Source organism: Scyliorhinus canicula, chromosome 5 (genome assembly GCF_902713615.1).
Source record: "Scyliorhinus canicula chromosome 5, sScyCan1.1, whole genome shotgun sequence".
NCBI classification, from domain to species: domain Eukaryota; kingdom Metazoa; phylum Chordata; class Chondrichthyes; order Carcharhiniformes; family Scyliorhinidae; genus Scyliorhinus; species Scyliorhinus canicula.
In genome coordinates, this window is record NC_052150.1 from 92,914,118 (window position 1) to 92,968,466 (window position 54,349).

The 54,349-nt window shown below is 47.0% G+C and overlaps 1 protein-coding gene across 1 annotated transcript; it reads left to right on the forward strand.

Moving 5' to 3' along the window:
- Positions 1–15,610: 15,610 nt before the first annotated feature.
- Positions 15,611–53,468, forward strand: LOC119966124 (progranulin-like). Its single transcript, XM_038797372.1, has 6 exons — positions 15,611–15,819; positions 18,837–18,977; positions 37,802–38,029; positions 42,011–42,265; positions 45,620–45,877; positions 52,986–53,468. Exons 2-6 carry the CDS (start codon positions 18,837–18,839, stop codon positions 53,130–53,132), a joined length of 1,029 nt encoding a protein of 342 aa, XP_038653300.1. The 5' UTR covers positions 15,611–15,819; the 3' UTR covers positions 53,133–53,468.
- Positions 53,469–54,349: the final 881 nt, after the last annotated feature.

Here is a 54,349-nt window from a genome sequence, read left to right on the forward strand (position 1 = left end):
ATGATTCGGAGTGGAGCCCCTTCCTGTTAATATAGGGCACTCCCTGATGCCCCGGTGCGCGCAGGGTGATATGCGTGTCATTAAACGCCCCCTAGTCCTGGGACATCCTGGTGATGGCAGTACATCCTGCAGCCCAGGCACCTTGGTGAGCTTGATCCGCTGGAATGTGATATAGTTGGACGTCTGGGCATACAGAGCATCCGTCGCCTCCAGGATCCAACTGTGGGCCGAAGATTGTGATATGCCACACAGGTCCCCACTCGAGCCCAAGTATGACCTAATGACATAAACGTTTAGGGCTGCAGTGAGCTTCACGGCCACTGGGTGTAGGTGTCCTCCTCCTCCACAGGATGCCAAGTCCGCGAAGACGTGGCACAGGTGCAGTACTGTTTCCCTGCTTAGACGCAGTCTTTTGCGGCATGTGGAGTCTGGCAGCTCATTGAATGCTCAACGATGCCTATACACCTTAGGCCCTCACTGGCCTCCCCTTCTGGGTCGCTCCTCAGCCTCATTGGCAGATGGGTCTTCAGGGTGTGCAGAGGCCCACTGCACATGAAGCGCCACCTCCAACCTGTATTGATATTGCTGCCATCTCCGTTATCTGCCCGCCTCAGCTGCCACAAACAACTTGAGGGCAGCCTCTGTGGGATCAAGTCCAGTAAACATCCAATGGCCTCCGTGTGGTCATCATGTCTGGTCTCCATGGAGACCAGTACTGATTTGTGCCAGCCTCATGCTGCGCCACTGGGGCCGTTAAATCCTGTGACATGGCCGACTTCAGCCTCAAGTGGATTGCGCATATTTGAATGAGCTGTAAGACGCATTTACTGCAGAGAAGGACGGGCAGCAGTGCAGGAAGAAGATACATTACCTTCTTCTCATGGCCAGGGCAGGTCTGCCATCACTAGTCTCACACTGCACTCTCTCACCCACCCTTCACACATCCAAGGTGATCTCTCACCCAGCCAACTCACGAGTTGCCCACTGTCATGAGGCCTCTTCTCTCCCCCACCAATCCTTGCATTAGGTGACAGGGCAGTTAGGTGAATGCACGGAACCTACATCAGCATCCTCGAGCGGCATCTCAAAGCGTTCCCACTTCAGGAGTGAGTGATGGGAGACTTCACCATGAAGTCCTGTGTTAAGTTTCACATCAGTGTATCCTATGTGGTGTTAATTCTTGTTGAGCATTGAAGTTCAATGCTTGGGACCCCATCAGAGAAAGTGACCTTCAGCTCTTCAGCACGACAAGCACATACCAAGAGGTCACCCTCATTGTCCCATTTCACAGCCCTACACTCTAATTCCTGACAGAGAAACTTACAAAACAAGTGGAATTGGAGTTCTATAGAGCTCAACCCAATTGTCCTCACAGTGCTGTCTGAGTGTGGGGTTCTACTCGCACTGCAGTCATGTTTCCCCAAGAGAAATCATACTTATTGGGGCAGCACGGTAGCATGGTGGTTAGCATAAATGCTTCACAGCTCCAGGGTCCCAGGTTCGATTCCCGGCTGGGTCACTGTCTGTGTGGAGTCTGCACGTCCTCCACGTGTGTGCGTGGGTTTCCTCCGGGTGCTCCGGTTTCCTCCCACAGTCCAAAGATGTGCGGGTTAGGTGGATTGGCCATGCTAAATTGCCCGTAGTGTCCTAAAAAAGTAAGGTTAAGGGGGGGTTGTTGGGTTACGGGTATCGGGTGGATACGTGGGTTTGAGTAGGGTGATCATTGCTCGGCACAACATTGAGGGCCGAAGGGCCTGTTCTGTGCTGTACTGTTCTATGTTCTATTCCTCATTAGGCTGGGATGCAACCCATTGTCCACTTTGCCCTTTCAGTCTGGCCTCTTATAGGACCTCACCCTGGAACCTCACACTTGCCCTCTGTGCTGACCCTCTGTAGTCACCTCCTCCCACCCACTTTCCATTTCCCATTGAGACCAGGAACATCCTCAGTGATGATTTGAGCACAAGCCCAGTCAGAAGGACATAGGAAGTGATGCCTGTATGCTAGCCTCCAGGCCCCCTTAAAGCTAAGGACACCCCAAAGTGGATGGAAGGAAAGGCCTGCTAGCAACCCCTCCCATCCGAGATTGAGAGACTGACCCCCAGCCCCAAGTTGAACTTATCTGTGTCCCCTGTGTCCCCCATGTCCCCTTTGAGCAGTGAAGGCCGTGAAGATCGATGGCTGCCTGAGCGCTCAGCTCCGATAACCCCTTCAGAGCTGAAGCCTCCAGGTTCACATTTATGTAGAGCTGTTGTAAATGATGCCAGCTGAATATTAAGTGACGGGTGAAGATCTGGAGTGAGTGCTCGCTAATGACATACTAGTGTATTAAAATGAAGTTCCCTGCTCTGGTGGCGTGATTCACGCTACTCCACTGGCGAGGGGGCTGCAAATTCCCAAACCCAATCATGCCAGAAAGAATCACATTTTTCATTTCTCTCCGGATTTTGAGCCCACCGATTCTGTCACGATCAGAGAATGCGGGTTTGAATCATCCCCGTTAACTCTGTTTCTTTCTCCACAAACGCTGCTAGACCTGTTGAGTTAATCCGGCATTTTGTTTTTATTTCCAATTTCCAGCATCCACGGTATTTTGCTTTTATTTGAAAGCTGGAAGTTTGAAATGAAAATAGAGTTTCATTACAGAATCATTAAGCATTTGCCTCGAGTGCAACTTTTAGAAATTGCCGAGCTTAGAACTAGAATTAATTATTGTTCCCGATATGAGTGGATGAACAATTACTATGTTCACAATGTATTATTTCCATATTCTTTGTTACATGTCAGACTTGTCTTAGTGATGACATCCTCAGCTCTGAATCAGTAAATTATAGATTCAAGCCCGATTCCAGGGGCTTGAACACATAACGAGGCTAATATTTCAGTGAGGGAGTGCTGCACTCATGATCCCGATATTAATTTGGAGGAAGGGAGGCTGTGGGAGATGATGGGGAAAATAAGGCAAGGATCAGGTTATGGAAACTGCCAAGTTTAAAAGTGGGACCTCCTTAAAATAACCAGTAGTCTCCTGGATGGTCAGGCAGTTTCGGAAATGTTTCATAAATGAATTCTTGTCTGTGTTCTGGAATGCGATTCTGTGCCATTATTGCAAGCAGTCTGAACTGGATTATTGCTGACTTGACTGTTAAGACAATGGCTCCTTTAGGTTCTATGCCGTTGCCATGGAGCCAGCCCTGCCCTTAGTCACTTTATCTTGTAAATGTATTTGTTAGCTGAATAAGAATGCTGATTTAATCTATCTGTTTCTGTGTTCTGTTGAAGCTATGTTTTGCATGTTGAATATGTGTTTTGAAATGACCTGAGGTTATGTGAGTTTTAAAATGGGTATTTAATAGACTAGGGGCTTAATGCTAAATAGCTATCTTTTACCTATCACTTTTACCTTATTAAGAAAAATGCGCAAGATGTCATTTGAAACATGAACGTCTGATGATAAAACCCAAGGAACATGAGAAAAAGCACAGCATCAGAAAAGATCTTATAAACATAAATGTAATGAAATGCCAAAAAATGATATAGCAGAAGGCCCGCGAAGGGTTAACTGCAGACAAAAGTTCTTTGGAATGCAGGAAGCCATTATCACACAGGCCTTGAGATAACGAAGCAGCTCAGGATGTAACCTGATATCTTTAGTTCAAGGCGGAGAAACTTTTATAAAAGTTAAGCTTTAAGTTACATAAAGGGAATGGGTTTTTTTTACCATTTAATAGAAGTTAATTAGTTGAGCAAGCAATTGATTGGAATTGCCAGAATCTTGCGTTTGAATTATTTGAAATAAAAATTATTTGTGAATGATAGAAACTTAATGACACCAGTTAAAAGTGTCTGATGCACAATCAATTACGACGAGACGAGAGGAGAATGTAATCGAGGCTTTATTACACAGAGATGTGTGGCCTCCTACAGCTGCTGACAAAATGAATGCTGTACGGAGAGCACACATATTTATACTCCGCCTACTGGGCGGAGCCAGCAGCCAGGGATCTACCCCCGTCCCTGTAGTACTGGGGCATTGCTGTAAAACCCATATATACAGTTTAATACATCAGTGGTCATTACTACAGTGGAAATCTGGAGAGAACAGTTATTTTAATACAGGACAATTCACCACAGCTAACGGCTTCTTTTCAAAAAAGCAGTCAGCACCTTTTTGTAAAATTGTAAAAAAGGGAAGAATATAACTTGAAACATTTAGGAATGCAAGAAAATACAATGCTTAAAAAAGATAAGGGATTGAAAGCCTGTAATTCCACAGAATAATTAGGAAGCCTTCCTGCCAGTGATCTGACAAACTAAAGTCAAGCTTAACATGAAGGCACTCTCATGTTAGACAATAAGGAAACGAGATGTGGAATCATATGGACAGAAAGGGTATTGCGTTAAGGAGCAGAAGAAAATACTTTAAAATAATGTCATGTAATCAGCAAGGCTGTTGGAAGAGTGATAAATATCCTGAATTGCTCTCAGCCAGGCACTCACTCTGACTCTCAGCTAGAGTTCCCGCTCATAGGAAGGATTGAACGTGAAAACCGAGCAGAATCGCAAAACAACCGGCGGGAAAACCAACAGATAAAGAAGAGAGATTGTCAAGGAGCCCCAGGAAGGTCTGATCAGCCAACCAGGCGAATCCAGAAGCAAGATCTTTTTACTTTTCTGTAAAAACAGTGATTTTATGTTTTAAAAGAAAAATTAATAATTAAATAACTTTAAAGTTTTAACCTGAAACAGTGGTTATTACAAAGTCTACTTTACTTACTTAGCAATGCAGGACCCAGGATCGATGCTACTATAGATGCATTTATCTAAGAAGTAGATCAAATTCTTCTATGAAGATTATGGGTTATGCCGGGGGATAACTTGAAAAACTAGTTTGACCTGAATAACATCCAATAGGAGTCAGGGAGTGAGAATCTCTGTTCACCATTTAGAATATCTTGACCCTTTTTGAAAAAATGAAAATGAAAATCGCTTTATTGTCACGAGTAGGCTTCAATGAAGTTACTGTGAAAAGCCCCTAGTCGCCACATTTCAGCGCCTGTCCGGGGAGGCTGGTACGGGAATCGAACCGTGCTGCTGGCCTGCTTGGTCTGCTTTAAAAGCCAGCGATTTAGCCGAGTGAGCTAAACCACCCCCTTTTTTGGAATAGGGGGAATTCTAAGAATAGTGGTGAGTTTTGTACTTCGACCTATAGAAAATAGCTGGCTTCTACACAATGGACTCCACTTGAAGTACATGAGCTAGCATTCCCTGAGGGATCCCTACCAAATGTCCGCATATCTGCTGCTGCTGTTCCAAATATTGCGCTCCAAAGATTGGCTCCTGACCACCTAGCTCAATGCCGAGGAGAGCATCATCGTGGCAGTTCTCCCTCTTCCAAGGTGTGCACAGATATCTCTGATTTGGACATTTCCTCCTGCATACTGGTGCAGTGCCCATGTGCCACTGACTCCATACACATGCCACATTCCCCCTGAAATGCTAGTATCTGTGTTGGTGGATAGTGAGCTGGTTAGAGGTGATGTTGCCTCTTTGGATACCTCTTTCTCCTCATGATGTCTGAGGGATGAGATGGGAGTGGGGTGGGGGGGTGGGGGTTGATGAGTGAGTGCCACTGGAAGCTCTGTGAAATACAAAAGGAAATAATTTAAGTTAGCCGTTGTCATTGTGGAATTACACTCGGATACATACATTGCCTTCAACCATAATTGAAACCCAACTCATGGCCCTTCACCCCCACAGTCTGGGCCATTTCCCAGACAGTGTGAGATCACATGTCCCAAAAATATAACACACAGAGTGATGTTAGCCAATTATGTAATGTGCCAAGGACAAAGATCTTGAAGGTGGCAGTGTATCACAGTGGTCATTCACATTTCAGCCCTTCCAGCTTGCCCTCTTTTTTTTTTGGAAAATATTTTTATTCAAGTGTTAATATTTTAACAATTTAAATACACAACATTACGAAGCAAAGACAACCTCTTCCCCCCCCCCCCCCCCCCTCCCCCCACCACCACCACCACCACCACCACCACACACACACATCCCAGCAACCTTCTCCCAATACAGGAACTCCAACAGACCCCGAGCCACTGAGGCACAGAGAAGCTGACCTCCACCCCAACAAGACTCGCCTATGAGTAATCAGTGAGGTGAAGGCTAAAACATCTGCCTCTGCTCTTGTCTGCAGTTTTGGCAATTCCAACTCCTAAAATATGCCCCCCAGGAGACTGGGCTCCAAAGCCACGTGCAGGATTGCAGAGATGACGCTGAAAAACAACCTCAAAAGTTTCCCCAACTTCCGGCAGGACCAGAACACTAATCACAAATGTCCTCCCCTGCCCCCCCCCCCCCCCCCCCCCACCTCAAACAATCAGCTCATCCTTGACTTTGTCCGGTGCTCTCTATGTACCATTTTTAACTGTATTAACCCCCCAGCCTCACACACAATGTTCAGGCATTCACCCTCTGATGTGTTGGGTAATCTGGGTCTGTGAGGACTGCGTTTACCATAGCAGTGAGAGAGACAGGCTTCCAACACTTGGAGAAATGCAACTCTATATTATTAAACTCTTAACTATTAAACATACTTAGACTGGGGGTTGACACTATGCTGAGTTGATTGGAGACCTGAGGCTAACCTGACCAGACTATCTTACTACCACATGGTGAATGTTCGTGTTGTAGCTCACAGGCTCTGACTGTCTCAGAGGCTGCATCCCCAGAGAACGGGAAAACTAGTGCCCTCTGGCTTTATAGTGGCCGTGTCCTGTCTGGTGATTGGCTGCTGTGTCCTGTGCGTTAATTAGTCATCCTGTGTGTCAATCAATGTCTGTATGTGCACCATCATATACTTGTGTGTATATTATGGCATCTCCCCCCTTTCAAAAAATGTGTATGTGTCAATAAATAGTGAGTATGTGAATATGCCTGACTATGTGCAAAGTATGTGAGCGTATTTACATGACTAGGAACCTTACTATACACAAAAAATATGAACGTATTTACACGGGAAGGTGTCTAGTGCATATAGAGTGCATATAAGATATTATAGAGAACAATATGTAGAGGCGAGTAAACGAAGAACAAGGCAACAAAACATTCAGTCTATAAATTCAGTCTCTGTGGCGGGCGACGAATTCTGGTTGATCGAACGAGCATTTGGCTCTGTTGAGCTGGAGGCCATGCTCGTGGGTCCTCTGGAACACTTGCTTGAGTCTATCGATGTGTTCCTGCGAAGTCGTGGACCAGACAATGATGTCATCAATGTACACCCGCACCTCCTCAATGCCCTCCATCATTTGCTCCATTATTCGGTGGAACACCTCCGAGGCGGAGATGATACCAAAAGGCATCCGGTTGTAACAATACCGGCCAAACGGGGTGTTAAAGGTGCAGAGCTTCCGACTGGATGCGTCAAGTTGTATCTGCCAAAACCCCTTGGAGGCGTCCAACTATGTGAAATATTTGGCGCAAGCCATTTTGCAGGTGAGCTCTTCGCGCTTTGGGATAGGGTAGTGTTCCCTCATGATGTTACGGTTCAAATCTTTGGAGTCGATACAAATGCGCAGTTCCCCTGATGATTTCTTAACGCACACCATGGAGCTAACCCAGTCCGTGGGTTCCGTAACCTTAGAAATGACGCCCTTGTCCTGGAGGCGGTCCTTAAGGGGCGCTGACACTCGCCGGGATGCATGAATCACAGGCATGGCATTCGGTTTCAAAAGAATTTTGTACGTGTATGGGAGTGTGCCCATACCCTCGAAGACGCTGTGGTATCGAGTAATGATGTTCTTCAGTTGTGTCTGAAAGTCGGCGTCCGGCGATGCTGATGCTTCAGCGGGCGACATGGAGTGAACCCTTTGGACAAGATTCAGGATCTTGCACGCCTGAGCACCGAGCAGGGAAGCTTTGTTGGAACCTACAATTTCGAAACGCAGGGTGGCTCTTAAGGAACGGTGCGATACCACAAGCTGGCATGAGCCACTGGCAGCAATGGCATTACCATTGTAGTCGAGAAGCTGGCAGGCGGATGGCAGGATGGTCGGCTTGACGTGGATGTTATCCAGGTCAGACAGCGAAATGAGGTTGGCTGAAGCGCCGGTGCCCAGCCTGAATCGGATGCGAGATTTGTTGACCGTAAGGGTGGCACACATTGATCGTCGTCCGGATCAATGCTCATCACTGGGAAGGGCTTAGCCTTTTTTGCGGAACGCATCGTATGCTTGGTGATGATGCCCACCCGGATTGGGGATGTGAGATCCTCAGTGTTAGGATCTGGAACCATGTCGGAGTCGGAATCTGCAACGGGTTGCTGCACGGACCGGACGTTCCTGCGCTGCGGCTGGGACCGATGTGAGGTGGGCAGTTGAGCAGATCTGCACAGAGCTGCGTAGTGTCCAAGCTTGCCACACTGGAGACAGCGCGAGATTTTGCGGGACATTGCTGCTTTAAGTGGGAGGAGCCACAGTTGTTGCACGTCGTGGCGTCGACGTCAGGATGCTCCGTGCGCCACCGCGCATGCGGGGTGTGGTTGAACAATGTGCGCACCTGCGCAGTTCGGTCTTTGGCTTCGCCATCCCCTCGGTCGTTGCGCGCATGCGCAGGAGCCTGGGAAAAGCGCGCAAAATGGCTGCCCTCATCCAGACTCAGGCCCTGGAGCTGTTTTATGGCCTGCACCTGCTCCACATCGTGGGGGCCTTGCCGTGCCATCTCTGCCACCTTAATATGGGAGTACCGGTTAGTAGCGTGCTCACATAGAATGCAGGTCTCGATGGCTATAACGAGGGTGAGCTGCTTCACTTTAAGGAGTTGCTGGCGAAGGGGTCGGAGTGGACCCCGAAAATGATCTGGTCGCGGATCATGGAGTTGGAGGTGGGGCCGTAGTTGCAGGATTGCGCAAGGAGACAGAGATGGGTTAAGAAGGATTGAAAAGGTTCATCCTTACCCTGCAATCTCTGTTGGAACATGTAGCGTTCAAAGCTCTCGTTGACGTCGATGTCACAGTGGCTGTTGAACTTGAGGGGAACTGTTTTGAACTTGGGCTTGTCCTCACCTTCAGCAAATGTGAGGGAGTTGAAAATGTGGATGGCGTGGTCCCCGGCTGTAGAGAGGAAGAGAGCAATCTTTCTGGCATCCAATGTGGCTTCGAGGTCGTTGGCTTCGAGATACAGCTAAAACTTCTGCTTTAAAATCTTCCAGTTGGCGCCGAGGTTGCCGGCGTCGCGGAGCGGCGAGGGAGGGCGGACGCTGTCCATATTATCGGATGGCTGATCACTGGTCGAAGGCAGACTATCTCAAGGTAGGTCCGTCAAACTCTAACATCACGCACTGGTACCATGATGTGTTGGGTATGCTGGGTCTGCGAGGACTGCGTTTACCATAGCAGTGAGAGAGACAGGCTACCAACACTTGGAGAAATGCAATTCTATTTTATTAAACTAGTAACTGTTAAACATACTTAGACTGTGGGTTGACACTATGTTGAGTTGACTGGAGACCTGAGGCTAACCTGACCAGACGATACTGCTAGCACATGGTGGATGTCCATGTTGCTGATCACTGGCTCTGGCTGTCTCAGTGGCTGCATCCCAAGAGAGCGGGAAAACTAGTGCCCTCTGGCTTTATAGTGGCCGTGTCCTGTCTGGTGATTGGCTGCTGTGTTCTGTGTGTTAAATGGTAGTCCTGTGTGTCAATAAATGTTTGTCTGTGCACCATCATATACTTGTGTGTATATTATGACACCTTCCTCAACACCTCACACCACAAAACCCTCCTCCAGTGCTGCCCCTAACTCTCCTCCCACTTGTTCTTACCCCTCCAGAGATGCCCTATCCTCCTCCAAAATCCGCCTGTACATTGCTGAGATGACCCCTCCCGTCCATCCCCATTACTAACAACACCCCCTCCAACAGTGAGGAGAGTGGTGCCACCGGAAAAGTCGGGAAAAATCTCTTCGTGAAATCCCGCACAACCATATACCTGAAAACCTCCCCCTGCTGGATTCCAAACTTCCCCAACTCCTCCAAACTCGCAAACCGCCCATCTAGACATAAGTCCTTAATTTCCATCACCCCTCACTCCACCCATCACTGGAACCTGGCCTTCTCCCCATATTCATATACCGCCCCTTCGCCCAATTGCTGGACCGCCTTTCCTGTGGACAGAAGGTTACACCTTGCCTGTAGTTCCTTTCTCCTCACCAGATATTCCGGGGTAGGATCCTCTGCATATTTGTCATCCACTTCCAAGATTTCCTCTACCAGCCTCTGCCCCTCCTCTCTTGCCTCCCTGTCCACCTGAGCCTTAAATGAGATGATCTTGCCCCTTTCCACCGCCTTCAGCGCCTCCCACACCACTGACAGCAAAACGTCCCCATTTCTATTGAACCCCAAGATAAACTTCAATCACCTTTCCCACCTTTGCACAAACATTCGGGTCCACCAGCAACCCCAAATCCAACCTCCACACAGGTCTCTCTGCCAGTCCCTTCTCCAGCACCACATCCATCAAACTCCAGGATGATCCAGGATAACAATCGCTGAGAATTCAACTTTCCTCACCCCTGATAACAACGTATTCCCCACAATAAAAAAGTTAATTATTGAATACACATTATGTACTAGTTCAGAAACAAATATTCCCTATCCCGCGGATGCAGAAACCTCCATGGGTCTGCCTCGCACCCCCTCTCCCCACCCCCCCACCTCCTTCATAAACGCAGACAACATAATCTACCCTCTGCATCGTCCCCGTCCCCCCACCATTCACACAGCTGCAGCACCTCGCCCTCCCCCCTTCTTCCATTCACTAGGTAACTTACATCGGCTAGTGAGGTGGCCCCTGCCAGAACCCCCCTCCCCACATGCCCAATATCGAAAAGAAAACCAACATAAAGGCCCCTTCCACCCAGACCTTCCACATGCCCCAAAACAATAGTCCCCGAAACAAAGAAGAAACAAATTACCTCAAAGTCCCAAAACCAACCCCTCCCAAATATCACCTGAATACCAAGCTGTTCGGAGCTGTTTTTTCCTGAGGTAGGTGTGGCAGTGTGTCCCTTTAAGGGAAGAGTTCCGTAAGGGTCATCTGACCCATTTGGCCAATTGGGCCGGAGCGTGAGAATCCTGGGTCTGAGTGCGGATTTTCCTGGCCAGTCTTCAAACTGGAGTCTGTAGTGATCGTAGATCTGACTAGATGCAATACAACTGAGCAAGCACTAGAGGGAGCATGGGGGAGCTATAAATACACCGGGACAGGAAGTGAGGACACACTTCACGGAGGGCAGAACTCGTAGCAGGACACAGACACACAAGCAGGCAACATTTGAGGTAGCCGTAGGTTAAGCTCTGAAAAGAGAACGAATTCACAATAAAGCATCTTTTCCACATTTGAGACTACGATCTTCATTAAGACACGAGGAACAACACATGATATCATGAGTGGCTTCAGACGCTTACTACAGGACAACTCAGCTGCAGATACAGAAAGAACAAAATGGCATGGAAATCTCTCACTGGACATTCGACTTGGGAAGACATCGCTGATTGGAGGATGTGGCATGGATACCCACCTCAGCTGGAAACGACTGGCAATGTAAGAAATGTCTGGAAAATGTTTAAACAAATGTTCAATATTTATATCATAGCTAATGATGTAGCAGCAGCCAGAGATAAAATTAAAATAGCAATGCTCATCGCAGGGCATGAAGCTAGGAAAGTATATAATGGATTTAAATACTCAAAGATGAAGACCGCAACAGCTGACAAGCAATACTAAACAAATTTGAAGAGTACTGTAAGAAATTTGAACAGCAAGGCATGCTCAGAGGCCAAACTGCACAGAGACTGAGTGATGCAAAACTTAAAAATTCACTAAAAGAACAACAAATCGCGAGTGAAAAGTACAGATCAAAAAGTAGGAATAACATGAACTTTTCACAAAGCCAAAACGCTGAAATTCAGTCCAAATCGAAAAGAAAAAGTAACTTACAACTTTCAGAAGGAAAAAACGCTGAAATCCGTGATAAAATGGCGTCCGACCACATTTTGCAGTCTCGGGCAAACAAAGAACTACAAATTGCGCATGAGCAGGAACCGGAAGCCGCGCATGCGCAGTTCCAACCATCCATTTATCATTCTGCGCATGCGCCAGCCGTGCATGCGCAGTTTAAAAATGTTTGCGTTGCCGATCGTTATACGCATGCGCAAGCCGCGCATGCGCAGTGGACACAAAGCCGCACAGTGCAGGAAGACCGATTTGCGCATGCGTAATTGCTTCCTATGCATGACGTCACGAGCATCATGACGTCTGAACATCTGGACCACGCCTACTTAAAAGGGAAATGCCCGAAAATTGAAAACAAAATACTTAAAGCGGTAAGACCAAATTTTCTTGCCTCAGAAGACAAAAAAACGCCTGAACTTAAACCAGCAGTTAAAAACAACTCTCACAACACCCTGAAAAAAGCGGTCTGCACCACCCAAAGTGAAGAGAACAAAAATGATCCCGAAACAACAAAAGATGATTTGTTTTTCGAAGAATACTACTCAGACATGGCTGAGTTATTCGGATATGCTGATCACAGCATCAGCGACACGGTCGCAAAGCTCAACACGAATCTACTCGTGGTAGATGAATCCAACACCATGGTGCCAGGGCAGATCGTCGATACATTGGATGACAGCAATACCCAAGATGAAGACGACGCCACACAGAGAGCACAGAAAGACTCCACAGAGTGAGCGATGACAGGCTCCACAGTGCGAGTGATGAAAGACTCCAAAAGGGAAGCAAGCAAACACTCCCTGGCAAACACCATGCATGAACAAGACCATGAAGGTAAACCCGCCGTATCTGAGCAACCGCAAGCAGACTATGAAAGTCTACCAAGCTCACATAATCAAGAAGAAGACAATGTACATCTAACCACTGCATGCGAAAACAGTGACAAGGTGATCACACTCGACGTACAGGATCACAGCGAGACTGACAGTTCTCAGCTTGTCTGTAGAGAAGCACAGAGTCGGGCCACCCAACAGTCCAGAGAGACAACGCCAAAAGAAACCATGCTGATTTTGACTCCAGAAGAGGAGCACCAAGAGTCCAGAGAGACAACATCAACAGAAACCATGAAGATTTTGACTCCAGAAGAGGAGCGCCAAGAATCCAGAGAGACCGCGTCAAATGAAATCGATAAGAATTTGACTCCAGAAGAGGAGCACCAAGAAAGCAAAGATGGGGAATCAAATCCTCCACAAATGACTGATGTCACCAGCATCGATGCAACATCAGATCATTCTCACCATTCTCGAGACGAAACATTCAATGACTCAAATTATCCACACGGGACACTCATTGAGCATAACAAGAAAAACAAAAGCCAAAAGAAGCACAGCAGAAACGAGAACAACAACAGCAAGAACAAAAGCAACATGAAGCGCGACAAGAACAACAACAATAGCAAGAAGCACTGCAGAAACAAGAACAACAGCAAGAACAAAAGCAACATGAAGCGCGACAAGAACAACAAAAATCGCAAGAAGCACTGCAGAAACAAGAACAACAACAGCACCAACAAAAACTACAACAACAACGACAAAAACTGCAAGAAGAACAACAAAACCAACAAAGACAGGAACAAAGATAGCGACAACAACAAAGTCAGAAACGACAAAAATAGCAACAAGAACGGCAACAAAGACAGGAACAAAGATAGCGACAACAACAAAGACAGAAACGACAAAAACAGCAACAAGAACGGCAACGAAAACAACAAAGACAGGAACGACAGAAACAACAGCAATGAAACGACTTGTACACAATGGTACAACTCTGCACATGAAGGACAATGCCACAGCACACTGCAAAACAATGACAAGACTACAAACATGCCATGGGATGACAATGAATCGCACAAACTCACATCTGCTCCAGAACAAGCAAGCACACCAGCATCCAAGGCGGATGAGATAATAAATCGATACCACAAGCACAGAAAAAAGTCCATGTCAGTCAACATCAAGGGTTCGACCATGCAAAAAAAAAAACCATGGGATGACATATTGGTTACTTGAAATAACAAGGAACACCAACAACATTCACAACTGACTTGCAATATCAATATCACCACGTCAGCAACAACAAAAGAAAAAACTCTGAACAAATTCATCAATCTTGGACTCATAAATGCTTTTATTGACTGGACTCATAAATATAAATTGGCTTTGTAAAATATGCAATAGCACCATCACTTGTACAGATACACATATCATAAGTAACTGTTTTGTACAATTTTCTTTAACGATGTACAGAAAATATGTAAAGAGAAAAGGGGGGATGTGGTGATCGTAGATCTGACTAGATGCAATACAACTGAGCAAGCACTAGAGGGAGCATGGGGGAGCTATAAATACACCGGGACAGGAAGTGAGGACACACTTCACGGAAGGCAGAACTCGTTGCAGGACACAGACACACAAGCAGGCAGCATTTGAGGTAGCCGTAAGTTAAGATCTAAAAAGAGAACAAATTCACAATAAAGCATCTTTTCCACATTTGAGACTACGAGCTTTATTAAGACACGAGGAACAACACAGAGTCGATGTCATTGGTGTTGTGTTCTTTGTTTTAGTTCTTTCAGGATGATGAAGGTTGTAGCGCTAACAAAGAACAGCAAGCTGTGTTTAATAAACAAAGCTAATTTATTACACTACACTGAATTAGATTACAACATATTACCAAGGAATTAGTTCAATAAAGATTACACTCCACATCTACAATATCAAACTATATTATTCATTCAACTATCTCACAACTACTCTGTCTTGCTCTCTTCCACTCTCTCCATGTATCTCCATCTAGCTCTCAGAAGTCAAGGAGGCAGGTGATATTTATATGGTTGCTCGAGAGCACCATCTGACCAGAGTAGTAACATTACATTAACCCTTTATGTGCTTTATAATATCCACATATCGTGACAATCGGGAGCATTATTATCATTCTCTATACATAAGTTATATTGGTAACAAATAGTTCTTTAGTTATTCTGCTGTGTGGGCACCACTCCTTCCTAGATATTACAGCAGATGTGGCAAGCTGAGAGATTTCTCCACCTCAGAACTGAAAATCCAAGGGTCTATTAGTTTATAAATTGTTGTGGGTAGGTAATTGGTCGCTAGTCTAGGCGTGTGAGATGATCAGTGGACTATGGGTGTTTGAAGGTAGACAATTATGTGACAACAGCCCTCCAACTCAGGTCTCAGCCTGAAATTGCAGATGGCTACTTGCTGGTATTATGGGGTTGTATCTGTACATTTAAAACAGAATCCATAAATTCCTTCCTGCAGAATTCTGTTCGCCTACACAAAGGAGCTAGTTGATTTGGGGCACGGCATCTGTCTTTTCTCTTTTGTTTTCAAATCTAGGGATGGGCAATAAATGCTGGCCTAGCGAGCCACGCCCGCATCCCATAATTTAATTTTTAAACAACTTCATGTGTCCTTGAGACCCAGCTCTTTTTTGGCAAACCTTTTATCTTAACACAACAGTAAATATTAACCACACAATTTCCTTTCCTGGTTCCTAACTGGAACAGCATGAAACCGGATTTTGTTTTTACTTTTTTTGAAACAGGCGGTGACCTATTATGCTTCCTCTTGATATGAGTAACTTTAAATCCTATTGGCTAACAATCTCACTTCAGAAATTAATCATCCACATTGTGGTAACACAACTGAGGGAACACTTTATAAAAGCACATATCTCAGTTAGTCTGGCATCTCAAAGAGATCAGCAAACACAGTAAGTATTACTCTTTCTTTGAATTTCAGTTTGACTGCAAAGGCTGTGTGTATTTAAGTGGATAGCATGCTGAGAGTCAGCTCACATGAAAAGCAAGTCATATTAATGCTGACATTATTTTAGTTTATTTAGCAAATTGCATCAATTTTACACTGATATCTACATCAGCTAAAATGTTTAATCAGATAAAAACATAATGGCTTCATATTAAATGGGTGAAACGAAAAACTCTGGATGTTTCAAATGAAAGTAGTGATTGTGGCTTTCACTTCAGAACAATTAAACGCTCATTTTAAATGAAAGTTTTAGCATTGTTTCGTCTGGAAAGTACTGTTGATGATTTTAGCAGCTAAATATTAACTACATTCATATGGCATTTCTCTGCACTGTATTTGTCAGACCCCATTCTTGGTTAGGGGTAGTGCTCTCAACTCTGAGTCAATGTGGTGTATGTAGATTGAAGCCCCCTGCAGAGGTTTAGGCACATCACATAGGTTTGTATTCCAGTGTTGTATTGTGAGAATGTTACAATTTTGGAAAGCATGGCAGGAAGGAAGTGGGATCGGAAGGTTAATTTATTTTGCGCAGATTCCATGGCAGATTTTGAAGAAGATGGTAGGCTCTACCAGGGTCCCAGTATCCTCCAGTGGTTAGCACTGTTGCTTCACAGCTCTAGGGTCCCAGGTTCGATTCCCAATTTGGGTCACTGTTTGTGCGGCATCTGCACGTTCTCCCCGTGTCTGCATGGGTTTCCTCCGGGCGCTCCGGTTTCCTCCCACAAGTACCGAAAGATATGCTGTTAGGTCATTTGGACATTCTGAATTCTCCCTGATGAAGCACTGCGTTAGATGTGCATGAAAATAGTTGATTGCCCAAGGGAGATCCCTTTGTGGCTTGCATTCCAAGAGTCTTGCACCTGAGTCAGCTCTCCAAGTACTGCTACTCCCAGAGATATTTACTCTCAGTTGTTCAGGGATGTTTGATAGCTCTCAAGTAGCTGTCCACTAGCTCACTGACTACAATGGCATGCTTTTGGGTGGTCTGAAGCTTTCAATGGAGTTGCCACAAGAGTTGCCAAGTCCACCAAGACAGTCATCTCTGTATTCCTATAGATCTTGCATGGACACAAGACATTAGTGCCAAGCCAGCAAACGGAAACTTTTTGAGATTTCAATTGTTAAGAGCTGCAACAGAAACGGGAATTTCTGGTCACCATCCAAGCGCTGTACCTAATACTTTGTACCTTTTCAGTGTTGATTTTTACATTTTCTGTGTTGTGTTAAGATATGCCGACAGCTGGAAAAGGTGGTAAGAGCGAGGTAGGTCTCTGTAATGTGCGCATTTGCTTGCAGGTACCAGCAGTGTCTAGACTCTTTATTGAGTTCCGCAGCAAGCAGAAGGAAACAACAAGCTTGAAGTTTTGCTGGGGTTTTTCCAATCATTTGCTGCAACTTTAGCAGAACTACTCCACAAAAACTACATAAACAGCTCTGATGCACCCCTGCTGACATTTACCTTCAACATAGCACCTCTAAGCGTAGATTTGATTTTATGATAAACTCTCTAGTATTGTTTAGATTTAGGCCTGACTGTGCTGAAACTTGAAGGTGCAGATAGCCATGCAACACACCTTTAAGAATGATTAATCTTCACACACAGTGCATATGTGCCTACACAATACATGTCTCGGCATGTATAACAGACCTTGCACAATACTGTTGTGTTCTTTGTGTTGTTCTTCAGGATGGTGAAAGTTGTAGTGTTGACAAAGAACAGGAAACAGTGTTTAACAAACAAAGCTAATTTATTGCACTACACTTAATTAGATTTGAACATTTACAAAGGAATTAGATAAGTAAAGAATACACTACACTTCCACAATACTATGCTATACTATCAGCTTGACTATCTCACATCAACTTTGTCGAGCTTTCTTCCACACTCTCCCAGAAGTCAAGGAGGCATGAGATATTTATATGGTTGCTCTATAGCACCATCTAGTGACTAGAGTACGAACATTACATTAACCCTTTATGTTCCTTATGATATCCACATATTGTGACAAATACGGGGCGCGATTCTCCGCAAATGCGGAGAGTCGTGAAGGCTGTCGTGAAACCGGCCGTGTCTCACGGCAGCCTCCGCGCCCCCTCCCGGGACCCGATTCTGCTCCCCGGTCGGGGCTAGCAGCGGGGCCCCGTGAACTTCGGCATCGCGGGCTTAGCGAATTTTGCTAAGCCCGCGCGCCAAAGTTAGCGACGGCTGACGCATATGATGACGTCAGCCGCGCGTGCGCAGATTGGACGGCTCCAACCCGCGCATGCGCGGATGACGTCACCACGCATATGCGTGAAACCCGCGCATGCGCGGGCCGGTATGCCCCTCAGTCGCCCCGCGGACTGATCCAGCGGGGCGGCGGAGGAACAAAGAGTGCGCGGGGTTCGTACCCCGTGGTGCGGCCGTGCCAATCGGTGCCATGGTTCCCCAGAACGGCACTTTGCGGCCGTTTTCACGAACTGTGAGAGCAGGTGTGTTGCAGTTCGTGAAACCGGCCGTAAAGGCCTGGGAAATCGGCCCATCGGCTAGGGGAGAATCGCTGCTCGCCGTAAAAAAACGGCGAGCAGCGATTCGTGTGGGGGGAGAATAGCGGGAGGTCGGGAAGGCCCTCCCGCTATTCGCCGACCCGTCGTGGGGGGCGGAGAATCGCGCCCACTGTTACTGTGTAAATTCACATATTCATAGATGCTTAACATCTTGCAAAATTAGAGAATTAGCACATTAACAGAGATAACTTTCTTGCATGTCTACTTGTGACAAGTCTTTCTTTCTGTTTTAAAACTCTTCTCGAGGGAAGATTGCTAAAATGAGCTGCATCCCAAAATGATCTGAAATATGCTTGTCGTGTGGTTAATTCATATTTACTTTGTGATGGAAACAGCCAAATGCCAAGAACAATATAACTCTAAGATAAATTCCCTGAGGATGCCTCATTGCCTTATGGTCTTTATTTTATTCAGATGTGGCCACTAATGATAGTTCTGCTGCTGGTAAACTTGGCTTCTGCTAAACTACTGTGCCCAGATGGAAGACTTTGCCCAGAACAATCAACATGTTGTAAACTTGAATCTGGTAATTATGACTGCTGCCTAGTGGAAAAGGTATGGAATAAATATTAAATACAAAAGAGTAACTTAATCATGCATGGATTGGACACGATTCACTCCAACTTACACAAACCATTATGACTGGATTTAACCAGTGCCATAGTCACTATCCCCCATAGTTAAATGGTCGGTTGGAGCCCATTCATGATCCCAACAATTACTCCACAACCACTTAATGCTGGGAGGTATCTCTCTCTGGACGGAAATCCCAATTGTATGGTCGATAGATCTATAGCCACCGGGTTGAGAAGGATGATGGGGGTGAGGGTGTAAGGCTGGGTGTGAGAGGCTGGGGGGAGAGTTAAAGGGCGAGGGGAAATGAGTTTGGTGGGGGTAAGGGTGTGCAGCTGAAGCTCCCTTGGCTTCCCAACTGGATGAGCCTGCCCCATCCACAGGTATTATACATCCAGCAGATACATGAGGCCCTTAAATGGCCAAAACAATGGTCACCCAATGGGCCTAAGGACAGGTCGCCGTCTGACAGTTCCCCTGTTCCCAAAGAAACTGCCGTGGGAGCTGGGATGGACAGGTAGGTGGTGGGCATGATGCCCGCTGGATTTTGCATGTCAGCCTACCTTCAAACCTGCGGGTAGGGGAGAGTATATTTACTTTCATTTGGTTCCTGACTGTCTGCTTCTAAATTATGTGGTCAACCGAAGCTACAAATAAACATTTTGTCAAGAATGTTTTTCTCAACATCAAAAACTTTCCCCATCAAACAGGTAATCAAAAACATGAGTGGATAAAGTTTAAAATGACTCAGATATGGACTGGGGCTGGGGATGTGGTGTCAGAGCCAGGGAAGATAAATAAGGCTTGAGGGAGCTCAACCAGGGATTTTATGAGGCGGACCCGGGAGGAGCGGAGGGGGACATGGGATAGTTTCTGGACAAGCTGAATTTCCCCAGCTGGAGGAAGCAAAGAGGCAGGCATTGGAGGGGCCCCTGGATAGGGTGCCCCTGGGAGGTGCTGGATAGTATCAAGGGTATGAAGTCGGGGAAGGCCTCTGGGCCGGATGGGTACCCAGTGAAAATTTTAAGGAATTTGCGACGGACCTGGCACCACATCTGTTGGCTACATTTAACGAAGCACTGGAGAAGGGGGATTTGCCGGAGACGATGACACAGGCAGTAATCATACTAATTCCAAAAAAGGGAAAGGACCCAGTGAAACGTGGGTCGTATAGGCCAGTGTTTTCAAACTTTTTTTTCGAGCGACCCATTTTATAGAATAGTCGACTATCGCGATCCACGCCACATTCTCAAAAGGTTTTCCATAATTACTGTTAACAAGTCACACTTATTGTTGGCACTTCTGTATCATTGAATGTGAAGTACCATCAATGAACACAAGACAAGTAGTGAACGTAACCGAGGCTTTAATACGTTATACAGAAAGCCTCCTGGCCTCGGATCCCGAACTGGGGCAGAGGCAGAGACCAGCCACCTTTATACTGAGCCCGAGGGGAGGCGGAGCCATCAGGCAGTGGTTTACCACATTACATGTAATACAGTAGCAGTTTATCACAATACACATATAATATACTACAGCAGGGCAGCATTGTGGCCTAGTGGTTAGCACAGATGTCTCACGGCGCTGAGGTCCCAGGTTCAATCCCGGCTCTGGGTCACTGTCCGTGTGGAGTTTGCACACTCCCCCCCGTGTCTGCGTGGGTTTCGCCCCCACAACCCAAAAAATGTGCAGAGTAGGTGGATTGGCCACACTAAATTGCCCCTTAATTGGAAAAAATAATTGGGTAATCTAAATTTATAAAAGAAATAAAATAAAAATAATATACTACAGTGGTTTACCACAGAATGTAAATTTGTAAATTGAGCTGCTGTTTAACCTTAAACGACAGCTCCACCCTGACACATTGCTGAAGAGTGTAACTCAGGATTATTTGAATATTTTATTTCTTCACACCCATTGTTCGCATTTGGAAAACTGCAGTCAAGCGCTGGGAAGATTAACAGGCTCAATATTGCACAGTTTTAACAACATTCTGTTCTGGCGTTCAAAACCTCACATGTCCTCGGATGGGAAATTACACTCAAAACTTTAACTTCAGGAACAGGAGCACTAACTGTTGAACGATAAACACGGACAGACAGACTGTCACTGGACAACTATCAGTACCGATTCCCAGGTAGATATGTAACAGACTGAAAGCATGCTAAAGAAAAACAATGCTGGGCACAGTTCAGCTGACCAATGTATAAAATGTGCAGACATATTCCATTCCATACACCTGCAACATTTTGAAAGAGGAAATGCTGGAAAATCTCAGCAGGTCTGGCAGCATCTGTAGGGAGAGAAAGGAGCTAACGTTTTGAGTCCGATGACTCTTTGTCAAAGCTTTGATCAAAGCTGTGGCGACTAGGGGCTTTTCACAGTAACTTCATTGAAGCCTACTTATGACAATAAGCGATTATTATTATTTTGGTGACCTTTTGGCTATCCATGCCACACCATCCTGCGACCCATCCGCGGGTTACGACCCCCAGTTTGAAAATCACTGGCATAGACCCATATCACTATTGAACAAGGATGTGAAAGTATTGGCTAAGTTGTTGGCGGGGAGGATGGAGGAGTGTGTCCCTGGGGGTGGTGGCAGAAGATCAAACAGGCTTCGTGAAGGCCGGGCAGCTCGCGAGTAATATAAAGCGGCTGTTGAATGTGGTGGTAAATCCGTTGGGGGCTCTGGTACCGGAGGTGATGGTGTCCACTGACGCGGAGAAGGCATTTGATCAGATGGAGTGGCGGTACATGTTTGAGGTTTTGGGAAGGTTTGGATTCGGGCCGAGATTTGTGGCATGGGTACGGTTGCTGTATGTGGCACCAAGGACGAGTGTGAGGATGAATGATATGAGCTCACGAAGCTTTGACTTAGACAGGGGTACGAGGCAGGGGTGCCCGCTGTCGCCGCTGCTGGTTGAGCTGATCATAGAGCCATTGGCAATGGCTCTCAGGGGGTCGACAGAGTGGCAGGGGATAATGAGGGGACAGAGGGAGCATCGGGTTTTGCTCTATGCCGATGACCTCTTGCTGTATGTATTGGATCCATTGGAGATAATGGAAAGGACTATGTGCCTGTTGGGGAGGTTTGGAGGGTTCTAGAGGTACAAGCAGAATGTCGGGAAAAGCGAGGTATTCCCGGTGAATAAGCTGGCACAGCGGACTAATTTAGGGGGATGCCATTTATGGTAGTGAGGGATAGGTTTAGGTACTTGGGGATTCAGGTAGTGAGGGAATGGGCGGGGCTCCATCAGTGGAATTTAATGAAGCTGGTGGAGGAGGCCAGGGAGGATTTAAAGAGGTGCGATACATTGAACTTAACGCTGGCAGGTAGGGTCCAAGTGGTGAAAATGAATATTCTGCCAAGGTTCTTGTTTATCTTTCAGGCTCTCCCGATCTTTATACCAAAGGCCTTTTTCAGAAAGTGGACACAATCATCTCTGACTTTGTATGGGCGGGGAAGGTGCCGAGGGTGGGGAGGACCCTGCTACAGAGGCAGAGGCAGCAGGGGGTTGGCGTTGCCAAACTTGCTTCATTATTATTGGGGCGGCGAATATGGACAAGGTGCGGCGGTGGTGGGAAGGAGAAGGGGTAGAGTGGGCTAGGATGGAGGAGGAATCTTGTAAGGGGTCTAGTCTGAGGGCGATGGTGACAGCAGCGTTGCCAATGGCTCAGAGTAGGTATTCAGGGAGCCCAGTGGTGCAGACCATAGTGAAGATATAGAATCAGTTCAGGAGGCATTTTGGGGTGGAAGGGATGTCGGTGCTAACGCCGCTGTGCGGGAACCATTGAGTTTGAGGGAGGGGGGGGGGGTGAATAGTGCATACAGGAGGTGAATGGAAGTGGAGCTGGCCAAGGTGAGGGATCTGTATTTGGAAGAAGGATTTTCCAGTCTGGAGGAGCTAAGGGTAGAGCTGTCGAGGGGGAGTGAGTTCAGATATTTGCAGGTTAGGGACTTTGTGCAAAAGGTCTGGAGGGGGTTCCCTAGGTTGCCGGGATACACCCTGCTGGAGCGACTGCTGCTTCTGGATGTGGAAGGGGAGGGAAAAATTGAAAAATGAAAATGAAAATCGCTTATTGTCACAAGTAGGCTTCAAATGAAGTTACTGTGAAAAGCCCCTAGTTGCCACATTCCGGCGCCTGTTTAGGGAGGCTGGTACGGGTCATATACAAGTGGTTAGGGGAGCAGGGAGGTGAGCGGATGGTGGAGATCAAGGAGAAATGGAGTTGGGAGGGAAGATCAATTGGGGAGTATGGAGTGAGGCACTGCGTAGGGTAAACTGGACCTCCTCTTGTGTAAGGATGAGCCTGATACAGTTTAAGGTGGTGCACAAGGTGCACAAGGACTTGGACGAGAATGAGTGGGTCCTTTTAGCGGGTAGCAGATGAGTGTGAGAGGTGTGGCAGGTGCCAGCGAATCTCACACACATGTTTTGGGGTTGTGAAAAACTGGGAAGATTCTGGGCGGGAGTGTTCGTGGTCTTAGCCAGGATAGTGGAGGAGGTGGGGGACCTGGACCCTTTGGTGGCGATATTTGGGGTTTCAGAGAAGCCGGAGCTCATGGAGAGGAGGAAGGCCGATGTCTTGGCCTTCGCCTCTCTGATTGCACGGCGCCGAATTTTGCTGGAGTGGCGGTCGGCATCGCCACCAGGGGTAGCGGCTTGGTTGGGTGACCTGTACGACTTCCTGCGATTAGAGAAGTATGTGTTAATGGGTTCTTCAGGGGGGTTTGAGGAAAGGTGGGGGATGTTTGTGACCGTGTTTGAGGGGCTGTTCGTCGCGAGGGAGGGGCGGTGAAAAAGAGGAAAAATCTGTACAGACTGAATAGTTGATTGTTGGGAAGTATGTTTCCTGGGGTGTTTGTTCGCTGTAACCTGTTTTGATAGATGTTTGTAATAAAATATATATTTTTAAAAACGTTTTAAATGACTGAAGCTCAAACCAGGGACCTGAAGAGCGTCGATAGGAGAAATATAGGGCGCGATTCTACCACCGTGTTGCATCTGGCACCGATCCGGGTGTGCCGGGTGCATTGTGGGAGAGGGACAAATTGTGGTTCACGCTGGGCATGAAATGATTGCAGCATCCGGCTCGATCTGGATCACGCCCTCACTGGGCATGATCCAGATAATCATATTTAAATTACCATTAGACTCATTTAAATATGCATGGCCTACTTGAGGCCACATTCAGCCATCATTTGTGAGTCACTGGGTGCACCAAAGGCCTCACCCGGGCACCAATTAGTACTGGTCTCCATAAGCAGAGACCAGGCGTGATGGACACTCTCGGGGTCTCAGAGGCCACTGTAGCCCCCAGGGTAATCAGGGCAGGGCAGTACCCTGCCACATGCCTAGCCACCCTGGCAGTGCCAAGGTCTAGTTCACACCCAAAAAGTCGGCGGGAAACACCCCACCAAACATACCCAAAGTGACACTCGAAATTATTTGGTTGAATCTCGCCCATAAGATACTGTTCCTGAAGCTCACATTGAGCTTCATTGGAACTTTTTAAGAGCTCAAAGAAGGTGCTCAGACTGGGAATTGAAGAGGTTACAATGATAAACCAGGTAGCCTTGGGTCACAATTAAACAGCAAAGGCAAGTCCTTGGCAAAGTGTTCACCAGATAATTCCAGCCACTCCCTCATCCTTCCTGATCTGTGCATAATTGTATGTGGGGCAAGTGAGGCCTCGGATGTCCCACCCACTCTCAACCTAATTGAGGCCCAGTCAAAGGGTCGCTTTTTGCCCCCGCCTCAATTCTGAGGATGGCGGGATGTGTTTGGCGCAGGAGGAAAGTGTGTCAGGCCACTCTGATTAGGCCTCTGGCATTAAGGAGGGGCACCTCCCTCAAGTTACCCCCATCTGCACTTGGCAACCCCCCCCCCCCCCCCCCCCCCACAACACCTCCCTACCACAATGTCTTTCTCCTGGCAGGTTCTCCCTTATTGTAGCCTCTCCATCAAGAACCCCACTCCCTGTGGGCCTCACTTCTTTGTGTTTTTCAACCTCCCACACTGAACAGTACCAGGTCTCTGACGACTGCTTATAGCCCCAGTCCTGGCCACTGCTGCTGCTGGCACTGCTGAGACTACAGAGCTGCCAGCCATTCGGGTTGGCTGCCAGCTCTCTGAGGTAGGGCTCCCCTTGAGTGAGCAAAACCCCGCCGTCCAACAAACCCCGCCACTGGTGTAATACTCAGCTTACATAGAGCAGGAAGGTCATGGTTCAGTTTCAATGATTGTTGGATTAGCTAATTTTAGATGTGATCCTACAAATATCATCAGCGTCCTTGGATTGAGGGAAGGAAAATCATGTCAATTCCTCTGGGATACCCACCAGCTAGACTAAGGTGAGAGACTGATGTCAGGAGCAAAATGACTTACCTGCCTGACCAACATCCTACTATTGAATACTCCTCCTCACCCTTCTAATCTCTCCTCTACCTCCCCCACCCATACTTCCAACCTCCCAATTCTCCCATCACCGTGTTTACCTGCACCCTCCACCAGCACAGAGACACACACCGGTGGGTGTTAGTTCTAGAGTGGGCTCGGCGTCACATTCTGGGGAACACCTTACTGAGACATCTCCACAGCAGTCAAAGGCAGTGACAGCCCAGCTCTCTGGCACTTGGAGGACTGCTGGAGAACAGCCATCTGCTGAGTCGGAGTCAGATGATGAGCCTCTAGAAGCAGCCATTGCTAACGTGCTGGAGACACAGCAAAAGGCAGTCGAAAAACAGGCAGGGTTGAGGGTGGCAATAAACAGACCAGAGCGAAGGATGGAGGTATCCAGTCATGCTCTGTCCGATGTCATGGCTCTGACATGGTCACCAACGCTAAAGGCACTCTTTTTCCAATACCTGATTTGGATGATAGATTATGCCTGCTTTGCATTTTTGGAATGACTGGATGTTTTTTGGCTTTATGTGGTGCTTGGAGATTGGAGATATCCAGCAGCTCTGCTCCCTTAAAGTTTGGAAGGCTCTTCCCGCCTTATATTACTGACATTTTAATGCTCAATAAGACCACCTCTCATTTAAACCCATTGCTATTGCTGTCTCATGTCAAAGCAGACCATTACTTAGTTGTTACAACTCAGTTCTCAATTAAGTGTTTGAGTTCTATATGGTAACCCTTCGTCTTCATGCTGAGAATCCATTAAGTATGAGGGATCCCCCAGAATCCATCCCTATGCTCCTTCCACACTGCCTCAGACCCCCTCTTGTGGAGATTTTTATTCCAGTTTCATTTTTTAACTGTATCATTGCTTCAGGGTTTCCAGACCAGCTTCGCCCCTCTGCCTATCCCTGTTGGCGTCCCTTCGCTCATCCTGGGACCGCGCAATGTGCAGGTAGATCCCCCGCTGGTCATTCTCCAGCCTTCTCCAGTAACCCTAGAGCCCATTGTTATTGTTATGGATATTCTTGCTCTCCCCTCCAAGCCCAACACTGTGGATGTCCTCATGCCCCATGTGAACCTCACCCCTCACCATCTTGAGGCTGTGTACATGGTCACTTACCAAGGTGACCCACCCCCCATCTCAACCATCATGAGAGCTTTGAGTAGCCTCCAGTTTACTACCTTTTCTCCATTTATAGGCTGTAGTTGCCTGCCCTAACCATGACCATCACATCTGCAGCCAGCACAGAGCCAGCCACCCCCAGGACACTGAGTGTGAGACTATGACCACACCCCACACACCAAGCTGTACCTGATCCCCATTAAACACACAGGACTTGCCACTCCCTAGATAAGGAACACAACGTGTGGTCCATGCCTTGTCCTGTAGCATAGACTGCACATCCCCAGGATTGCCTTTAATTTCTTAACATCACGGTGAGCTACACACTGCCCAGGACTGCCATTAAATACGCAGCCCGGCTGTGAGGTACACGGAGCTCAGGACTGCCATGATATATCTTCAATTCACAGTGAGGCCGAGAGTGCAAGTGAACAGTGGGCTTTATTAGTCATGAACTTGCCAAGCCAGAGTCAGTAGTACAGAATGGATGCCACCTACAAGAGGCCGGCTTATATATGCCCCGGTGTGGGCGGAGCCAGAGGCGAAGCCATACCGAGGTTACAGTACAGTACAGGCAGCGCCGGCCCTAGGGTTGCTGGCGCCCCGGGCAAGCTGAACTTCGGCGCCCTTTGGGGGAGGCGGGGCCGGGGGGGTGGGTGGGGGGCGGGGGCGGGGGCGGGGGGCCGGGGGGCGGGGTGGGGCTGGGGCCGGGGGAGGTGGGGGGGGCTGGGGCCGGGGGGGGTGGGGGGGTGGGGGGGCCGGGTGGGGGGGCCGGGGGGAGGCCGGGGTGGGGGGGCCGGGGGGGGGCTGGGGGGCCGGACGGGGGGAGGCGGGGCTGGGGGGCCGGACGGGGGGAGGCGGGGGGGGCCGGACAGGGGGAGGCGGGGGGGCCGGAGGGGAGACGGGCGGAGGGGGCCCGAGGGGGGGGCCGGAGTGACCACCGGTGAGCCTGGATCCATCCGCCATGTTTGTGCGGGGCGGCCTGAGGGAGGGCGGCCACCGCGCATGCGCTGATTGGCACCGGCCCAACTGCGCATGCGCGGGACCCGCACTCCTTGATGGCGCCCCCTAGCACATGGTGCCCCGGGCGACTGCCCAAGTTGCCGGTACCTTGAGCCAGCCCTGAGTACAGGAAGCAGTTCATATCGCCACTTCCAGGTCATAGGTCACAGGTTACAATATTATGCATGCATTATGGTGAATACATTCACCACATGCCATTAAACACACAATCTGACTGTGAGGTACACAGAATCCCGGGACTGCCATTAAACACGCAGCCGGACTGTGAGGTGCACAGAATCCCGGGACTGCCAGTAAACACGCAGCCGGACTGTGAGGTACACAGAGTCCCGGGACTGCCTTTTATCTCTCAACCTGACCTTTTGACCTCTGTCCTGGGACTATGATCGTCTATCGCCAAGCCCACCCTTCCTTCAAGATAGACAACACCATTTCCCTTTCACCTCCATAAGTTACTGTATAAACCCTCCCTCTTGTGCAGGCTTTAAACTTTACCTCTACCCCTGGCCATGAGTGTGCGGACAACCCTCCCCTCTTGTGCTACACTAACCCACTCCCACTACTCTAGAGTCATCCCTTCCACTTGTGCTATATGAAGCCCATCCACCTCCCTTGCTATGTCTGCGTTCACCATGTCAGCTTCCTGCACCCCCACCCCAATCATTCCTCTGCCTGCCATCTTTCCTGCCCCATTCTCCCCTGTTCCATTCACCCTCATATCCTCATGTCTCTGTTATCCATTCCCCACCTCCATCAGTCCCTTTCTGTTGGTAGAATGAAGCCCAATCTGAGACCCACAGCAACAGATTGGTGCAGTCCTCCTGGTGATGTGCTGCACTGATCATGACCAGCCTAGCTAGACACCCGAGGCACCCACCGTGTGCACCCCCAACAGTCCCACCTTTCACAACAGCTCTGGCATCGCTGCCGACATGGAGCAGCGCTATCGCAGATAGGTTTTGAATGTTGCACTCACCTTGAAGTCATGAGCAAAATGAACGTGGCTAGCTGGACACCACTCTAATAAGCAGTCTAATTTCCCACTGGCACGGACTTCTCCCACCGGACAGGGAAATCACAACCGGCAGGACTGGAAAATCCCACCCAACATTTCATGTCAATGACCTTTCGTTAAAACAGGCTGTAGCTAATGCTGTCCTGATGCTTCCCCTATCACTGCAGTTCCCTTCCACAGTTACAGCCAGAATGATGGCAACTTGGTAAAGTTTCCTCAGAAAATGTGCACAGAGGGAAGTGTTTTGCATACCGACAGGGTGGCTGCAGCCTTGCGGCATCCGGGGTGACATGGTTGCACTGTGGTTAGCGCAGTTGTCCCAGGGTCCAAAGGTTCCATTCCTGGCTTGGGTCACTGTCTGTGCGGAGTCTCCGCGTTCTCCTGTGTCTATGTGGGTTTCCTCCGGGCGCTCCGGTTTCCTCCCATAGTCCAAAGATGTGCAGGTTCGGTAGATTGCCCAATGCTAACTTGCCCTCTGTGTCCAAAAGGGGTTAAGTGGGGTTACTGGGTTGCGAGGATGGGGTGGAGGTGTGGGCTTGTGTTGGGTGCTCTTTCCAAGCATCGGTGAAGATTCAATGGGCCGAATGGCCTCCTTCTGCACTGTAAATTCTATGATCCTCTCTAGAGAGATGGTAGCCGTACTTGGGTAGTTGGTGGTTACCTCAAACTGGTTTATCACCTCTCTGGCCAGTAGTAATTGATCCAAGCTCACCCCCCACACCCCCCCCCCCCCCCTCCCCCACTACTGTCAGGAAGAACGGAGAATTTGGCGCTCAACCAAAACCCCATTCACTGCATCGGGACCAGAGAATCCTACCGGCGTGAACAGATGGAGAATTCTGGCCTATATAAGATGGGTTACAAAGTAGGTACGTCTCTCAACATAGAAAACATAGAGTACAGCGTGTTCTATCCTCTGACCTGAGTTGGATTCTCCGGTCCGCCAGATGCGTATTTCTCGGCGCACGCTGTTTGCTGGCGGTGGGATTCTCTCTTTTCGCCGCTTGCCAATTGGATTTCCCATTTAAGCCACCCCACACCGCCAGGAGACCCGTGCATGGGGATGCGCTGTCAGTGGGAAAAGTGCATCGCAGCGGCCGGAGAATTCCTGCCATAGTCTACATCACTCGTTGCTATTACTGTTATTAAATGTTTTTAAGATAAAGATAGATAGTTTTTTGAAGAATAAAGGAATTAAGGGTTATGGTGTTCGGACCGGAAAGTGGAGCTGAGTCCACAAAAGATCAGTCATGATCTCATTGAATGGCGGAGCAGGCTCGAGGGGCCAGATGGCCTGCAACTCAGGGGCTGGTTTAGCACAGGGCTAAATCACTGGCTTTGAAAGCAAACCAAGGCCGGCCAGCAGAACGGTTCAATTCCCGTACCAGCCTCCCCGAACAGGCGCCGGAATGTGGCAACAAGGGGCTTTTCACAGTAACTTCATTTGAAGCCTACTTGTGACAATAAGCGATTTTCATTTCAACTGCTCCTAGTTCTTATGTTCTCATTAACTCAGACACTACTCCTCTCCCCAAGTATTCCAGCAACTGCTTTACAATGGGCGAGATCAACCGGCCGCGTTGCACCTGAAAAGCAGTGCAGCATGCCCGGTCATTGCTGGGAGATCCCTCTTTCGGGATTAACCCGGCTCGCATGGCCCTGCGAGATCTAACACAATCTCACGAGACATTTAGATGTGAATGCGCCCATTGTGGGTGGGATGACTTTTGGGCAGTCTGCATATTGGAGTGGGACAGCTAGTTTCACTGTAATATACGTGTGGTGAATCATAATTGCATAATTCACACTGTTATCACACATGTTGTACCATGCCTCTGTAAGCTTGGCACACGAGCAGTTGCGCGGCTCTGCCCCTAGGGAGAGGTGTACTGGGAATGTACGGAAGTTTGTACTGGGCTCCACCTTTGGCTCCGCCCATGTCTCCTCCCCCCCACTGGTTGTATAAAGCTTGGCAGTCGGAGCCTGCCTGCCAGTTCATCTAGAGTTCATCTTGTCACAGGCAGGCTCTGTTGTAAGACGATTAAAACCACTGTTCACTTCTAACCATGTGTCGCGTGAATTAATGGTCTCATCAATACGTTCCCAAGGTATACTCAAGGCATTGAGATCATACGGGGACCAGATGGGACAGCACTTGTGGAGGTCTCCTGGGGATTGAAGGCCCAAGGTTATTGCCCTCTGGGTTGAGTGGCACCCAGGCAGACACCCCCCAACAAACCATGAAAGTTATGAGAGTTTTTTTACCTTCTTGCTCTCCTTCAATGGCCATGGTGCCCGGACCCCACTCGTAAATACTTGCACCAATTCACGCCCGGATTACTCCCACCTGAGAGGGGTGGTGCATCACAGAGGAGAGGGGCATCAGGGATCCAGTCTGTTAAATCATATTAGAATCCATGCAAATCGCGGTTTTGCATGGGGCCGCGGGTGCGGGATGTGTAGCTCTCTGCTGCAGCCAGCAGGGGACTGGAGCATTGCAAAGTCGCCAATCCTGTTTTTGGCCCGGCGCAAAATTCCAGTTAGCCGTGGCTGCAGATCCCGTCATGGGCGCTAAGTCTCGAGAAAGGCCAGAAAGATGGCTTGCTTCAACAGGATTCTGTTAGGGATCTTCCACGCCTCCACCCCCGCCGGTGACCTAATCAATTTCACACCCAGAAAGGGCACAAACTTGATTCCCATACATTCTAATAGATTTATTCCCAGTGTTGCCTGCGTGTTTAGGGCCACCCCTCCAGCTGGCTTATGTGATCATCGCCAGCAATTTGAAGTTGCAGAGTTCCGTTAAATCAGTTGAGAAAAGGCGTCCGTCACTCAGCTTTTCTCACCTGATCCAACACTTTGCAATTTTGGGAAGATTGCACCCTGTATCGATATTTTAAAGCACATCTTTGTAACAGTAGCTATCTCTCTCATGAGTACAAACTGTTCCATCCTGTCTCTGAGTGTCCAGCACATGACTGCTGATGTTACTGTTACATCGTGGTCTACATTACTCATTGTCATTATTATTCTATTAACCCATTATGCTACATGACGCAAGGGAGAAAGCTGAAGTGGAGAAAGGAAATTTTTATGACAGATTCTGGAGGACACAACCAATAGTTTTTATAACCATCCTGTTCTCATCTTCCTACATTCAACATTCTCACAGGAATAAATATTTTACTTACTAATGGTCTATATCTTCTATCTCAAATGTCATGGGACCCACGTAAAACTTGTATTTTCAAATCGCAAAGTGGTGAAGTAGAAAGCCGAGTAATATAATAAGCCACATTTATTGATCGGAATCAAGAATCTTCTTTCCAGGTTTTTAGGGAGTGAACACGTAAGATTCAATCTATCTTCAGTCGTAAACTAGCATGCCTGCCAACTTACATAGTTATAAACATGATTGGTCAAAATACACAATACCACATTTACCACAAAGCGGGAGCAATGGAACCATGGCTGGGAAGTGGAAAGGAAATTTGAAGAGATAGTGCAGTACCTAGAAACGGGCAGGCCTGAGGTCCATGATGCAGTAGACAAGAGACATTAGCCAAGAAGTGGAAGAAAAGGTAGGCCGGAAGGGGGTGAGGAACAGGTGAGAATTAAGGATAGGACAAGGCAGCAAGGAAGAAAGTGAAATAAAGCCTAAGTAGGGCAACCCAAGGCAGCCCAGAGTCAAGACAAGAGGCAGAGTCAGGAAGTGGGGCAGGAGTATTCCTGGAATGATAGGAATGATAGAGTGGCAAGTGGGACCAGGAACCTATGTAGCCAGTAGAAAGGAGCTGGAAGAATGGGACGGTAAGGTGCAATGCCTTTGTCCAGTGGTGATGGCCGGCAATTCGCTAATGGACAAAGAAAATGTCGTCATAAGAATTTCTCTTTACAGAGTGGTCAGTATTATGGGGGTTTTCTCCTTTCTCCACAATAACATCCAAAGTAACGGAAACCTCAAATGATATGTGTAAAAGCAATTGTTTCATTGTCTGTCCATCAAAGTTATAGTGAATGACCTCAGAAATGGCACTATAAAAATGTGTAACTCAAAATATCATGAAATAAGGATCTAATGCAACACTTAAACATAATACTTTCAGGTCCCCATAGTGTTGCTGCTAGGTTGTCAATGAACATAATGTTCATTTATCAAAGGATTACTATGCAGAGCAACTGTCAGTCCAACTCCTCCCATTCTCCTACCCCCTCCACCCTTCCCACAATTGGCTTAGGCTAAACTTGCCAGAAAATAATCAAAAGCAACAAAATCTAAATACCTGTCTGTGATAGCAGAAGGACTCCATGTGACACCAGGTAGGCAACTAGGTTTATTTACTCTACCCACAATACAAAATTACACTACTCCTCACCCCACAGGGTCACCCTCATCGACCTGCTCCCAGGTCAGGGTTTATATCCTGTGAGGTTCCTCCCAATTTTGGGGGAGGCTCCTCGCCACCCAATCACCTGGGGAGTTCGTATTCAAGTGCAGGAGGGGAACCGTATACAATATAGGGTTTGGCCCCTGAGGGGATCGTAACATTGTCTTTTAAAGCCATTTAGTTGCAATCAACCATGCACAAATTCCAAGGGCACGATTTTCTGTCGGTGAAGCTGTCTTTTAACCCTTTGTGCACTGTGACTGAATTAAAGAAAGCAATCTCATTCTGAGAGAAAAATGCTTCATTCTTCTCACAGCTTTTTCAATGTAATAATAATCTTTATTGTAAGTAGGCTTACATTTAACAATGCAATGGAGTTACTGTGAAAAGCCCCTAGTCGCTACATTCCGGCGCCTGTTTGGGTACACGGAGGGAGAATTCAGAATGCCCAAATTACCTCATAGCATATCTTTCGGGACTTGTGGGAGGAAACTGGAGCACCCGGAGGAAACCCACGCAGATACAGGGAGAATGTGCAGACTTCGCACAGACAGTGACCGAAGCTGGGAATCACACCTGGGACCTGGAACTGTGAAGAAACAGGTCTAGCCACTATTGATCCACGCCTTCCAGTGTTGTGATGCCCTTCCTCTAATATGATGGCTCGAACTGCAAACTGACTTCAAATAGAGATGAATCTATACTGGTTCACTATCACTTGCCATTAGATTTACCTCATTACCAAGTTAGATTCCACATTCTGCAGAGAAGAAAAATGGAAAAGGTATTCCCCAAAATGGAAATCTATATCATATCGCTATTGTACAGTATTAGTGTAATTCATTTTCTGTTTTAACTACCAAAGATGTTTTACAATATATTCAAATATTGATACAATGAGCTCAAAAACATCTATTATGCTATTCCCTAGTCAAAGTGGTCTAATTGTCTTTCAGTGATTTTTTTTTTGTTAGAACAAGTCAGGGGGCACTCAGGCTTAAAGCCCTTTTTTAACATTGATCTCACAAATGTTTCTATTTCTCCAATTCATATTTCACTTTGTTCTCTTCTCTTTTCCCAAATGTTTTAATTAGCTTTTGTATTTTATCACATTTTCACAGTTGAACTAAAATGCTCTCTGTAGCTCATCCAACAATTCATTCCCAATTCATTAAGCCATTCATTTGCTATATTATGCCACGGGTTGAGGTGCCTTGTGTTACTCAAACCCTTTCCTATTTTGGAGTTCCACTGATTGATTTTTTTTGGAGGATTCAACATTAATCACGACCATAAATAATCTTATTTATACAAAGAATAGTACAAATGTAATAATATATTTAATATAAATAGTAAATAAAGAATTTCCCACTATCTCCACCTATAACCAATAGCATGGCCAAAGGATTATATAATTTTGCTCCATGGAAATGAACCTTGAGCTCTCATGTGAATTTTTTCATTTCTCAGATGAATTGACTGGATAAACTAACTAGTGGAAGACACGGGGCACGATTTTTCGGGTCCATTATCCGCGGGTGCAAATCCCATTTTGGGATGCTAAATCTCACGAGACGGCCATGACGGGACTTGCGTTGGTGAGATCTCGATTTGAGATCTTCCTGCCTCCACTGATGACGTGATGGGCATGAACCTGATTACCATGAATTTACACTAATTCATATATCACAGAATTTACAGTGCAGAAGGAGGCCATTCGGCCCATCGAGTCTGCACTGGCCCTTGGAAAGAGCATCACACTTAAGTCCACACCTCCACCCAGCAACCCCACTTAACCTTTTTGGACACAAAGGGCAATTGAGCATAGCCAGTCCACCTAACCTGCGCATCTTTGGACTGTGGGAGGAAACCGGAGCATCCGGAGGAAACCCACGCAGACATGGAGAGAACGTGCAAACTCCGCACGGACAGTGACCCAAGTCGGGAATTGAACCTGGGATCCTGCAGCTGTGCAGCAATTGTGCTAATCACTGTACTATCGTGCTGCCCACAAATTATAAAACGGAGACAGTGGGCTTAGACAGCTGGCTTGTAATGCAGAACAAGACCAGCAGCGCAGGTTCAATTTCCGTTCCAGTCTTCCCGAACAGGTGGTGGAATTTGGCGACTAGGGGCTTTTCACAGTAACTTCATTGAAGCCTACTTGTGACAATAAGCGATTATTATTATAACGCCCGGCTGGGGGGATGCTCCGCCTACGGCAGCATGACGTAATGCCGGTGTGAATCACTACTGGTTTTGAAAATGAAAACCAGTCATGGTGCCCATGCCGGGGTGTGGGGTTACCTAGAGGCCACGAGGTTGAGGGCTGAAGATGAGAATTACCTCCTGCACCCTGCTTAGTCACTGGCTGCATCGGCCAGGCCTCACGCCAGCATGAATTAATGCAGGTCTCCAAAAATGGAGACCAGACATGATGGCCATGCCAGGGGGCTCAGAGGCCATTGGAACCCCTGGGTGGTTGGGGGCTGGGCAGTGCCCAGGCACCAGGTTGACACTATCAGGTTGGCACAATCAATGGGGCGCCTGAAGGGGCCATGCCCATGAAAGGGGGGGGGGGTGGTTTGTGAAGGGGCTATGAAGCAGGGGGGTGGCAGACCCTCAACCTCACTTTGAAATATGGGGCTATATTCTCCACCTTCTGACGCCAGCGGCACGGTAGCATAGAGGTTAGCATTGTTGCTTCACAGCTCCAGATTCCAAGGTTCGATTCCCAGCTTGGGTCACTGTCTGTGCGGAGTCTGCACGTTCTCCCCGTATCTGTGTGGGTTTCCCACAGTCCAAAGGTGTGCAGGTTAGGTGGATTGGCAATGCTTAATGGCCCTTAGTGTCCAAAAAAGGTTAGGTGGGGTTACGGGAATAGGGTGGCGTGTGGGCTTAAGTAGGGTGCTCTTTCCAAGGGCCAGTGTAGACTCGATGGGCCAAATGGCCTCCTTCACCACTGTAGATTCTGTGATTCTAGCAGCTAGAATTACGATTCGATGGAGAATGTCGTGTAACGTAAAAATTGTGGTTTGTGCCGGATGCTGATTCCAGTCCCCTCGGGCAGCATTAGTAAAGTTTACGCCCTGCGACGGCAGCCCTTGCAAAACCGTCATTTGCATGTATTTGAATATCATCAGTGGGTTGGACACAGTACGCTCCACACCACCCTGATGCTCCACCCGTTTCAGGCGGGAGTACTCGGTCACGCATTGGTGCACCAGAGACCCACTAATTAAAGAGAACCCCACAGATATCCCTAATAAAGAGACCCCTCCAGGCGTAACAGTACCTGGGAGGAGTCTCCCAGGCCATTAGAGCCCCTTAGGTGGTCGGGCCCTGGGCAGTCCCGCTGCTCCCTGGGCACCTTGGCACTGCCAGCTTGGCATCTTGGCCCTGTCATGGTGCCATGTTGGCAGTGTCAAGGTGCCCAGATGCCAGGTTGTCCATGCCAGAGATCGGGCCCTGGGATGCCCTGCCCTTAAGGGTTGGGATGAGGGGGTCTCAAGTTGGGACATTGGGGAGGGGGGTCTGGAGCCCACAGTGTGGTGTCCGAGGGTGCTCAAGAAAGCGGGGCGGTATTTAAAAATGCGACCTCAGCGGGGCGTTCCTGACTGTAACCAGAGAATAAAGAGTCCCGTTTGATAGCAGGGCATTGCAGGCCAAAACCAGACTGTTTTTAGGGTGTGAAATTGTACCCATATTCATTTCTTGGGAGAATCGTGCCCAATATTACACCAAGGCCCTGTATAAATACAGTAAGATATCCCTGCTCCTGTACTCGAATCCTCTTGCAATAAAGGCCAACATACTATTTGCCTTCTTTGCTGCCTGCTGTTCCTGCATGTTTACTTTCAGGGACTAGTGTACTAGAACAGTCAGCTCTCATTGCACATTCCTCCCACCCAATCTACAGTTATTTAAATAATAATTGGCCTTTCTGTTTTTGCTACCAAACTGGACAACCTCACATTTCTCCACATTATGCTGCACCTGCCATGCATTTGTCCACTTACTCAACTTGTCCAAATCACACTGACACATCTCTGCATCCTCCTCACAGCTCGCGCTGCCACCCAGCTTTGTGTCATCTGTAAATGTGGAGAACCACTCCAGAACCACATCAATGTTGTTGACTCTTAAATGGCCAAGGGAGCCATGGAGTTCACGGGTAAATAGGAATGAGCACAGTGCCACCCACATCCAATTGTTAAAAAAACACAATGCCAGTTAAAAAAACACCACATAGATTTTTTCCACCTTACTTTAATGTACAATGACAAACATTAATCATTCTTAACTATGGTGAGATTTCCAGTGGAACCTTTCATTCTACTACACAGCTTTAAATTAGATAGAAATAGAGTTCATGATTCCTCAGATTTCAGTGGCCATTTTGTCTATGGGATGCATCTGCCTTTTTAAGGTCTCCTGCTATTTACTTGGGTGACACTCTTGCTGTAACATGACTGGGATTTTCCTCTATTGCAATGGGAGGTCGCCACTTGTTTTCAAGAACTCTCTTATTTTGAAATGGCCCCCAACCCAGGAAACTGATTGGGTTGCAGTGCTGACAATGAAGCACATGGGCAGCACAAAACTATCACAGCAATATCTAATGTATGAGTATGAAACTGATTGTCAGCTATTTTACCAGAGGCGTCACACCATTAAAAATAAGGCAATTGACCTTTCCGCTATAATGGTGGTGGTATGGCAACATCACACAGGATAATTGCTTGGTATGGAGCAAATTATTTAACTCTACCTCTTGGTTCTAATGTATCTACAGCTACTGTCTTTATAAAGTTTTAACAATGATATTTTTCTGGATTTATATTTAGCGCTCTCAAAGTGATGACTCAGGTGATTACTCTCCATTATCCATGTCACTGAAGTCTCACAGCATTCCAGTGGAAAGCAAGATACTTGAAATGGAGGCAGGAGCTCGGAGCTCCAATCTGAGCAGTGACAGTTCAGTGATTTACTGCGATTATACACATTACTGTCCTGATGGATGGAAATGCTGTCGAATGCTGAATGGAAGTTGGAGCTGCTGCCCTCAGCGTACGGTAAGTTAGAACCTGCATCGCCTACATGTAAATACATGTAAATAAAAGAACACACACACACACACCACAACCAGTCCACTACAGTCCTCAGCATGTATGCCCCAACACTGGAAACCACAGACTAGTCCAAAGAAGAATTTTACTCCAGCATCAACAATCCTATGCCCTAGTCTCAACAAAGAAAGTATAATCTTTAAAAATATAGCCCGAAAGTAGCAAGAACAGCAGAACCAATGCCGCAGGAAAATCAATGCCGAGGCACACAAAATCCTGACGAGTGTCCTATTCAGCCAGTGCCACGCTGCCAACCTGATGATTCTCAGTAACCCAAAGACATAGAGTGCCCACAATGTCTGGTTTACTCTCAAGGCCTCCATAATCAGCACCTGAGAAGAGACACCTGGTCACTCAACCAGGAAACACCAAGGCTGGTGTGATGAGAATGACCAGGAGATACAGGAACAGGTAAACTTCAAGCACAAGGCATTCTGAATCGGAAACAGCAGCCCAACTTGAGAGCAAGAAAGTAGCTGTACAGACAGGTGAAGGCTGAAGTCCAGCAAAAAACCCGTGACCAAAAGAACAGATGGGTGGAGAAAGCTCAGTAAATCCAGCAATTGGCCGACATCCATGACCCACAAGTTTGCTTTAGCCCAGGCAAGACCATGTGCGGCCAAAGCACCCATGGTCCCACCCTATTGCTGACCTAGAATGGAGAGGTGCTCATGAAGAACAGAGGAAAGTCTACTGGAAGGAGTATTTCATAGACCTACATAACAGAAACTCTGGGCGGGATTCTCTATTGCCCGACTCCGATTTGGTAATCGGAGATGGGACGCAGAATCCCTTCAGATGACAAAATCAGGGGACGGCGCCGGTTTGACACCGTTTTTTGAGTCTCCGCTTCTCTGAAATGGCGTCACCACGTCGTCTGCCACACATCGTTGAAACAGCGTTGGTGCGTCATCGGAAGGCCTTCCCCCAATGGACTGAGATCCCGACCTCGCGGTTGACGTGTGGTCTGAGCAGTTGGGAACCCGGTGTGGCGGACACGCACGGTGTCCAGCACTGTCACACTTGGCTGGGAGCTCTGCCGCTGGCAGGGGAGTGCTTCTGCGAGGCCTGGGGGGGGGGGGGGGGGGGGGGGACTGATAGGGGGTGGCTAGGGGGTAGCCTGTAGGGCCGTATTTCACAGGTCAGTCCGCGCACGGCTGGCGCCATGTTGTACGGCGTGATCGTTGCAGGTCCTCGCCGTGCTCATGTGCGGCCAAGGACCCGGGGGAGGGATCCTCCGACCTCCCTCCGGGCCAGAGAATCACCGGGGGGTGGCATGAACCCTGCCCCGCCGTCCCGACGCCGGCTGCCGTATTCCCCGGCGGCAGTTTTTCGGCGGGGGCTGGAATCGCATTGCGCCGGTCGGGGGCCGTTGGCTCCACCGGCGATTCTCCGGCCCGCGATGGGCTGAGTGGCCGCCCACTTGCGGCGAGTCCCGCTAGCGTAAAATACACCAAGTCTGTACCAGCGGGACCAGGCTCTGTGGGCGGCCTGCGGGGTCCTCGGGGGGTGGGGGGGCGGGTGCAGGGGGATTTGGCCCCAGGGGGGTTCCCCCATGGTGGCCTGGCCCGCGATCAGGGCCCTCCGATCCGTGGGCGGGCCTGTGCTGTGTGGGCACTCTTTCCCTCCGCGCCGGCTGGTGTAACAGTCCGTCATGATTGGCCCCCTGCGCATGCGCTGCGATGACACCAGCACATACTGCCGCTCCCGCGCATGCGCCAAATCGCGCCTGCCGGCAGAGGCCCTTCGGCGCCAGTTGGTGTGGTGCCAACCCCGCCGACGCCGGCCTAGCCCCTCCGCACCTTCCGGGCGGCCCGACGCCGGAGTGGTTCACACCACTCTTCACCGCCGGTACGGCCCGCCCCGCCGGGTAGGGGAGAATCCTGCCCCCAGCTTTCTCCGGCCGATTTTGGCGCAGGAACTGGGAGTTTTGCCCAGTGCCTCTGCTAGCCGCTTACCGGTCCCGAAATAGGTGAGGGTACGGCACCGATCTTGGCGTATTAAACACACAGGGATTCTCAGTTTCAGAGAGAAATTTAGCCGCTGAAACAGAGAATTCAGCCCTCTGTCTTCAACATGAGTGCCCTTGACTCTATCCCGCAGCAGTCACCCACACCACCATCTCAGAACAACCCCAATCTCTCAGAACAACCCCAATCTGACATGAGGTAGAAAAGGCCATTCGACAGCTAAAGAACAATGCATCAGGAACAGATGGAATTCCCGCCAAAGTCCTAAAACAGGGCAGAGAAGCACTATTAGCACAAATATATTACCTCATTTCCCTTACCTGGAAGGAGGAGAACATGCCAGGAAATCTCAGAGATGCCACAATCGTGATCAAGAAAGGTGACAAGTTTGACTCCAGTAACTACAGAGGAATTTCCCTGCTGTGTGCCACAGAAAAGGTCATTGCAAAAATCCTTCTGAATCCTTTCTCCCTGTGGTTGAATAGCTCCTACCAGAATTGCAATGTGGATACCGCCCAAGAAGGGACACAGCGGACAAAGGGTCGGATTCTCCATCCAGCCACACCAGGTGTTTGGGATTCTCCGTCTCGCCAGCTGGCCAATGGGGTTTGCCATTGTGGGCAGCTTCACGCCGTTGGGAAACCCCCAGGTTGCCGGCAAAACGGAGAATCCCAACAGCGGAGTATCTAGCCCAAAATCTTTACTGCATGGCAGCTACAAGAGAAATGCAGGGATGTATATGGCCTTCTTTGACCTCACAAAGGCTTTCAACACTGTCAACCACGAGGGATTATGGAGCATCCTCCTCTCTTTAGCCTGCCCCAGATCCTCCACCTGTTCCATAATGACATGCAAGTCCTGATGCTGACCAACAGATCGACCACAGAACCAATTTCAGACAGAGGGCAAGCGAGGCTCTGTCATTGCATCGACAGTCTTCTCGATCTTCCTGCAATGCCCTATCTCACCCACAGCAAGCTCCCCCGCTGGAATGGAGCTAAACTACAGACAAACAGATATCTGTTCAACCTCCGCCACATGCAGGCCAGATCCAAGGCTGTCCCACCCTCTGTCATAGAACTACAGTATGCAGACAGTGCTTATGTCTGTACATACAAGGAGACAGAGCTCCAAGGCATCGTCAACACCTTTGCCAAGGCGTATGACAGCATAGGCCTTACACTAAACATCCGTAAGACAAAGATCCTCTACCAACCTGCCTCCAGCACACAGAACTATCCTGCAATTATCAAAATCCATGACAAGACTGTCTGCAGAGCAGTAATGATACCTGCCCTGCTATAAGGCTCAGAGGCATGGACCTCAAAACCCTGGAATAATACTAGCATCGCTGCCTCTGCAAGATCCTGCAAATCCATTGGCAGGATAGGTGCACGAATAACAGTGTTCTCGCTCAGGTCAACATCCCCGGCATCGAAGCATTGACCATGCTCGATTAGCTCTGCTGGGCTGGGCATCATCGTCTGCATGCCTGGCATGAGATTCCCAAAGCAAGCTCTCTATTTGGAACTTCAACATGGCAAACGAGCCTCAGGAGGTGACATTCCTACTGCAACACCAGTGGGAGTTTCCTCTGTTGCAATGGGAGGCCCTATTTTGTTTTGAAGTATTCTGTTGGGAGCCCATGTGCATTTAAAATGGCCCCGAATCAGGATTGAGTTGTGTTGCAATGGTGACAGTGGCACAATTGGTAGCCCCAAACTCACAGGAACATCTAATGATGTGCTTGCCAGCTATTTTAACCTAGGCATCACCAGTTAAAAATAAGGCAACAGACCCGACTCCTGCAATATTGGTTGTATGCCAATATCATGTAGGATGGTTCCTGGGTTTGGATTGCATTTTTAAGCTCTAACTCTTGGTTTTGATGATAAACAGTAACCTGAACCTACTTCACAAAGTTCTAACAGTGGTATTTTTCTGGGTTTTCCTTTAGACAGTCTGTTGTCACCAAGGCACAAGATGCTGTCCCAGTGACAATGCAGGTAATTTGTCTCCGTCTTCTATGGCACTGAAATATCACAGCATTCCAATGAAAAGCAAGACACTTGAAACGGAGGAAAAAGCTCTGAGCACCAGTGTGAGCAGTGGCAGTTTCGGAATTTCCTGTGATGATGTGTCTATCTGTCCAATTGGAAGTACCTGCTGTAAATCAGCGAGCGGAGGTTGGAGCTGCTGTCCACAACCCAGGGTATGTTACCCACTATATTATTAAAATAGAAATAATGAATTTACATTTTTATTATCTTATGTTATACAAAACCCTGCTGTGGAGGGGATCTAACTCCATTCTGGCCATAGCCAACAACAAAATTAAATTAAAAGCAAAACACTGTGGATTCTGGAAATCTGAAATAAAAATAGAAAATGCTGCATAAACCCAGCAGATCTGGCAGCATCTGTGAGAAGGGAAACAGAGTTAATGTTTCCAGTCTGTATGACTCTGTCTGAACAAGAGTCATGCAGAGTCAAACATTAACTCTTGTTTCTCTCTCCACAGATGCTGCCAGACCTGCTGAAATTTTCCAGCTTTTTCTGTTTATATGAGAATAAAATAACATAAGTAGTGGAAACATGTCAGTGCTAAGTATCACTGTCCGCAGCGCCCTCTCACTTGTTTACTGTGGTGATTAGACATTACTGTCCTGATTGATACAGGCCAGCCCAAGCAGCATGAAATTGTTATCCATGCCCTACAGGTTCTTGGGAAATAAGTTGAAAGCGCAAATGAAAAGAGAAATAAAATTGGCAAAGAGAGAATAATTTGGCAGTTGACACAAAAGAGAACTTAAAAATCTTCTACTGGCACATAAATAAGAGTTGGGATGGATCCTATTAGGGGCAAAGAGAATATATGGCAAGAGACACAGGGAAAGCTTCACATTGTTAATAAGTATTTTACATCGGTGTTTACTAAGGAATAGGATCGTAACAAAATATTGGTAGGAGCAGAGTTTGTAGGGGTAATGCATGGGGTGGAAATTGATGGGTAAGGTGTATTGGAAAAACATGGATAACTTGCCCGAACCAAATGACTAGCATACCAGGTTGAAAAGGGTACTGGGGGTAGAGATAGTGAAAGGGCTTGCTATATTCTTTCAATCAGGACTTGAGATGCTACCAGGACTTGATGGTCTGAGTTATAAAGAGAGCCTGCATAGGATGGGACTTTTTTCTCTGGAGCGTAGGAAGCTTAGGGGTTATCTTAGAGAGGTTTGTAAAACAATGAGGAGCATCGATAAGGTAGATAGTCGACATCTTTTCACCTGAGGAAGCAGTGTTCCGAAAGCTAGTGATTCGAAACAAATCTGTTGGACTATAACCTAATGTTGTAAGACTTCTTACTGTCTTTTCCCAAAGGTAGAGAACTCTAGAACTAGAAGGAATAGGTTTACGGTGAGAGGGGAGAGATACAAAAGAGACCAGAAGGGAAATGTCTTCACACAGAGGGTGGTGAGCATCTGGAACGGGCTGCCAAAGGCAGTGATAGAGGCGGGTACAATTTTTTCCTTTAAAAAGCAGTTAGACAGTTACATGGGCAGGGTGGGTATAGAGCAGGGGTGGGCAAACTTTTCCGTGCAAGGGCCAGATTCAGAAATTCACAATTTTAAAGAGCCGCATAGTAAATTAATAGTCCCGGTTGTAACCAATTAGCGTGCGGCATATACCTCAGCGCTTCCCCCGGCGGCATCCTGCCTTTAGCCCTCTTTTTCTCTACTTTTCAAAAATGGCGCTTCACCCGGTTATGATTCTGGGCGCCTCATATAGAACATAGAACATAGAACAGTACGGCACAGAACAGGCCCTTCGGCCCTCGATGTTGTGCCGAGCAATGATCACCCTACTCAAGTCAACGTATCCACCCTATACCAGTAACCCAACAGCCCCCCCCCCCCCCCCCCCCCCCCCATTAACCTTATTTAAAAAAAAAAATTTTTTTAATTTTTTTTAATGACTTGACCTTGGTGGGCCGCATAAAGACCTTTGGCGGGCCGTAGTTTGCCCACCCCTGGTATAGAGGGATATGGGCCAAATGCAGACAGGTGGGACTAACTTAGTGATATAAACTGGGCGGCGTGGACCAGCTAGGCCAATTGGCCTGTTTCCAAGCTGTAAACATCTATGACTCTATGACACTATCTGCCCAATATCGGGAAGAGCCAGAAGACTGGCAGATATAGCACTCACGGTTAAGAAAGTGAGTGAGGACATTTTTAATAACTACATGGCAGTCAGTTTAGGAAGGAGATGAAGATTCCTGAGAGGGTACAGAGGAAATTTACCAGAGTGATTCAAGATGAGAGTTACAAGATGAGAAAGGAGCTGCTGGATTATTCTCCTTGGAGTCAAGGAGGTGTACAAGATAAGGTAAAAGAAGAAAGCTATCGCCAGCTGATTGGCAAGGAGATACAAGTTTGTTTTGGGCAAGAGAGACAGGAAGTGGGATGTGAGGGAGAACTTTTTTTTGATGCAGCAAGTGGTAATGACCCAGAAAACTAACTGCCTACAAGAGTGGTGAAAATTAAGAAAATCAATGATTTCAAACAGAAAATGTATGGGCACTTGAGGGAATTAAACTTTCAGGGTTCTAAGAGAGATTTGGGGAATTACACTGACACTACAAAAAAACTGACATGGCTAAATGCTCAACTTGTATAAGACAAGTCCCATCTGGTGTACTGCATCCAGTTCTGGGCACCATACTTGAGGAAGGATGTGATGGCATTGAACTGAGTACCGAAGAGATTCACAAGAATGATTCCAGGGATAAAGAACTGTAGTGATGAGGAGAGATTGGGGCTATTTTCCTTGGAGAAAATAAGGCTGAGAGGCGACTTGATAGAGGTATTCAAAATCCTGAGGGGTATGGACCGGGTAAATAGTGAGAAACTGTTCCCACTCAAGACAGCTTCAAGAACTAGAGGCACAGATTCAAAATAATGGGCAAAAGGAGTAGAAGTGATGTGAGGAAAACTTTTTTCATCCAGAGAGGGGTTGGAGCCTGGAACAAAATTCATGAAAGTGTAGTGGAGATAGGTTTAATAGAGGTATTCAAAAGAGATTTGAATTGCTGGGCAGCACGGTGGAGCAGTGGTTAGCACTGCTACTTCACGGCGCCGAGGCACGGGTTCGATCCAGGCTCTGGGTCACTGTCCATGTGGAGTTTGCACATTCCCCCCGTATCTGCGTGGGCCTCACCCCCACAACCCAAAGATGTGCAGGTTAGGTGGATTGGCCACGCAAAATTACCCTTTAATTGGAAAAAACAAAGCAATTGGGTACTCTAAATTTATGAAAAAAAGGGATTTGGATTGCTATCTGAAAAGAAAGAAAGAGCAAAATTATGGGGATAAGGCAACGGAGTGGGACTAAATAAAATGCTCTTTCAGAAAGCCAGCACAGACTCGATGAGCGAATGACCTCCTTCTGCACTGTAAACATTCTGCGATAATTTCCATCATGTTCTTACAAACAGTTAGCTCGTAAAAGTGGAATTTACCTGCTTTACTTGTAAAATAACTCTTTGGTCTTTATTTTCAATTAGGCTGTTTGTTGCAAAGATGGTGTTCACTGCTGCCCACATGGCACCAAATGCGATATTCAAAGGTTAAAGTGTATAATGAAGAGTACCAGTATCCCATGGCTAACCAAGACACCTGCACAGATTGGGTCAGAAGTTCCCCAGAATAGTCTCAGTAATGATGGCCCAGTGGTTTATTGTGATGACACACATGTTTGTAAAGCTGGAAGCACATGCTGCAAGACCTGGCACAAAGGATGGGAATGTTGCCCATTCCCTAAAGTAAGTCACTGTCATGAACTGTGTATTTGTTAAAACACTGATTGCTTATCTCAGTCATTTGAATTTGAAGAGTCATTCAGTGCCCACGTCATAAAACAGTTTAACTGAAAATTACAATTGCAATGTTCATATGCCTCCATACAATTCTCATTTATTATGAATCTATCTGTCATGTTGCTCTAATGGTACAGACACCAATCACTCATAAGGGATTTGGTAAACACGTTGTGAGTTCATTTATTTAGATTAGGCACATGAGAACAGCCTTATGAAGGTTGAAAAGACATCAGTAGCAGAGCTGGGTGTATGTGCTTTGTCCAAAGGTAAACGTAAAACTAAGACCGGATCACATGATCCTCTTCCCTTCTTCTGATTTCATGCTGCTACCCATTAATGGCATTTTACAACATCCCCATTTCTTTTTAAAGATACTTTCCCTCCTCCCAAAAGAGCATAAGTATTTTCAATATATGTTTCTGTTTAGTTACCATTTCATAAGTATATAGAACAGATGAATCTATGAACCTCTGAAGTGTAGAGGTAACCCGCTGATAGGCCCAGATCTTGTAATGGTAACCTTGTCTGGGGGTGTCTTTAATTGCTCACAGTGATTTGTGGGGTTGTTATTCTTGGATGTTGTACCTGGTTTCATTCGAGAGCTTGTCCTAGATGCGACAGGATTGAACAGCGGTTGAGAATAGATAGATAGAGATAGAGAATAGATAGATAGAGAAATACAGCACAGAACAGGCCCTTCGGCCCACGATGTTGCGCCGAACTTTTGTCCTAGGTTAATCATAGAATTTTGGACAATTTGTCATGGCCAATCCACCCAACCTGCACATCTTTGGACTGTGGGAGGAAACCGGAGTACCCGGAGGAAACCCACGCAGTCACGGGGAGGATGTGCAGACTCCACACAGACAGTGACCCAAGTCGAAATCGAACTTGGGACCCTGGAGCTGTGAAGCAATTGTGCTATCCACAATGCTACCGTGCTGCCCTTAAGAAGTTAACCTACACTCCCTTATTCTACCCTAATCCAAGTACCTATCCAATAGCCGTTTGAAGGTCCATAAATTTTCCGACTCAACTACTACCACAGGCAGTGCATTCCATGCCCCCACTACTCTCTGGGTAAAGAACCTACCTCTGACATCCCCTCTATATCTTCCACCATTTATCTTAAATTTATGTCCCCTTGTAATGGTGTGTTCCACCCGGGGAAAAAGTCTCTGACTATCTACTCTATCTATTCCCCTGATCATCTTATAAACCTCTATCAAGTCGCCCCTCATCCTTCTCCGTTCCAATGAGAAAAGGCCCAGCACCCTCAATCTTTCCTCGTATGACCTACTCTCCATTCCAGGCAACATCCTGGTAAATCTCCTCTGCACCTTTTCCAAAGCTTCCACATCCTTCCTAAAATGAGGTGACCAGAACTGCACACAGTACTCCAAATGTGGCCTGACCAAGGTTTTGTACAGCTGCATCATCACCTCACGGCTCTTAAATTCAATCCCTCTGCTAATGAACGCTAGCACACCATAGGCCTTCTTCACAGCTCTATCCACTTGAGTGGCAACTTTCAAAGAACAATGAACATAGACCCCAAGATCTCTCTGCTCCTCCACATTGCCAAGAACCCTACCATTAACCCTGTATTCCGCATTCAGATTTGTCCTTCCAAAATGGACAACCTCACACTTGTCAGGGTTAAACTCCATCTGCCACTTCTCAGCCCAGCTCTGCATTCTATCTATGTCTCTTTGAAGCCGACAACAGCCCTCCTCACTATCCACAACTCCACCAATCTTCGTATCATCTGCAAATTTACTGACCCACCCTTCAACTCCCTCATCCAAGTCGTTAATGAAAATCACAAACAGCAGAGGACCCAGAACTGATCCCTGCGGTACGCCACTGATAACTGGGCTCCAGGCTGAATATTTGCCATCCACCACAACTCTCTGTCTTCTATCGGTGAGCCAGTTTGTTATCCAACTGGCCAAATTTCCCACTATCCCATGCCTCCTTACTTTCTGCATAAGCCTACCATGGGGAACCTTATCAAATGCCTTACTAAAATCCATGTACACTACATCTGGAATGGTTCTGATTTGTCCTTGGTTGCACCTCACCTTTTGCACTTTAGTTTGTAATGACTTCACAGGACCTTGGTTCCAAACAATTCCTTGTCACTTTGGCTGGTTGTCATGTAAATAGGCCCAACTGTAAACATGATAATTCTTTACCTGCATTATTATCGTGCACATTGGTAATCTTCCCTTGCGGTTTTTGAAGTTTCTCTCTGGTTTCCAAAAGAACAGAAAGGGTAAGAATAGATAAGATTGGTACACGCTGGTGTGCCAAACATAAGCTCTGGTGGTGATGGAATTGTCACATTTAAAAATGTCACTCTCAAATGTAGCATTGCAAAGTGTAGACTTACTTGGTATGTCTATAAGCACCTGACCTCATTACAGTCTTAGTTCAAACACAGGAAAAATAACTGAACTCCAGATGTGAGATGAGAAAGACGATCTTTGACATCAAGGCAGCATTTCACCCAGTGTGGCATCAAGGAGCTCTTGAAAAACTAGAGTCACTGGGAATCGGGGGGAAAGTATCTGGTGGTTGGAATCTTGTGGTTGTTGGAGGTCAATCATCTCACTTCCAGGACTGCACAGTCAGAGTTCCTTGGGATAGTGTCTTAAGCCCAATTATCTGCTGTTGCTCCTCCTTCCTTCCATTCTAAAGTCAAAAGTGGGGATTTTTGCTGATGATTGCATAATGTTCAGCACCATTTGTAACTCATCAGACACAGAAGCAGTCCATGTCCAAATGCAGCAAGGCCTGCGCAATATCAAGGCTTGACTGACAAGTGACAAGTAATATTCATGTCACGTAAGTGGCAGGCAATGACCATCTCCAACAAGGGAGAATCCAACCATAGCCCCTTAACATTCAATAGCATTATCATCACTGAATCTCACACAATCAACATTCTGGGGGTTTCAGAAACTCAACTGGACTAGCCATGTAAATACTGTGGCTACAAGATCAGGTCAAAGACTAGGAATCCTGAGGTGACTAACTCACCTTCTGACTCCCCAAAACCTGTCCACCATCTACAAGTCACAGGTTAAGAGTGTGATGAAATACTCTCCACTTGCCTGGCGAATACAGCTACAACAATACTCAAGAGCTCGACACCATCCACAAACATTCACTATGGTCACACAGTAGCAGCAGTGTGTACCATCTACAAAATGTAATGCAGAGGCTCACCAGGACTCCTTAGGCAGCACCTTCCAAACCCACGACCACTAACTACTAGGGGTGTTAAATTCAAATGATCTAAAGGGTCAAATTTCATCTATGTAAGTAGCAACAGGCCATTGTTTTAAAAAAGGTATATGCATTAAATTAAAGATGTATTTAATGAGACCCATGATGAGACCATCAATTCACGCGACACGTGGTTAGAAGTGAACAGTGGTTTTAATCGTCTTACAACAGAGCCTGCCTGTGATGAGATGAACTCTAGATGAACTGGCAGGCAGGCTCCGACTGCCAAGCTTTATACAACCAGTGGGGGGGGGGGGGGGGGGAGTCATGGGCGGAGCCAAGGGTGGAGCCCAGTACAAACTTCCGGACATTCCCAGTACACCTCCCCCTAGGGGCAGAGCTGCGCAACTGCTCGTGTGCCAAGCTTATAGAGGCATGGTACAACATGTGTGATAACAGTGTGAATTATGCTATTATGATTCACCACAACCCAGATATTCCAGTTACAAGAACTTTGATGAACTGTGAATGTGCAATACAATAGCAAATACAATTAAGGAAATATTTAATTACCAAAGAAAGAATAGTTGACAAATGTAGCATGTTAACTATTAAGTTGATGTTTCTGCATCAGACACCTGACTGTTTTTCTGTCACCAACTTTTCAATGTCTTGTTCCATATGCTCTTTAGTTAGAAATGATATTGGCCTAAATTGCATGAAGAGAAACTGATGGCTTCTGTTTAAAATGCATTGTAACAAAATGCATACTGCATATGTACCTGCACATTGATGCCACGTTTCAGACTGTAACACACCAATCCTTCCTAACGTGCCATATTTGCACCAATAAGAGCAGATTACAGTAATGTTCTCGCTTCGTTTTACCCACAACAGCAGTGTCATTGGAAATGCAGATATACTCCAGTTCAGTACGTGTAAAGTGGTCCATGCGAACTTGAATGAGATCCTAACCCATCAGATAGCTTAAAAGGAAGATTTTTAAAACTGAATGGAGTACAGAATGTAGTAAGCTCTTGAGATTTCTCTGCATGATACACTGACAAATAGCAATATTTGACATCAATCTTAAGAAGAATTTTGCACTTGCATATCTTGCATTAAATGCTGTGGCTCGAGGCATACTCTCTATGATCTGTTCTTTTTGTAATCTTGATTTCATCTTTCTTCATTTTGTCCAGTTTGATCTTCAATTTGTCTTGTAAGTCAATGCTGTATTTGAATGGCTGATTAATTGATGACTTGCATTCTCCTGCAAGTGTAATGTTGCAGTTCCTTTGAAATTACCAATTTTGTCAAAACATTAGATTGTGAACGGGGGTGAAGTATGGGCTCCAGCATGAGGAGGGCATCAGGTATATACAAGTGCGGAATTTTTCAAGGATGGCCTTCCCGAGCTTTCTGGTTGCACCGTCCTCCTCGTTGTTGGAGGAGGTGCTGTCGGTGGAGAGTGGGATCATTTTGGCGATCTACAGCAGAAGTATGGAGCAAGGACAAGGAGTCTATGGAGGGGGTTAAGGCAAAGTGGGAGGAGGGTTGGGGCGGGGCTGGAAGAAGGATTATGGTGTGAAGTGCTGTGAAGGGTCACCCCTCGACCCTGTGTGCCAGGCTGGGGTTGATTCATTTAAAAGTGGTGTATGGGGCACCTTAACAAAAGCAAGGATGAGCCGGCTATTGGCGGGGGTGAAGATAGTAGCAAGAGGTGTGGGAGGGGCCCAGCCAATCATGTCCATATGTTCTGGTCCTGCATGAAGTTGGCGAAATACTGGGGGTCGTTATTCAGCACCATGTCCGAGGTTCTGCATGTGGATTTCGAGGCCATATGTGGGGTGTCAAACCAGCAGATGGGAGTGGGGGCAGATGTTTTAGCCTTTGACTTGTTGATTGCTCACAGGCAGGTTCTGTTGGGGTGAAGGTCAGTTTCTCCCTCCAGTGCCTCAGCATGGCTGGGGGACCAAATGGAGTTCCTATATTTGGAGAACGTGAAACATTCTCTGAGAGGGCCGGATGAGGGGTTCTGCCAGAGATGAAACTTGTTTGTTTCGCATTTTAGAGACCTGGTTGCTGTCGAGTGGTTGGGGATGTGTATTTTTGTAAAATGTTAAAATGTTGAAAATTTGAATAAAAATTTGAATAGGTCGTAAACTGAGGTAATAGAAGTCATTTTGGGGGTTGATCTGCCTCATGCAGTCTGATTAATTTATTAGATTGTAACTAGTGCAAGGTCACAGCATTCCATTAAAGCTGCAATGACTGGGTCTTTAGTAGCAATGATGTAGAACATCCATGGCATCCAGGAGAATTGGTTGTATTTGCACCCAGGACTATGAAATAGAATTAGTGAATGCTGTAAGTTTCACAATAATAGGTTTTGCCATGGTCTTCCTGTGGATTTAGAATTCACAGGGACAGTATAGATCATAGAATTTACAGTGCCGAAGGAGGCCATTCAGCCCATCAAGTCTGCACCAGCCCTTACAAAGAGAACCCTATTCAAGCCCACATATCCACCCGATCCCCGTAACTCCTACTTAACCTTTTTGGACACTAAGGGCAATTTAGCATGGCCAATCCACCTAACCAGCACATCTTTGGACTGTGGGAGGAAACCGGAGCACCCGGAGGAGACCCACGCAGACACAGGGAGAAAGTGCAGACTCCACACAGTCAGTGACTCAGTCGGGAATCTAACCTGGGACCCTAGAGCTGTGAAGCAACTGTGCTAACCACTATGCTACCGTGCTGCCCACATTACATGTATCAAGTACCTTGTCATTTACCCCGTATCAATCTTGGCCAATAATGACTAGCTACCAACTTTCTTAGGGCGGCTCATTTGAATCTTCGCAAACATTTTAGATGGTGAACATAGAACATACAGTGCAGAAGGAGGCCATTCGGCCAATCGAGTCTGCACCGACCTACTTAAGCCCTCACTCCCAACCTATCCCCGTAACCCAACAACCCCTCCCAACCTCTTTGGTCACTAAGAGCACTTTACCATGGCCAATCCACCTAACAGGCACGTCTTTGGACTGTGGGAGGAAACCGGAGCACCCGGAGGAAACCCACACAGACACGAGGAGAATGTGCAGACTCCGCACAGACAGTGACCCAGCGGGGAATCGAACCTGGGACCCTGGCGCTATGAAGCCACAATGCTATCCACATGTGCTACTGTGCTGCCCTATAAGATGGCATTTTTTTCCATGAGATTGACAATGTGAAATTGTGTTCATTGTACCTTTGTCTCATTGTGTACATCATCATAATTTTCAGGTTCGTCAGTCACCTCAGTTATATGTTTCTCAATGGATAATGGGTGATTATTCTTATTGCTTGAAGGTACCCATTATGTGTAGTCTGTTTGGATAAGTGCACAGCTCCTTGTAGCTGCATCAGCCTTTGTTCTAGTATATTGCCGTTACCAACGGCCCTATCTGCCACAGTCTGCTTGCAAAATTGCTGAATAGCTGGGTATTTCCTTGATGCATTCAGAAGTAAACACCTTCCATGTCTTGCTGGGTTTGGTTGTTCGAGTAAGTGTGGTAACAATTGGTTTTTGGTTGAAATCATAAAAAATATTTTCAATAATTTGGAAGTGCTGAAGACCAGCATTCCTGTTTTCCTTGTCACAAATATAAAACAGTTTTACCAAAACAACACACTGTTTACTTGAAGTTTATTTATTGTAAATGTAACATATCTGAATAAAGAATCCATATATTTATAAACTTTATTTTAATCACTCAGCTGTAATTTTGTCCCACTAATATTGCTTGTATTTCCTTCCCAGGCTCACTGTTGCTGGGACGGGCTACACTGCTGCCCTGAATACCACTACTGTGATGTGAGAAAACACATCTGCCATCGTTTTTTTCCTCTTTACAATTGGATTCAGCTCTCATCCGCCAAAAATGATGAAGAATCTAAAAAATCTTAAAGCCTTCAAGGGCATGTAATGCTACTGATTTTAAGTTCACAGAGAAGGCACGCTTTTATTAGTTCTCTTTTGCAGCTTTAAATGTAGAAACAGCATTGATTTTATTAGATTGTTGTTTGTTTATTTTTGTTTGACGTTTTCAGTCATCAGAATTTTTAAAAAAAAATATTCTTTACTTGGCTACTTCTGAAAATTGGCCAAATTTTTCCTTTACTAGAATTTGATGAAAGGAATATAATCAGCTTGTCAAATATAAGGTTTCTTTTCTTGTTTTCAGGGTTTAAGAAGCAAACACATGTACCTCATTAATTGCTATTAAACAAGCATCAAAACATGGCAGGAGGAATTCATTGTTATGTTAAATGAAATGTACCCTCCCCGCCTCCGAAAATCCTCCTTCATTTGCTCAACTAACCGAGTCAGATTTAATTTATGCAACTGCTCCCATTCCGGTGCCACCTGAATTCCCAACTCCCTTGAAAACTCTCTCCCATCACTTTAAATGGCAACTCCCCCAGTTTCCTCTCCTGCCCCCTCGCTTGGATCACAAAAACCTCACTTTTTCCCATATTCAATTTATACCCTGAGAACAGGCCAAATTCCCCTAAAATCTGCATAATCTCTCCCATCCCCCTCACGGGTCAGAAATATACAGGAGTAGGTTGTCCATATGCAATGAAACCCTGTGCTCCACACACCCCAGACTAGCCCCTTCCAGTCCTTTGACGCTCTCAGCGCCATTGCCAATAGTTTTATAGCCAAGGCAAACGAGTGGACATCCCTTCCTTGTCCCCCGTTGCAGTCTAAGGTAGTCCAAACTCACCCGGTGCGTCCGCACACTTGCCTCCGGTGCCTGGTACAGCAACCGGACCCAGTCAAAAAAGCCCTGCCCAAACCCAAACCTTCCCAGGACCTCCCACAAATAATTCCACTCCACCCGGTCAAAGGCCTTCTCCGTGTCCATAGCGACCACCACCTCCCTCCCCTTGGAGGGCATCATGATTGCATTCAAGAGCCTTCAAACTTTGGCCGTTAACCGCCTGCCTTTGATAAATTCCGTCTGGTCCTCCCCTGTCACCCCTGTACACAAACCTCTATTCTCAAAGCCAAAATCTTGGTCAGCAATTTGACGTCAACATTTAGTAAGGAGATTGGTCTGTATGACCTGCATTGTTCTGGGTCCTTCTCCAGCTTCAGGATCAATAAGATCGAAGTCT

Excerpts from the sequence above, each read along its gene's own strand:
- LOC119966124 (XM_038797372.1), top strand. The coding sequence starts at position 18,837 with ATGTGGCCACTAATGATAGTTCTGCTGCTGGTAAACTTGGCTTCTGCT. Across the intron at positions 18,978-37,801 it reads ACTGCTGCCTAGTGGAAAAG|CGCTCTCAAAGTGATGACTC; the intron begins GTATGGAATAAA and ends ATTTATATTTAG. Across the intron at positions 38,030-42,010 it reads GCTGCTGCCCTCAGCGTACG|ACAGTCTGTTGTCACCAAGG; the intron begins GTAAGTTAGAAC and ends GTTTTCCTTTAG.